The following is a 72,089-nucleotide window of genomic DNA, read 5'->3' as shown; positions in this document are numbered from 1 at the left end:
TTAAAAAGAATTAAAACTTTTTCAAAAAAAGTTTCTCTTTTAAACTTTTTTCCCCTGTTACTGTATTAGGATAGCTTCAGCTATTCTGCAATAAAACATATAGACCTCAAATATCTCTTTACATGACAACATTTTATTTCTCACTCATATTGGGTATCCAGAGCAGGCTGGAAGAGGGACTCAGCTAACTGATACTTCTGGTTTCATGGCAGAGGAGGAGAGAATCTGGAGGTTCACATAGGAGTTTTTCACTACTTCAGCCTGGAAGCATTTTATTGTCCAGAACCAGTCTTCGTTGTGCCCCATAGGAAGAAAATAAATGGGATTTGGTGAACAAAAAGCATGATCTTTGCCTTAGTCATGTGTCTGAGAATCAAAGAGAGTATATATGCTGTCATGGAATTCCTATATTTTGGTTATAACATATACTTTATTACTTAAAAAATCTTATTTCTACATCTCAAAGTCAGGTCTCTTCTTATCTCCTGCTGCTTTTTTTTTTTAACATATACCAAATTAATTTCTTGTACGAGATATCAAATATACAAGCCATGAAAGAAAACTCTGATAAAATTAAAAGTAATTACCATAAAACAAAAATACCACAAACTGGATGAAAAATTAAAAAATGACATTTCTTTCATATTTAGTATGTATTAATCTATAAAGTAATGAATATGTATTTTATCAAGTTGACATATATATTTACATAAAGAATGCCTTTATTTTTTATTTTTATTTTTTTCCTTCTGACTTTTATTTTAGATTCGGAGGAACATGTGCAGGTTTGTTACATGGGTAAATGACCTGTTGCTCATCTCCTGCTTCTAAGTTAGGGTATGTGCAGTCTCTGTTTTTGCCCTGGGGCAAAAATGCTGTAGAACTAAGCACCTCTTCCAGTTTAAAAAATCTGCTGGGCAGGCGGATCACAAGGTCAGGAGATCGAGACCATCCTGGCTAACACGGTGAAACCTTGTCTCTACTAAAAATATAAAAAATTAGCCAGGTGTGGTGGCGGGCACCTGTAGTCCCAGCTACTTGAGAGGCTGAGGCAGGAGAATTGCGTGAACCCGGGAGGCAGAGGTTGCAGTGAGCTGAGATCATGCCACTGCATTCCAGCCTGGGCGACAGAGCGAGACTCCATCTCAAAAAAAAAAAGCTTATCCACCATGATCAAGTGGGCTTCATCCCTGGGATGCAGGGCTGGTTCAATATATGCAAATCAATAAATGTAATCCAGCATATAAACAGAACCAAAGACAAAAACCACATGATTATCTCAATAGATGCAGAAAAGGCCTTTGACAAAATTCAACAACCCTTCATGCTAAAACCTCTCAATAAATTAGGTATTGATGGGACGTATCTCAAAATAATAAGAGCTATCTATGACAAACCCACAGCCAATATCATACTGAATGGGCAAAAACTGGAAGCATTCCCTTTGAAAACTGGCACAAGACACGGATGCCCTCTCTCACCACTCCTATTCAACATAGTGTTGGAATTTCTGGCCAGGGCAATTAGGTAGGAGAAGGAAATAAAGGGTATTCAATTAGGAAAAGAGGAAGTCAAATTGTCCCTGTTTGCAGACGACATGATTGTATGTCTAGAAAACCCCATTGTCTCAGCCCAAAATCTCCTTAAGCTGATAAGCAACTTCAGCAAAGTCTCAGGATACAAAATCAATGTACAAAAATCACAAGCATTCTTATACACCAATAACAGACAAACAGAGAGCCAAATCATGAGTGAACTCCCATTCACAATTGCTTCAAAGAGAATAAAGTACTTAGGAATCCAACTTACAAGGGACATGAAGGACCTCTTCAAGGAGAACTACAAACCACTGCTCAATGAAATAAAAGAGGATACAAACAAATGGAAGAACGTTCCATGCTCATGGGTGGGAAGAATCAATATCATGAAAATGGCCATACTGCCCAAGGTAATTTATAGATTCAATGCCATCCCTATCAAGCTACCAATGACTTTCTCCACAGAATTGGAAAAAACTACTTTAAAGTTCATATGGAACCAAAAAAGAGCCCGCATCGCCAAGTCAATCCTAAGTCAAAAGAACAAAGCTGGAGGCATGACGCTACCTGACTTCAAACTATACTACAAGGCTACAGTAACCAAAACAGCATGGTACTGGTACCAAAACAGAGATATAGATCAATGGAACAGAAGAGAGCCCTCAGAAATAACGCCGCATATCTATAACTATCTGATCTTTGACAAACCTGAGAAAAACAAGCAACGGGGAAAGGATTCCCTATTTAATAAATGGTGCTGGGCAAACTGGCTAGCCATATGTAGAAAGCTGAAACTGGATCCCTTCCTTACACCTTATACAAAAATTAATTAAAGATGGATTAAAGACTTACATGTTAGACCTAAAACCATAAAAACCCTAGAAGAAAACCTAGGCATTGCCATTCAGGACATAGGCATGGGCAAGGACTTCATGTCTAAAACACCAAAAGCAATGGCAACAAAAGCCAAAATTGACAAATGGGATCTAATGAAACTAAAGAGCTTCTTCACAGCAAAAGAAACTACCATCAGAGTGAACAGGCAACCTACAAAATGGGAGAAAATTTTCGCAACCTACTCATCTGACAAAGGGCTAATATCCAGAATCTACAATGAACTCCAACAAATTTACAAGAAAAAAACAAACAACCCCATCAAAAAGTGGGCAAAGGATGTGAACAGACACTTCTCAAAAGAAGACATTTATGCAGCCAAAAGACACATGAAAAAATGCTCATCATCACTGGCCATCAGAGAAATGCAAATCAAAACCACAATGAGATACCATCTCACACCAGTTAGAATGGCAATCATTAAAAAGTCAGGAAACAACAGATGCTGGAGAGGATGTGGAGAAATAGGAACACTTTTACACTGTTGGTGGGACTGTAAACTACTTTAACCATTGTGGAAGTCAGTGTGGCGATTCCTCAGGGATCTAGAACTAGAAATACCATTTGACCCAGCCATCCCATTACTGGGTATATATCCAGAGGACTATAAATCATGCTGCTGTAAAGACACATGCACATGTATGTTTATTGTGTCACTATTCACAATAGCAAAGACTTGGAACCACCCCAAATGTCCAAGAATGATAGACTGGATTAAGAAAATGTGGCACATATACACCATGGAATACTATGCAGCCATAAAAAATGATGAGTTCATGTCCTTTATAGGGACATGGATGAAATTGGAAATCATCATTCTCAGTAAACTATCACAAGGACAAAAAACCAAACACCGCATGTTCTCACTCATAGATGGGAATTGAACAATGAGAACACATGGACACAGGAAGGGGAACATCACACTCTGGGGACTGTTGTGGGGTGGGGGAAGGGGGAAGGGATAGCATTAGGAGATATACCTAATGCTAAATGACGAGTTAATGGGTGCAGCACACCAGCATGGCACATGTATACATATGTAACTAACCTGCACATTGTGCACATGTACCCTGAAACTTAAAGTATAATAATAATAAAAAAAATCTGCCGGGCATGGTGGCTCATGACTGTAATCCCAGCACTTTGTGAGGCTGAGGCGGGTGGATCACCTGAGGTCAGGAGTTCGAGACCAGCCTAGCCAAAATGGTGAAACCCTGTCTCTACTAAAAATACAAAATTAGCCTGGTGTTGTGGTGTGTGCTTGTAATCCCAGCTACTCCGGAGGCTGAGACAGGAGAATTGCTTGAACCCGGGAGGCGGAGGCTGTATGTGTATATATATATATATATATATATATATATATATATATATGTCTTTACAATATCCTTGAGCCCTAGGTGTAATTATCATCATTGTGGAGATTGGAAAACATACACCACAGAGGTTATGTACTTTATCCAAGGTCACATAGAAAATGAGTGGCAGACCTGGGATGCCAATTTGAGGTCCTGATTTCTGGCTTGGTTTCAGGCCCCATTCTGCATTGCTGGAGGGAACACCTTGTTGGAGATAAAGGCTCATCTTCCCATGGTTTTTAGGTTCCTTCTAGCCCCATAGCTCTTGGCAGCCCTCTCTTGTCTTCCTCAGCTATGATCCAGTGAAAAGTTCCTGCTGTAATTAACACCTGATGCTCTCCAGTCTCTGAGATTCAACCTGTATCATCTCTTCTTGATATTTCATGCCCCATCACCTCTGATTCCTAGGTGCTAAGTATATAGTAGGGTCTAGTAATATTCCTATTGATTACTGTTGGAGAGCAGCAACTCTGATGGGGGTGTTAGAGTACTTTAAGGAGTTTCTGCTATCTGCTGATCACTGTACAGACGTAATCCCAGAAACTCCTCATGACAATGCCAGAAAGAAGTACTATTAAGGGTCTTTTACATATAAGAATGAAGTGCAGAGAAGGTATAGTCATATGCTCAAAATAACATGCAGAGAGGATACAGTAATGGTTTACTTGTTGACATTTATTCTACATACTTTTTTAAAAAAATTATACTTTAAGTTCTGGGACACATGTGCAGAACGTGCAGGTTTGTTACACAGGTATACATGTGCCATGGTGGTTTGCTGCACCCATCAACCCATCATCTAGGTTTTAAGCCCTGCATGCATTAAGTATTTGTCCTAATGCTCTCTCTCTCCTTCCCCTTCACCCCCCAACAGGCCCCAGTGTGTAATGTTCCCCTGCCTGTGTCCATGTATTCTCATTGTTCAACTCCCACTTATAAGTGAGAATATGCAGTGTTTGTTTTCCTGTTCCTGTGTTTGCTGAGAATGATGGTTTCCAGCTTCATCCATGTCCCTGCAAAGGACGTGAACTCATTCTTTTTTATGGCTGCACAGTATTCCGTGGTGTATATGTACCACATTTTCTTTATCCAGTGTATCATTGATGGGCATTTGGGTTGGTTCCAAGTCTTTGCTATTGTGAATAGTGCTGCAATAAACATATATGTGCATGTTTCTTTACAGTAGAATGATTTATAATCCTTTGGGTATACACCCAATAATGGATTCCTGGGTCAAATGGTGTTTCTGGTTCTAGATCCTTGAGGAATTGCCACACTGTCTTCCACAATGGTTGAACTAATTTACACTCCCACCAACAGTGTAAAAGCATTCCTATTTCTCCACATCCTCTCCAGCATCTGTTGTTCCCTGACTTTTTAATGATTGCCATTCTAACTGGCGTGAAATGGTATTGCATCATGGTTTTGATTTGCATTTCTCTAATGACCAGTGATGATGAGCTTTTTTCATAGGTTTGTTGGTCACATAAATGTCTTCTTTTGAGAAGTGTCTGTTCATATCCTTCACCCACTTTTTGATTGGGTGGTTTTTTTTTTTCTTGTAAATTTGTTTAAGTTCCTTGTATATTCTGGATATCAGACCTTTGTCAGATGGGTAGCTTGCAAAATTTTTCTCCCATTCTGTAGGTTGCTTGTTCCTTCTGATGATAGTTTCTTTTGCTATGCAGAAGCTCTTTAGTTCAATTAGATCCTATTTGTCAGTTTTGTCTTTTGTTGCATTGCTTTTTGTGTTTTAGTCATAAAGTCTTTGCCCATACTTTTGTCCTGAATGGTATTACCTAGATTTTCTTCACGGTTTTTGTGATTTTAGGTTTTATGTTTAAGTCTTTAATTCATCTTGGGTTAATTTTTTTAATAAGCTGTAAGGAGTGGGTCCAGTTTCAGTTTTTTGCATGTGGCTAGCCAGTTTGCCCAGCACCATTTATTAAATAGGGAATCCTTTCCCTAATACTTGTTTTTGTCAGGTTTGTTGAAGATCAGATGGTTGTAGATGTGTGGTGTGATTTCTGAGACCTCTGATCTGTTCCATTGGTCTATATTATCTGTTTTGGTATCAGTATCCTGCTGTTTTGGTTACTGTAGACTTGTAGTATAGTTTGAAGTCAGGTAGCATGATGCCTCCAGTTTTGTTCTTTTTACTTAGGATTGTTTTTGCTATACTGGCTCTTTTTTTGGTTCCATATGAAATTTAAAGTAGTTTTTCTAATTCTGTGAAGAAAGTCAAAGGTAGCTTGATGGGAATCACGATATTGATTCTTCCTATCCATGATCATGGAATGTTTTTCCATTTGTTTCTGTCCTCTCTTATTTCCTTGAGCAGTGGTTTGTAGTTATCCTTGAAAAGGTCCTGCATGTCCCTTATAAGTTGTATTCCTAGGTATTTCAGTCTTTTTGTAGCAATTGTGAATGGGAGTTCATTCGTGATTTTGCTCTCTGTCTATTATTGGTGTATAGGAATGCTTGTGATTTTGCACATTGATTTTCTATACTGAGAATTTGCTGAAGTTGCTTATCACCTTAAGGAGATTTTGGGCTGAGACAATGGGGTTTTCTAAATATATAATCATGTCATCTGCAAACAGAGAAAATTTCACTTCCTCTCTTCCTATTTGAATACTCTATATTTCTTTCTCTTGCCTGATTGCCCTGGCCAGAACTTCCAATACTATGGAAGTGAGAACTTCCAATACTATGGAAGTGAGAACTTCCAATACTATAGGAATGGTGAGAGGGGGCATCCTTGTCTTGTGCCGGTTTCCAGCTTTTGCCCACTCAGTATGATATTGGCTATGGGTTTGTTGTAAATACTCTTATTATTTTGAGATATGTTCCATCAGTACCTACTTTATTGAGAGTTTTTAGCATGAAGCGGTGTTGAATTTTGTGAAACGCCTTTTCTGCATCTATTGAGATAATCATGTGGTTTTGTCGTTGGTTCTGTTTATATGCTGGATTGTCTTTTTTAATCTTTGTTGGTTTAAAGTCTGTTTTATCAGAGACTAGGATTGCAACCCCTGCCTTTTTTTACTTTCTCTTTGCTTGGTAAATATTCCTCCATCCCTTTATTTTGAGCCTATGTTTGTCTTTGCATGTGAGATGGGTCTCCTGAATATAGCGCACCAATGGGTCTTGATTCTTTATCCAATTTGCCTGTCTGTTTCTTTTAATTGGGGGCATTTAGCCTATTTACATTTAAGGTTAATATTGTTATGTGCAGATTTGATTCTGTCATCATAATGCTAGCTGATTATTTTGCACATTAATTGATGTGGCTTCTTCATAGTGTCATTGATCTTTATATTTTTGTGTGTTTTTTGCAATGGCTGGTACCAGTTTTTTCTTTCCATATTTAGTGCTTCCGTCAGGAGCTGTTGTAAGGCAGGCCTGGGGGTGACAAAATCTCTCAGCATTTGCTTGTCTGTAAAGGATTTTATTTCTTCTTCGCTTATGAAGATTAGTTTGGCTGGATATGAAATTCTGGGTTGAAAATTCTTTTCTTTAAGAATGTTGAGGCCAGGCGTGGTGGCTCACGCCTGTAACCCCAGCACTTTGGGAGGCCGAGGTGGGCAGATCACGAGGTCAGAAGATGGAGACCGTCCTGGCTAATGTGATGAATCCCCATCTCTACTAAAAAATACAAAAAAATCAGCTGGGCGTGGTGATGGGCGCCTGTAATCCCAGCTGCTGAGGAGTCTGAGGCAGGAGAATGGCATGAACCCGGGAGGCGGAGCTTGCTGTGAGCCGAGATTGTGTCACTGCACTCCAGCCTGGGCGACAGAGCAAGACTCCACCTAAAAAAAAAAAAAAAAGTTGAATATTGAATATTGGCCCCCACTCTTTTTGGCTTGTAGGGTTTCTGCAGAGAGATCTGCTGTTAGTCTGATGGGCTTCCCTTGTGGGTAACCTGACCTTTCTCTCTGGCTTCCTTTAACATTTTTTCCTTTGTTTCAACCTTGGAGAATCTGAGGATTATGTGTCTTGGGGGTTACTCTTCTTGAGGAGTATCTTAGTGGTGTTCTCCGTATTTCCTGAATTTGATTGTTGGTGTGTCTTGCTAGGTTGGGGAAGTACTCTTCTGTAACTTTCAGGTATACCAATCAATTGTAGGTTTGGTCTTTTCACATAGTCCTATATTTCTTGGAGGTTTTGTTTGTACCTTTTCATTCTTTTTCTCTAATCTTGTTGTCATGCCTTATTTTGTTAAGTTGATCTTCAATCTCTGATATCCTTTCTTCTGCTTGATCGATTCAGCTATTGATACTTGTGTATGTTTCAAGAAGTTCTCATGCTGTTTTTCAGCTCCATCAGGTCATTTATGTTCTTCTCTAAACTGGTTATTCTACTTAGCCATTCCTGTAACCTTTTATCAAGGTTGTCAGATTCCTTGCGTTGGGTTAGAACATGCTCCTTTAGCTCAGAGGAGTTTGTTGTTACCCACCTTCTGAAGCCTGCTTCTGTCAATTCATCAAACTCATTCTCCATCCAGTTTTGTGCCCTTGCTGGAAAGGAGTTGCGATCATTTGGAGGAGAAGAGGCATTTTTGTTTTTGGATTTTTCAGCATTTTTGTGCTGGGTTTTGCTTATCTTTGTGGATTTATCTACCTTTGATCTTTGATGTGATGACCTTTGGATGGGGTTTTTGTGTGGGCGTTTTTATTGTTGATGTTGATGTTATTGCTTTCTGTTTGCTAGTTTTTCTTCTAACAGTCAGAGCCCTCTTCTGTAGGTCTGCTGGAGTTTGCTGGAGGTCCACTCCATACCCTGTTTGCCTGGGTATCACCAGTGGAGGCTGCAGAACAGCAAAGATTGCTGCCTGCTCCTTCCTTTGGAAGCTTTGTCCCAGAGGGGCACTTGCCAGATGCCAGCAGAGCTCTCCTATATGAGGTGTCTGTGCATCCCTGCTGGGAGGTGTCTCCCAGGCTGGAGGCATGGTGGTCAGGGACCCACTTGAGGAGGCAATCTGTCCCTTAGCAGAGCTCGAGCACTGTGCTGGGAGATCCACTGCTCTCTTCAGAGCCTGCAGGCAGAAAAGTTTAAATCTGCTGAAGCTGAGCTCAGAGCTGATCCTTCCCCCAGGGGTTCTATCCCAGGGAGATGGGAGTTTCAGCTATAAGCCCCGGATTGAGGCTGCTGCTTTTCCTTCAGAAATGCCTGGCCCACTGAGGAGGAATCTAGAGAGGCAGTCTGGCCACAGCCTTTTTGCCATGCTGCAGTGAGTTCCACACAGTCCGAACTTCCCTCCAGGTTTCTTAACACTGTGAAGGGAAGACTGCCTACTCAAGCTTCAGTAATGGTGGATTCCCCTTCTCCCACCAAGCTCGATTGTCCCAGGTTGACTTCAGACTGCTGTGCTGGCAGCGAGAATTTCAAGCCAGTGGTTTTTAGCTTGCTGGGCTCCATGGGAGTGGGACCCGCTGAGCAAGACCACTTGGATCTCTGGCTTCAGCCCCCTTTCCAGGGGAGTGAACAGTTCTGTCTTGCTGGGGTTCCAGGTGCCACTGTGGTATGAAAGAAAACTCCTGCAGCTAGCTCAGTGTCTGTCCAAACAGCTGTCCACTTTTGTGTTTGAAACCCAAAGCCCTGGTGCTGTAGGCACATGAGGGAATCTCCGGGTCTGCAGGTTGCAAAAACCATGGGATAAGTGTAGTATCTTGGCCAGATAGCACAGAATCTCACAACTTCTCTTGGCTACGGGAGGGAGGTCTCCAGCCCCTTGCACTTCCCAGGTGAGATGATGCCCCACCCTGCTTCTGCTCACCCTCTGTGGGCTGCACCCACTGTCTAACCAGTCCCAATGAGATGAACCGAGTACCTCAGTTGGAAATGCAGGTATCACCTGCCTTCTACGTTGGTCTCACTGGGAGCTGCAGACCAGAGCTGTTCCTATTTGGCCATCTTGACAGATCCCCCCATTCTACATACTGTTAAAGAGCATTTATTATCTGCCTGACACTGTGCTAGATACTGGAATGCAATAAATTAAAGTCTCTGCATTGAACAGTTAGTAAGAGATGTATGTGAGTTTTGGAACCAGGTTTATTCTGATTTTAATTTTTTTTCTTTTTAATAAAACAATACCATGATGCCTACCCTCCTTCAAGATTTATTGTGATTGCTACTTTCCTTATGAAGTCCTTCCTGATTCCTTCTTTCTCCCTCCAATATCAGATATAAAAGCACAATTAAAGTCTTGCTTCCTGGAAGTCTCTAGGGTTACAAAAGTGTAATTTGGTGTTCCCTCTGTCTCTTGGTCTCGAAATGGAAAATTTAGATGACCTCTAGAGGGGATGGTAATGTATGTTACTTATGAACTGTTATCTCACATGAACTCCTTAGCAGAAATTGCTAATAAATAACAACAGCCTTTCCAAGTTTCAGCCTGGGAATTCTTCTCTCTGCTTCCTCTCTGGTCTATCATGAGCTTCTATGAGAGGCTTTTGAACCCCAAGTCTCTTCTCTAAAACATAATGCAATGTGGGATTTTGAATGGGATGATCTGTTTGCATCTTGTTAGGGAAAAGGTCTCGGGATCCTGTGAGCCAGGGCCTCCCTTGTTTGGGCTTTGGAATGACCAAACCCCATTATTCACCCCATAGCAGAACAAAGAAGCCAGCATACAGATCTGGATCAATTCTTACCTCTTCCACTTATTAGCTGTAGGACCTTGAATATACAAGTTATTTAACCTCTCAAAGATTAAGCTTCTTTATTTCTAAAGAATCATAGTACTACTTTAATGAGATATTGTGAGATTAAGTGACACAATGTGTGCAAAATGCACAAAGTTGGTGCTTGATAACAATGGCTTTGTTGGTGGTTGTTGGCTGTGGTGGTTTTTGGCTGTGATGCCCGCTTGTCCCACTTTGAGCCATGCCCTGTGTATTAGTCAGGGTTTTCCAGAGAAACAGAACCAATGAGATATATATGTATGCAGAAAAATACTTCTTACAAGGAATTGGCTCATGCAATTATGGAGGCTGACAAGCCCCAAGATCTGCAGTGGGCAAACTGGAGACCCGGGAAAGGATAATGTAGTTTCAGTCCGAAGGCCAGTAGGCTTGAGAGCCAGGAAGAGCTGATGTTTCAGTTTGAGTATGAAATCAGGAAAAATCCATTTGTCAGCTTGAAGGCCATCAATCAGCAGAAATTACCTCTTATTTGAGGGATGGTCAGCTTTTTGTTTTATTTAGGCCTCCAACTGATTGGATGAGGACCATTCACATTATAGAAGACAAATTGCTTTACTCAGTCTACTGGTTTAAATGTTAATTTCTTTTTCATTTTTTTTTTTTTTTTTGAGACAGAATCGCTCTTTGTCACCCAGGCTGGAGTGTAATGGTGCGATCTCAGCTCACTGAAATTCTCCACCTCCTGGGTTCAAGCGACCCTCCCACCTCAGCCTCTTGAGTAGCTGGGACCACAGGCATGTGTCACCATGCCTGGCTACTTTTTCTGTATTTTTAGTAGAGATGGGGTTTCACCATGTTGGCTAGGCTGGCCTTGAACTCCTGACCTTAAGTGATCTGCCTGCCTAGGCCTCACAAATTCCTGGGATTACAGGCGTAGCTCACCGTGCCCAGCCTTAAATGTTAATTTCTTCTGAAACACTCACAGACATACCCAGAATAATATTTGACCAAATATCTGGGCACCCCATAGCCCAGTCAAGCTGATACGTAAAATTAACAGTCATGCCCTGATTTAAGGGTATTGAGGATTTGTTATCATCAGTTGCTATGGGGCCAGTTCCTCACTGTTTTCTGATGAATATCAGGTCAGAAAATCAAACTTGATATCCTTTACCTTATCTAGTACTTGTCTGCAGAAGATGTGCTGGCAGTATTTGTTGCATGTAAATAAATGTAGTTATAAATTGGAAGATCAGGTCTTCTGTAAGCTGACTAGGACAGATATTATGTGACTTCTCCAAGTGAGAAAACAGAGGCTGAAGCTGGGACATACACTCCTTGGCTCTCCAATCCCACACACAATGAGATGGGGCTGCTGTGACATCATCTGACAATTCATATCCTGCTTTGACCTCTGCAAGTATTGAGATCAGTGAATCCCACCCAGCCCTCATCCCTGTGCCTCTAGACCATTGCTCTGAACTCTCTGATGCTATGCCACCATCTCAAAAGCATGCCTGCTCTGCAGCCTTCTGCCTGGAGGAAGCTCATCCTCCAGTTTTCCTGAACCACAGAGCTTTATTGTCATTGGTGCCCTGGAGTAAGTGGCAATTCAAGCTCCTCTAATTCTAAAATTAAAGCAAATTCCTGGCCCATTTTATATTTTCGGGGTTATAACTGAGTTGGAAATTGCAGTAAACATGTAAGTGTTGAGTGTTAGCAATAGTGGAGAGGGAGTGGGCTTGAAGTCTGACCTAGGTTCAAGTCATAGCCATGCCATTAATTAGCTGTGTGATTCTGAGCAAGTTTCTTAACGTTTCCCTGCTTGATGTCTTCATTTGAAAGTGGATATAATAGTTCTTACCTTGCAGGGTGATTTTGAGGGTTAGGATGGGAGTCCACTCTTCTTTCTGAGTGGACTTTCCTATTTCTGAGTATTGAGCCATGTATGGATGTGTGCTCTTCTAGGCTGGACCTGTCTCTTACTGCTTCTTACTGGTAAGAAAACAAAATGCTGCTGGTTCACTGGCCTGAGAAGCCTGACTCTCAGTTCACTGATTCTCTATCTTGAATTGCAGGTGGGTCCTTTTTTTTTTTTTTTGAGATAGAGTTTCGCTGTGTCACCCAGGCTGGCATGCAGTGACCGGATCTCAGCTCACTGCAAACTCTTCCTCTCAGGTTCAAGTGATTCTCATGCCTCAGCCTCCTGAGTAGCTGCCATTACAGATGCCTGCCACCATGCCTGTCTAATTTTTGTATTTTTAGTAGAGACGGGGTTTTGCCATGTTGGCCAGGCTGGTCTCGAGCTCCTGACCTTAAGTGATCCACCCACCTCAGCCTGCCAAAGTGCTGGAATTACAGGCATGAGCCACCACACCTGGCCAAGCACAGGTAAGTTCTGAATTTCAGTTTTCTCAGAAGGTCCCTTTAGGGTCATGATCAGGAAGCATCCCTGAAATGCCCCTAGGTTTCTGTGAGGAAGAAATGCTTAAGAGAGTGTTTGGGAGGTACTGGATGGGCTGTCTGCTCTCTACTTGTTGGATCATCTACTTTGCTTTAGAATCTTGCTTCTTTAGGCATTGTGTAAGGCTGAATAGTGGTCCTCCAATGACATCCACACTTGAATCCTTAGATCCAATGAATCTGTTACTTTCCATGGCAAAAAGTGCTTTGCAGATGTAATTAAGGTTATAGAACTCAAGATAGAGAGATTGTCTTGGATTATCTAGGTGGGCTCAATATAATCTCTAGAGTCTTTAGAAGCAGAGAAATTTATCTGGTTAGAGTCAGACAGAAGTGGTAGGGGAGGAAGCAAGAGAGATGAGGCAGAAAGAGAGGTCCTATAGGCGACAGCATGCTTTCTAACCCTCAACCCCTGATTGAGAGCATCCATTCAACACTGTAGGCATCTTTCAAGCAAAGGCAGAGAGAAGAACAGGGAGAAAAAAATGCCGAGGGAAAACATGTTGAGAAAAGATAACCATGGGGGCTGAGACATGCATTCTCAGAGCACCCACCCCCTTCACCTACCTGCCATGAGGTGGAATAAATGCAGGAGTGAGGTAGAGGCAGAGATATCCTAGGAGGATGGAGCATCTATCCTGTCTTTTCCATGGAAATATAAGTATCTTGGGGTGGCAGAGGCGGGGAGTGTAAGAAGGTGTGGAGAAGGTTGGGGGGTGGTCAACATTCTTCTTTAACACACATTAAAAAATTGTGTTTACGTGTGGGTTGTGGCTGGGGTGCTGCATTTCCTCCTCTTCTATGGAACATTTTTGTCTTAGTACTTGGATTATTGGAAACTTTCAGCAGCACCTGTGCAGGAAGAATGTCTAAGGCAGGAGGAAGGAAATGAGGATGATATTAAAGTGAAACAAAGCATGAAGTCCTTGAATATGAGGTCATCTGGTCCAACCTCCTATTGTCTCTGCAAACTTCCTTGGCTCTGGGGTTGGGCATGCATGTCAGATGAAGGGAATAAGACCACCCTATCTCTCCAGCCACAGTGGTCAAGACTTAGGATAGTGCATCTGCCCGCTTTGGAACCAGTGATATGCCATCTCAGGACTCTCACTACTCGCACTACTACTGTGGGAGAAGTGTGCCCTTTTTTCCACTGGACTTATAAAAATGAAGATGTAAGTCCAGAGCTGGTAACAGTCACTCTGCCACCAAGAGGAGAGGGCTTGTTGAGAGTGAAGCCCACATAGGGGGTGGACAGAGCAGGGGGAAGGAGAAAAAATTGACCTTAGGAGTCTTGTTTACATGTTAGAGTTCTTCAGTCATACTCACCCATCAATGAGAATGATTGTTTGAGCTTGAGTTGAGTTTTCTATTTTCAATCAGAATATTCCTGATAGACATGGTTTCACTATGTAGATATAGGGAATGTGAGGACTAGAGTAGGGGAAGTGACATCTCCAATGTCACATGCATAACAAGTAGGATTTGTCATCTCAGCCATTCACTTCTATGGAACCTCAGAATCAGGAAACCAGCTATACTCTGAATACATGGATTTTGCACAGATAGCCCTGTAATTTATGCAACTTATTTCTGAATCCCCTCACAATTGGTTTTAAGGGCTGTTCCTGGTTGTCATATTCTCCTATTCTAGTACTTCTGGTAATAGCTGGAATTGAGTCAAACACTCATACCATACAATTGAATTAACATGTTTAATTGACAGGAAACATAATCTCTCTCACACACACACACACACACACAGCCCCCACCACATTTAATGAGTGATGCTTTACATCTGGAGAGAGGGCTACTATTTTTTTTTTTTTTTTTGGTAGAGAGAGGGTCTCACTACATTGCCCAGGCTGGTCTCAAACTCCTGGGCTCAAGTGACCCACCTGCCTAGGCTTTCCAAAATGCTGGGATTATAGGTGTGAGCCACCATGCCCGGCTGAGATACTTTTTAGTGCAGATGTCACCATTTTCCTGTTTTAAAGATCTGTCCCTGAATGCTCCCCATGGTCAATGTTGGTTGTTCATTTATTTAGTTTGGTTCTTCCTTTTTTGCACTCTGATGGTACCAAATCCTGGAAGTGGAGAGGATATTCTTTCTGCTAATTTGCTACCTTTCTGTACCCACAATATACATTTATTCACACAGGTGCTCGTATTGGGATCTGCTATGGAAACTCCTTTCTGAGAACCTTTAATGTATTCATTCACTCAACAATTATTGAATGCTCACTATGTGCTAGACACAAAGCTATGAACAACAAAGATGACTCTAAGACCTCACAGAAGGTTCCAGTACATTCCAGAGGGTCTAGGAGCTATGTTGTCTTTCTTGTAGCTTCTCTGGATTTACACAGCCTGTGGATTTACGTTGATAATTCTTTGCTTATTGTGTACAGGGTGAAGGTTGCTGGAAGGGAGGGAAACATCATTTCACTGGTGATAATCATCTTTCTGTTTTTAATCCTTCCCCCTGTTGGCTGGAGAGTCATTTCCTGTTCCCCTTTGTTTCTCCCTTCCTGTTGATCCGCTAAAGACCTCTCTACCTAATGACTCCTCTGGCCCCTTTGTAATGCATTCTAGTACCAAGTGTATGCTAGCAGACTTAATACGTGCTGAACAGTGTACTAAGCGCCTTACACGCACCATTCGTTTAACCCTTACTACAACACTGTGAAGCTCTGCAGTTGTGTCTCAGAAGTGGATTTTTTCTAAGGTGAATTAATCTCAAATATTTATTTCAATTTTATTCAATTTCACTCTATTAGTCTTTGAATTCTGAATGTTCAGAATTAGATTCGGTTAATATTTAGCCTTGACTGCCTCTTAGATGCCTGGTGCTTCAGTAATATGCAATAGACAGAGACAACATTAAGCCTAAGGTGCGTTCATACCACTGCTGACCTGGCCTGGCCACTTTGGGCATCAACATTATGAGCATGGTTGAGGTCTACACACTTCAACGATCTAACTTCAGGAATGCCTACCGAGGAGAGCGAGACATCCGGCTTCTGAGTAGGAAGCTTCATAATGCCAGCAATGAAAGAGAAAATTAAATATGGGTGATGTTGAGAAAGGCAAGATTTTTGTTCAGAAGTGTGCCCAGTGCCACACCATGGAAAAGGGAGGCAAACACAAGACTGGGACTAATCTCCATGGTCTCTTCATGTGAAAGACAGGTCAGACTGTTGGATTCTCTTAACATAGACACCAATAAGAACAAAGGCATCACCTGGAGAGAGGATACACAGATGAAATATTTGGAGAATCCCAAGAAGTAGATATCTGGAACAACAATGATCTTTGCCGGCATTAAGAAGAAGGCAGAAAGAAGGCAGAAAGGGCAAACTTGATAGTTTATATATAAAAAAAAGCTACTATGAGTGATAAAACACCACTGTCTCATTTATTACAAAACAGAAATGTCTCATGACTTTTTTATGTGTACCATAATTTAATAGATTACATACATCAGAATTCAGATCATGAATGACTGACAAAATATTTTCATTGGGCAGTCCTGATTTAAAACTAAGACTGTCTTGTGGTTAAATTAATATGTTTGGTTTTTTTGAATTTTGTTTGTTTGTTTTGTTTTTTTTTTGAGACGGAATTTTGCTCTTGCTGCCCAGGCTGGAGTGCAATGGCGTGATCTTGGCTCACTGCAACCTCTACCTCCTGGGTTTAAGTAATTCTCTTGCCTCAGTCTCCTGAGTAGTTGGGATTACGCCCAGCTAATTTTTGTATTTTTAGTAGAGATAGGGTTTCACCATGTTGGCCAGGCTGGTATCAAACTTTTAACCTCAAGTGATCTGCCTGCCTTGGCCTCCCAAAGTGCTGAGATTACAGATGTTAGCCACCGTGCCTGGCCTCATTTGTCTCTTAAAGGCAAGGGCTGAAGATAATACAGCAATGTCTGCTTTATATTTTTGGCCTTAACTATGCCAATCTAATTAGAATTCACTGTATTTAAAATGGTTCCTTTTACTTATTGAAACACATTTTAGTGTGTTTTATGTGTAATATCAAATGAAGATTATTTAACTCTTCTCACATTTTATAGATGATTTATAAAGTCAGATGTCTTTAAAATAGTAGCAAGTTAAACTTCAGTCTTGAATTCTTACTATCTAAGTCAGACTACGTTATAATTTAAGATTGTCTTTAAACAGCCATCCAGGAACATAAAACTGTAGAACTACTGTGTATTTGTGATTGGGAATGGTGCTTTTGCCAACTTATAAGGATTAGAGTAGAGGAGATATATACAAATTTAAAAATTATGTGTGATCATAAGACTTAAGATAATTAAAAACAAAATCATAGATCAAAAAACCAAAAAACAAAAAAACCTACTGAGAGCCAGATCAAGATGGAGTAGTAAGTTCAAGAACTGCCTCCACTCTAGAAACATAGGGCTACTGAGTAAAGTAAAAAGAGAAAACAGAAGGTGGCATAGTCAGGCCCAACTACAAGACAAGCACTTTTGAGGATCCAGGCTGGCACAGAAACACAAACTGTGCTCACGGCTGCAAGACTTGGTGGACTTGCTGGGTTTTGGATGCAGTGGCAGTCAGTGGTGGCAAAGGAGTCAAAAGTGTTCCCTGAGAGATGGGAAAGCAGAGGCAGGCTCTCAGCCACGGAAGCCCAGGGCTAAGGTGAGATTCATGTCTCATCCCCTATCCTTATAGAAGGAGGCTGGAAATGAACATGTGCCAAGTGCTGAAGGAGCAGTGGCTCCCGTCCAGCTCTAGGCTGGGAGAGGATGAGACAAAGCCTTGTGACCAAGAGCTGAGTCGAGCTTCCCCTGTGACTCATCCTGGAATTGCCATGGCCCAGTGGTTCTGCAGGACTGTTCCTCTCACTGTCCTTACCAGAACTGAACCTAGATTGGAGACCCCCAAAGCTTTCAACAGGATAATTGAATATGGAGGTGGAGTAGGGGGAGTGAGAGGGAATGGAAAACAAAATGAAAAGAGTAAAATACTTCAAATTCCAAATGGGACTGTAAACTAAATACAAAACTGAAGGAAAAAAGCTAATGCTAAAAAAAAAAGTCAACAAACTGTCTGGGCTCAGCGGCTCACGCCTGTAATGTAATCCCAGCACTTTAGGAGGCCAAGGCGGGCGGATCACTTGAGGCCAGGAGTTCAAAATCAGCCTGGCCAACAAGGCGAAACCCTGTCTCTACTAAATAAAAATATTAGCCAGGCATGGTGGCGGGCACCTGTAATCCCAGCTACTCGGGAGCCTGAGGCAGGAGAATCGCTTGAACCAAGGAGATGGAGGTTGCAGTGAACCGAGATCTCACCATTGCATTCCAGCCCTGGGTGACAAGAGCGAGGCTCCGTCTCAAAAAAAAAAAAAAAAAAAAAAAAAAGTCAACAAACCAACAATCAGAACTTGGATTCACTTCAGATAAAATTAATTTTACACAATGATCAGATAAAACTTTAAAGTAAATATATTGATTATTTCAAATAAATAAGTGAAATCAAAACTTCCATGAAAAATAAAAAATTTTGAAAAAAGGCTGAAAACAGAATGAGGAGATATGAAAATGACCAATTAGAAAATTTGAACATTAAAAAACATAGTCATTAAAATAAAAAAAATGTGGATCCTTGAGTTAGAATGGCTGTTTGGCTACCTGTGCTTAATTCACTGTCTTTCAAATGCACAGTAAATCTACAATAAAGGGATGAACAAACCAACAAGGATGGGGAGAATAGGTGAAGAGACAATGGTAACAGTATTTTGGAATCTGGAAAGGAAATGCAAGAGTGGTAACTGATTAGTAGAACTGAGAAAGCCAGACCTTAAGTTATTACACTCTCAGAAAGCTGAGAAAAATCCAGTTAATGCTAAGAGTCCTCTAAGTTTCATGAACTAGCACTTCTAGAAACCTCTAGACCTGGAGTAAAAGGCCCCGAGTAGCTGGGACTACAGGCAAGTGCCATCAGGCTGGCTAATTGTTTTTGTATTTTTTTTTGTAGAGATGGTGTTTTGCCATGTTGCCCAGGGTGGTCTTGAACTCCTGAACTCAAGCAATCTGCCCACCTCAGTCTCCCAAAGTTCTAGGAGATTACATGCATGAGCCATTGCACCCAACCAAGATATTGTATTTATGAAGCAGACGGAATGTTAAAAGTTCAGATAATCTTTAAAAAAAAATAACATTTGGAAATTGGAAACATGATGGCAGCAATGAAAAAATTCAGTCAAAGTGCTGGAAATCGAAGTTGAGGAATTTACCTAAAAATTAGAACAAAAATATATAGAGAGGAAAATAAGAGAGAGACATAAGAAAATTGGAGGATCAGTCCAGGAAATTTAACATATGAACAACATGAAGTTCTAGAGGAAAAGAACAGAAAAAGTACATGGCAAAAAATTAATAAAATAATTCAAGAAAATTTCCCAGATTAAAACACATGGATTTTAGATATTGAAAGGGGTCAGCAAATGCCCAGTAAAATGGATGATAATAGACTTACACCAGGGCATATCCTTGTGGACTTTCAGAACCTAGGGATAAAGAGAAGATGCTAACAGCTTTTAGAGGACAACACCACCACCACCACCAACACATATTCAGAGGACGAGGAATCAGAATGGCTTCTGTATTCCAACAAGAACACAGAGGACAGTGGAGCAATTCCTTTTACATTATAAATGGGAAGAATAGAATTCTACATTTAGACAGCCTATCAATAAAGTATAAATTTTCGAAAACTCAAAAAACAATCAAAATCTGTACGGAAGGATATGTTCCACAAATATGAAAGAGTAAACCAAGAAAGGGAAATAAATAGGATACAGGAAACATGAGATCTAATCCAGAAGACAGGTGAAGGCAACCTCTAAAATGATGGTGATGAGGAATCTAAGGGTAGGTCCGAGGGGAATCACTATGTACGAAGAATAAAAAGCAGTTCATATTAGGGCAAGTTAGAAACTTTGTGTCCAAGCAGAATGCAGTTTTTATCTGTATTGTTCCAGAGTGAGCTGAAAGGCATTGTGAAAACTGAAGGAACCATTACTTTTACTGACGGTATCCACAATGATGAGGCTTTATGGCTGAGACAGAATAATAAGACAATAAAACATATGCCCTAATGTGAATGATTATACTAAAGTTTGGTGTGTCTTTTTTTAATCAACAGCAAGGAGAGAGCCATCTGATTTCCATAGGCTCCAATGCAGAAGAAAACATTAACTGATCTTAATCAAAGAAATATTCCTGTATATACAGATATGCCCATATATACATGCAATAACTCTAGAACGATATACGGTATAATAATCTGATATTTACACTTTTGTTCCTTTTGAATTTTGTACTGTGTGCATGTATTACTTATTCAAAAATTGCATACAATAAAAGTTTTTCTAAAAATTTAATTCAAATGCCCACAATTTTAAATGCATGTGTTTAGAAACAATAATTTTACTTGTAGGGATATATTGTACAGACAAAACCTCATATTTTCAAAATTATGTATATAAGGTCGTTTAATACAGAATTAATAACAAAACAGTGGAAACAACTTTTACAAGGGACTTGTGAAGTAATAATGTTCATCCATTCAATGGGACAGTATGAAGGCTTTTAGTAGATGACGAGGCTCATTATGTATTGATGTGAATATTTTGTCAAATGAATAAAAGCAAGATGAAGAAAAGTATGCAGAGTATGCCACATTTGTGCATAAAAGGAAGAAAAAACTTCTTGGGTGTGTGTCTCTCTGTGTGTGAAAATGTGCATCCATTTTCACATATATGCATAGAATAAAAGAATCAGAAAGGCTATCAGAAAAAATAAAAATAATTGATAACATTGTTTGCCTTCGAGAGGAGAAACTGGGTGGCAAGAAGAAGTCAAAGTTGAACTTTTCATTGTTTACCCTATTTAACCTTTGGCTTTGAACCATATGAATGTACTCCTTATTAAAAATTAGGCTGGGCGCGATGCCTCATGCCTGTAATCCTAGCACTTTGGGAGGCTGAGGCGGGCAGATCACTTGAGGTCAGGAGTTCGAGACCAGCCTGGCCAACATGATGAAACCCCACCTCTTACTAAAAATGCAAAAAAATTAGCTGGGCGTGGTGGCATGCGTGCCTGTAGTCCCAGCGACTCGGGAGGCTGAGGCAGGAGAATTACTTGAACTTGGGAGGTGGACATTGCAGTGAGCCGAGATCGCACCACTACGCTCCAGCCTGGGTGACAGAGCAAGACTCCATCTCAAATAAATAAATAAATAAATAAGTTTAAAAATATGTAATGAATGGGATGAACTCAACATCAGACACAGGAAAATAAATAGAGAATTGGAAGGAAGAGTATAAGAACTCACTCAGAATGCAATACAGAGAGTAGAAAAATGAAAACTATGTGAGAGGAGGTACAGCAGCGGAATGACAGACTGATAGCACATTTCTTATCATAATAACATATATTAGAAGATAATGGAATATTCACTTTGAAATACTGAAGGAAAAAGCTGTCAACCTAGAATTTTGCCATTGGCTAAACTATTATTCAAGAAAGAGGGTTAAATAAAATCTTCTTTAGACATATAAATACTAAAAGATTTTACTACACATTATAAGACTATAAGACTATTAAAATTTGTTTCAGAAACAGAAGCCTGCAGAAGATGTGGAATACAAGAAGCAAACTTCTCTCTCACCTCCAAAACAGCGCAGTTGTTCTAGTGAGCACAGAGATTGATGAAAAGTGTTGGAAATCTTAATTAATGGTTAGAGCCTAAGAATTATAACTTAAAAAACAATAATAATGTGGTGGAGAAGTTGTTCAAGGTAGGGGGGCACTTAAAGCACACTAAAGATCTTATTGCAGTTGGAAGAAATTAAATGTCTGTAAACATTGACAGAAAAATTTTTAGTTAAGTATGTAGTTTAAAAAATTCAGCATGGCTATTAAAATAATAGAAATAAAAGTTATGGCTTCAAAATCAGAATGGAATACACATTATCAAACAAAAGAAGGTAGAAAAGAGGAAAAACACAGGATGGTAAATAGAAAACACAAAATATGGTACTATGATTAAGTCTAAATAAACGACTACATTAAAAAAGTATAAATGGATCTGATTTATCTATTAAAAGAAGCAATCAAATGAACAAATAACAAAATGCAAGTCTATGCTTTCTACAAGACACAGAATGAATGCACACACATACATGCATATGGGCTGAATATAAAAAAATGGAAAATCATGGTAAGTCCTAGCCAGAGCAAACAAGCATGAGAAAGAAATAAAATATATTGAAATAGGAAAAGAAGAAGTCAACCTATCTTTCACTGATGATATTCCATCCTTAGAAAACCATAAAGACTGCCAAAAGGCTCATCCTAGAAGGGATACATAACTTCAGTAAAGTTTCAGGATACAAAATCAGTGTACAAAAATCAGTAGCATTTCTATACACCAACAATATTCAACCTGAGAGCCAAGTCAAGAACATAATACTATTTACAGTAGTCACACACACACGCACGCATGCACACCCACAAATACTTAGGAATACATTTAATCAAGGAGATGAAAGATCTCTACAAGAACTACAAACTCCAGCTGAAAGAAATCATAGGTGATATACACAAATGGAAAAACATTTAATGCTTTTGAGTTGGAAGAATCAATATTATTAAAATGGCCATACTGCCCAAAGCAATCTACAGATTCAGTACTATTTCTATCAAACCACCAGTGTCATATTTCACAGAATTAGAAAAAACTAAAATAGTTCATATGGAGCCAAAAAAGAGCCTGAGTAACCAAAGCAATACTAAGCAAAAAGAACAAAGCTGGAGGCATCACATTACCTGACTTCAGACTATACTACAAGGCTATGGTAACCAAAACAGCATATAGTACTGGTACAAAAATGGACACATACATTGTATTAGTCTGTTCTTGTGCTGCTATAAAGACCTAGCTGTGACTGGGTAATTTATAAAGAAAAGAGGTTTAATTGGTGTATGGTTCTGCAGGCTGTATAGGAAGCATGGCTGGGGAGGCCTCAGGAAACTTACAATCATGGTGGACGGTGAAAGGAAAGCAGGCACATCCTATATGGCTGGAGCAGAAGGGAAAGAGAGGGGGAAATTGCCACACACTTTTGAACAACCAGATTTCCTGAGAACTCACTGACTATCATGAGAACAGCAAAGCGGGGAATCTACCCCCAGGATCCAGTCACCTCCCACCAGGCCCCACCTCCAACCTTGGGGATTACAATTTGACATGAAATTTGGGCGGAGACACAAATCCAAACCATATCACACACCAATGAACAGAATAAAAAACCTGGAAATAAAGCCATACATCTTCAGCCATCTGATCATCAACAAACTGACAAAAATAAGCAAAGGAAAAAGGACTTCCTATTCAATAAATGGTGCTAGGATAGCTGGCTAGCCACATGCAGAAGAATGAAACTGGATCCTTACCTTTTGCTATATATAAAAATTATCTCAAGATGAATCCAAGATTTAATGTGAGACCTCAAACTATAAGAATCCTAGAAGAAAACCAGGAAAACACCATTCTGGACATCGGCCTTGGGAAATAATTTATGGCTAAATCATGAAAAGCAATCGCAACAAAAATAAAAATTGGTAAGTGGGACTTAATTAAACTAAAGAGGTGCACAGCAAAACAAACTATCAGGCAGAATAAACAGAAAACCTACAGAATGGGAGAAAATTTTTGGAAACTATGCATTCCACAAAGGTCTAATATTCAGAACCTAAAAGGAATTTAATTCAACAAGCAAAAAACAAATAACCCCATAAAATGTGGGCACAGGCCAGGTGTTGTGGCTCACACCTGTAATCCCAGCACTTTGGGAGGCTGAGGTGTGTGGATCACGAGGTCAGGAGTTCAAGACCAGCCTGGCCAAGATGGTGAAACCCCATCTCTACTAAAAATACAAAAATTAGCCAGGCGTGGTGGTGGGCGCCTGTAATCCCAGCTACTTGGGAGGCTGAGGAAGAGAATTGCTTGAACCCGGGAGGCGGAGGTTGTAGTGAGCCGAGTTCATGCCACTGCACTCCAGCGTGGGTGACAGAGTGAGACTGTGTCGAAAAAATAAAAACAGTGGGCACAAGACATGAACAGACACTTATCAAAAGAATACATACAAGTGGCCAATAAACATATTAAAAAATGCTCAATATCACTAACCACCAGACAGAAGCAAATCAAAACCACAGTGAGGCCAGGTTCAGGGGCTCATGCCTTTAATTTCAGCACTTTGGGAGGCTGAGGCAGGAAGTTAGAGACCAGGCTGGGCACCATAGGAAGAACTCATCTTTACAAAAAATTTTTTAAAAAAATTAACCAGGTGTAGTGAGTGGCATCTACCTGTAGTCCCAGGTACTTGGGAGGCTGAGATGGGAGGATTGCTTGAGGCCAGGAGTTTGAGGCTGCAATGAATCATGATCACACCACTGCACTCCAGCCTATGTGACAGAGTAAGACCTTGTCTCAAAAAAACAACAACAAAAAAACACCAAAACCAAAAACCTCCCAAACCCCTGATAAGATACCATCTCATACCATTTAGAATAGCTAATACTAGGTAGGTGTAAAAGTAGTTGTGGTTTTTGCCACTACTAATATTAAAAAGTCAAAAAATAACAGATGCTGATGAGGCTGTGGAGAAAAGGAAACATTTATACACTGCTAGTGGGAATGTAAATTAGTTCAGCCACTGTGGAAAGCAGTTTGGAGATTTTTCACAGAACTAAAAAAAGAACTGTCATTTGATGCAGCAATCCCATTACTGAGTATATATCCAAAAGAAAAGAAATGGCTGGGCGCTGTGGCTCACGCCTGTAATCCCAGCAATTTGAGAGGCTGAGGTGGGCGGATCACTTGAGGTCAGGAGTTCGAGACCAGCCTGGCCAACATGGTGAACCCCATCTCTTCACAAAAATTATCTGGGAGTGGTGGCACATGCCTGTAATATCAGCTACTTGGGAGGCTGAGGCAGGAGAATTGCTTGAACTGGGAGGTGGAGGTTGCAGTAAGCAGAGATTGTGTTATTGCACTCCAGCCTGGGTGACAGAGCAAGACTCTGTCTCCTGAAAAAAACCACACACACACACACACACACACACACACACACACACACAAACCCCACAAAACAAAACAGCAAAAGAAAAGAAATCATTCTGTCATGGCAGCATTCACAATAGCAGAGACATGAAATCAACCTAGGTACCCAACAACAGTGGATTGAATAAATAAAATGTGATACACGTGCACCATGGAATACTACACAGCCATACAAAAGAATGAAATCATGTTCTTTGTAGCAACATGGATGCAGCTGGAAGCCATTATCCTAAGCAAATTAACACAGGAACAGGCATACTTCATATCGTCACTTTTAAGTGTAAGCTAAACATTGGGTATTCATGGACATAAAGATGGCGATAATAGACACTGGTGACTACTAGAGAAGGGAGGCACAGAGGAGGGAGAAAGGGTTGCAAAACTATTTGATACTATGCTCACTACCTGTGTGGGGGATAAATTGTACTCCGAACCTCTGCATTATCCAATATACCCATGTAACAAACCTGCACGTGTACCCCTGAAACTAAAAACAAGTTGAAATTATAAAAACATTTAAAAGGAATAGTAAAAAAGAAAATCATACATTCATGTATAAAACAAATACTAACAAAAAAGTTAATGTAGCAAAATTAACAGAAGACAAAATAGTTCTTAAGGCAAAAAACATTTCAGGAATAAAGAGATAAACCACACACACAAAAATGTAAGCACAGATCAAGAAGATGTAACAATAATGAAATTACATGCTTCTAATACAATTATCACACATTGTAACATTGAAAGAAATGAAGCAAACATTGACAGAATTATGAGGAGAAAGTCAAAAAACCATAGTAGGAGATGAACACAACTTACAAATCCAGCAGACAAAAATTAGAATGGCAATAGCAGCTTTGAATAATAAAATTAGCCAGTGTGATATATGTATATGCACATATCTAAAAACTTTACACTCAAGTGCATATATGTTATTTTCAAGTATAGACAGAACCTTTGTAAAATTTGAACGTGAAAGCAAAGAGGAAATCTCAACAACTTTCAAAGAATTGCTATCATGCTGATCACACTATATTACCACATAATTAAATTAAAAATAATTTAAATGATAAAAAGTAATTTAACAATCCTACTCTCCTTCTCTTCTTATCAGGAACTGAAGAATGACACTCTGAATAACTCATAGATTAAAGAAGAAATAAATACCATATTAATAACATATTTATAACTGAACAATAATAAATGTATAAATATTTGATCTAATTAAAGTGGTGTCTACAGGTAAATACATAGCTTAATTGCATTTATTATAAACAAAAAATGAAAATGTATTATATTAAAAATAGCTTTAAAAGAACAATGAAGCAATCTATGAAGGTGGAAGGAGGGAAATAATAAACATAAGAGCAAGAATTAATGAAATAGAAAATAAGAGAAGATACAAAACCAAAAGTTTGTTTTTGGAAAAAAGGAAAATAATGAAATAGGCAAACTCTAGCAAGATTTACCACTAAATAAAGAAAAGATATATAGGTAAGTAATACTAAGAACAAAAGCTTGGTCAACACACATGATGTTAAATATCTTGAATATCTGGATTTATGAGAGGTGACATTACCAATTGAGGGAGAAGGATATTATCAATATGAAAAAAGCCCCTAAATTTAAATATCTACTTCATAGCATACACAAAGATCAAGTCCAGTTACATTAAAGACTAAGTATAAAAATCAAAATCCAAACATTTTTTAGAATACGTTTTAGTCAAGGCGCAAAAGCACAAGCCATACAGGAAAAGATTTGTACATTTTACTACATAAAACTTAAAGATGTTAAATGAAAACAACAACAGCAAACTCAATATAAACAAAGTCAAAAGACTGGGAACATACTGATTATAAAACAAAGTATGAGTTTTTAGAAAACACAAATAATATCTACAAATTATTAAAAAATGGTTAAAAACTACTGAATAGAAAATTGTTAAGTGCACAAGAACGGGAATCCATTTGGCCAATAAACATTTGACAAGATGCCTAACCCACAGATGGCCGAAACCGTCAGAGGGTTGCAATTACATCGTGCTGGTTTTGTATGAGAAATTGGTAACTCTCAAACACTGCTGGTGGGAATATAGTTGGAGCAACCCCTTTGGAGAGCAATTCAGCATTGTTTAGTGATGTGAGATGTGTTCATTTAGGTCACCCTCAAGCAGCAGTTCTCAAACTTTAGCTTGATTCAGAATCACCTGGAGGGCTAGTTAAAGCACATATTGCTAGACCCCACTCCTAGAGTTTCTGGTTCAGTAGGTCCGAGGAAGGAGCGGATTTGCATTTCCAACATGTTCCCAGGTGAGGCTGCTGCTGCAGGCGACCACACTTTGAGAACCACTCCTTTAGACGGCCTTTTGCAGATGCACACAATAAGATGAGTCATGAGAATGTTTATTGTGAGGAATAGTAGAAAATTAGACACATCTTCAATGCCTACTAATGGAGAATGAATAAGTATATAGTTTTTAAAAATACAACAGAAGATACATGGAAATTAAAATGAATGAGCTACAGCTGCAAGTATCAACATAAAAATATTAAAAACAACACTCTAAGAAGAAAGCAAATTGCCAAGTGTAGAGGTTAATCCACTATACCTGTTTTAAAATATGCAAAATAAGATATGCAAAATAAAATAAAATAATGTTCATGGATGACAAATAGTATGAATCATTTGTGAGCATGATAAATACTGAATTTACCATATTGGTTAATTTTGAGGAGGAGGGGAGGGTGCAAGGGTGATGGGACTGAAAACGAACAGAAGGCCTCAACTGTATCTACATTTTTTTCTCTGTCTATCATTGATTTATCTATCTATCTTCACCATTATCCTCATGATCATCATCATCTATAAATATATATATGTCTTTGTTTCTCTCAGTCTATCAATCATATTTTTACAAAAAAAGGATGTGGAATAATTATTGCCAAAAGTTAATAATTGATAAAGGTGGATAGTAGTAAACATTATATTATGTTCCTTCTTGTGTATAAAGTTGAATTATTTCATGATAAAAATGCAATGAAAAGAAATGCCTGCAAAAAATACTGTGCTGGACTCTGTTTCTGAATGCTGTTAAGGCTGAAAAACATCATGTTGAGCCTCTACTGTGGAATGAGATTTATATATGATCTTGTAGACATCATCATCATCATTATAGTATATTAAAATGGGAAGTACAGTGAATGATTTCAAATCTCTTCTCAGAGGGGTGGTGAAGGCTCTTGGCTTTTTGCTCTAGTCTGTGTTCTTCCTTTGCCAGTGTTGGTTCTGTAGCCCCTCCTCTGATGTGTCTTGATTTCTAGGTTGGGATATTTGATTCCTCGGGCAAGAGGAAAATAATAGGAATATGATCATTCAAAGCCTCTTTTATTACTTTCATACACAGAGGAGAATTCTGCCTTTAATTGCTCAGTTTCTGAACCTTTGTGATGTGAAACTAGGACAACAGATAGAGTGGCAAAACTCAAGGAGCTATCATGAGGCTGTACTGGTTTACACTGTAAAGCCAGAGAGACATAGTATTCCAGAAGGTGAAAGGAGAGGAGAAAGGCAGGAACCAGTGGGGCCTGGGCTGGAGAGCAGAGGTTTGGAGTTTGCCTCTATTTCCTTTGTTCTCCAGGTGGCTGTTTCCCTCTGAATGTCCTTGGCCTGAGGACGTGGTGTTCTTCCTAGTTGCTTTTGATCAGCCTCACATGTGAATGCAGAAGAGGATTTTTAAATTTTTTAAATTTTTTTATTTTTTAGATTTGCAGAGTGAGAGTCATTGACAGATTGGGTCAGAGCTGCAAAGAGGTTTTTCCGTTGAGTGGGAATGCAGATAAGGCACGGTTCAACATCCTTCCTGCCTAGAGCAGCCTGAAGTGTCGTGGTATAACTATCTTATGTCTACTGTCAGGTGGACAAAGCCCTCTACTTTGTTTCCTTATTTATCTCTAAGTACATCCTTGTCATGTAGTTTTATTTTCCTAATTTTAGAAAGGTAGCAAGTCTATGAAGAGGCTTATGTAGGATTCAAGTCCAAGTGTTAAAGCCAACTAAATATGGCCTGAGAAGGACTCCTTACTTCTATAGCTGAGTCCTCGTGGATGAGCTGTAACCTAGCTTAATAGATTACAGTGGAATGACAATTATATACAATTTTGTAGACCTCATCATCATAATATATAAAATTGAAAACCTAACGTACTAGTGTGCACCTGTAACAATAGCTGCGTGTTGGCTAATTCTAGCGGCCATACTTCAACCACTCACAGACTGCTGAATATTACTGCGTTCAAATAAGGCAAACGCCGAGGTGTAACCAATCTCACTGTTTCTCACTTCCGATTTCTGTATGTCACTTTACCTTTTTTGTCTATACATTTGTTCTGATCATGAGGCACCCCAGAGTCTCCGTGAATCTGCTGTGATTCTGGGGGCTGCCCAATTCACGAATTGTTCATTGCTCAACTAAACTCCTTTAAATTTAATTCAGCTAAAGTTTTTCTTTTATCACAAGTCTGTGATGTTTTACACTGAGCAGTACTTCACTAGGCTCTTTGGGAATGCAGAAAATATAAGACATGGCCCTGTGGTAAAAGATCTTTATTGTTTAGTTGGGAAGACAAGATATTTGCACCTGAAACATTAAGGCTGGACCCAAGTCATACAAAATCAAAGAAAATGATCCTATGAGTTGAGGATGTGTTAAAGAACAAGTCATCTATATTGCCTTTGGGCTTTGCCAGCTTTGGTCTGGCTGCCTTCTGTGATCAAACACAGTGGATACTCACTATCCCTGATGTTCTTTTTGCTTTACATTGAATAACACCGTATTTCCCTTTTGGAGAAAACAATTGCCCAGCCTGTAAACAATCATCAAATGCCCCAGAGTAACTCTTTGAAAGGAAGGCAATTTGGCACAGTAACATTCAGGTTAAAAGTGACCCTAAGTCACACCCTCTATGGAATTGTAAGCTCCTTAAGGGTTGAAGCTGGTACTTCACATCTATATTGCACAGAGCCTGACCCAGAGTGGCTACTCAGTAATGTCTGGTGTTATCATCACAGATTATTTTCCAGGAGTTGGGGATAGGGGGCAGGTAGGTGGATGGTGATATCTGACCCACTCTATTGAGGAAGGCCTCACTGCATCTGTGATAAATCTGAACTCTATAGATTTCATGTCACCATATTCTAGAGTAGTTCGGAGTCAGAGGCCTTGGCAAAGAGTCTAGCTGTCACGGAATCTTCCCTGGTTGGCCCCTCATCCTCCACTCTGAGGCATCTGTCATTCTAATCTACAGATTTGGGACTCCTATGTAGCTTCTGCATACCCTCTGGGACAAAGTTTTTCATAATTTATTATTTTCTTTTCTTTGTTGTCTGAGAGCTTTAAACCTCCATGGAGAAATGGTCCCATGGGCCACCCCTGGGAGAATTACAGGCACATACGTGGAGTATGAGGCATCTTATAGCCAGTGACAATTCTTGTTTCTTCTCTTTCCAGTTCAGCCAATGGCAGATCTGTGCCCTCTCCCTTTGGTTCAGAGAAGCTGTGATCCTTGAATTTGGGGTCTCTGTTCATCAGTGGGATTCAATAACCTGTCCTGGCCACCAGTTCCAAGGTTCTGGGCCTGCTTGGCCTTGGTGTTTCACCCAGAGAAGACACTAGGAAACTAGAGAAGCAGTGGGAGGCAGGTACGTGGCTCCTCTAGAGGCCCATATCCAAAGAGCATACAAGGCTTGGTATATGGAAGGAATGTTATCAATCAAATGGATACCAAATCTAGAGGTATGATTCCTGACTTTGGTATAGCCCAATCTTTTCTTCAGAGTTTTCCCAGTTTGTAATCTCATTTTTTTGTTGTTCAAAACCTCTTTTTTTAAAAAAAAAATTAATTTAATTTTTTATTTATTTTATTTATTTTTGAGTCAGAGTCTCATTCTGTCACCCAGGCTGGAGTGCAGTGGTGTGATATCGGCTCACTGCAACTTCCACCTCCTGGGTTCAAGCAATTCTGCCTCAGCCTCCTGAGTAGCTGGGATTATCATGTGTATGCCATCATGCCTGGCTAGTTTTGATATTTTTAGTAGAGACAGGGTTTCACCATGTTGGGCAGGCTGGTCTTGAACTCCTGACCTCAAGTGATCCACCCACCTCGGCCTCCCAAAGTGCTGGGATTACAGGTATGAGTCACCACGCCCGGCCCAAAAGCTCTTTTACAGAGTCATTGTGGTTTTAAATATCAATTCAGTTTTCAAGTGAGAAAATGGAGGCACACAGAATTCAACTGATTTGCTTAAGCTCATATAGAGTAGGGGTGCCGAGGGACTTTGTGGGGTTTTAGTTCTCTTTCATCTCCATCTGCCTCCTCAAGCCACCTCAAACCTACAATCTAAACAAAATCAATTTGCTTTTGTTATTCCAGGGCAGCTTCATGACCATTCCCAGAGTCCCAGCAGATGGCCATTCCCATGCTGTCCCTTTACTGAAATTCTGTCGTCATCACACAGTCCATAAGCAATAGAAGCAAAAGAGTAAGCAGGTTTTACCAGAGTGTACCTTTAAAGTTTCAAAGAACCTGCACATCTACTATCTCATCAATTCACAGAATGTTCTGAGAGACAACAAGAATAGATATTATTCCTGCCTAGAGATTAGGAGCTAGAAGCTCAGAAAGCTTGATTCTCACCTTGGTTCCTGTCTGCTGTAGTGGACTCTCTGGCTTGGTTTGGGTCTAGGGTCTCTGTCACATATACGGCTGGAGAAGCCTCCCACTTATTTTCTTATACCTCAGTTTCCCATTTGTTCCCATCATAGGGAGACTATATGTCAGTGGCTTTGAGGAACAGATTGTATCTGCTCAGTATTGAAGCCCCTGGAATAATGAGAGAAGTGCCCAGTTAATTGATCAGATTTTATTTTAGGAATATCACCCTCCCTGGGGAGGTGGTATGATGGAAAGATGGTGGCCTCTGGAGTCAGACTGGGCTGGATTCTCATCTGGACTCTGTCGCTTACTAGCTGGTTCAAGCAGGGATTTTGAGAGCCCCACATACTAGGTCCATTCATCTTCCCAGCTACCTGGAAACTAAGCAAACTTAGGGCTTGGTGGAACAGAGTTTGAAAACAGCTGATACAGTACAGCTTTCCGGGAAATTTAGAATTAAATTCTGTAGCTAAGAAAAAGAAATTATATGTAGAAATCAATTCAATTTGCCTCCCACCCAAGGCCATGAGAGCAGGCTGCTCCAGATATACAAGACATCATTCCTGCAGGCATTGTCAGTCTTGTAGTCCATTGACAGTAATTGCATGGACAACACCCAAATTGATTGACTTTTCTGTAAGTATTGTTGAACTTCCTTTTCCTTAAATTTCCTTGAAAACAGGTAGCTAGAAATGGAAAGGAAACTAAGTATGCTGCGAACATACAATCAGGAGCATGCAACCATCCTTTTATTACATCAGTGTATATTTATTGCATGTAGACTACATGTCAGTGACTTCGGCATTAGCAACACAGTAATGAACAAACAAAGGCACTATCTTCAAGGAGCTTCCTTTTGTGTGTGTGTGTGTGTGATGTTATAAACAAATATCTACCAGATGGCAATGAGGCTGTTACCCAAAAAATCAAAATGAGAAGAGGATCAGAGAGTGAAAGGAATTGCATTTTCAGATAGGTGGCCAGAAAGGGCCTCTCTGTTAAGGTGGCCTTGTGCAGGGAATTGAAAGAAATGCAGGAGGATGCCACACAGAGATGGTAGAGGGAGCGAAAGGAGCAAAGGCCCTAACTTTCCCTTAATGATGTCTCCTTCCATCTTTGGTCCAGCCCAGCAATATACATGTTATCCTCCCCATTTGAAGATGAAGACACTGAGGTTCAGCAAGATCAAACGCCTTTCCCAAACTCACAGCTACGGCCTGACGGAGGTAGGGTCAAATGCAGCTCCACTGATTTCAGAGATGGTGCTGTTACCACAGGGGGCTGTCTGCATGTTGGAAAGTGAGATGTGCTGTTGCTGTCATGTTGCAGTGGGAGCGGGGAAGCAGGCATGCGATGAGCTAGACCCAAGAGGAATCAGAGAGCAGGTCTCCGGGTTTCATCCTGGGCATCTCCTAGCCCCGCTGTCTGTCTCATAACACCCACCCACTGCGCCTGCTCACCTAGGTTTGTTGGCTGTTTTTTTGAAATCATTTCCTGGATCTTAGTAAGTTTATTTTCCAGTTCCTTTCACTTTTTGGGACTAGTCCCCTAGATGCCAGGTGGAGAGAACTGAAAGAGGGAGAAATCCAGCCTCTCTCACCAGGCTTGTCACGTAGCTACACAAGCAAATAGCTACAGGAACCAAGTTTTAATTTTCGTGCATGGGCCTCAAACTGTTTTTCCATATTTGTTAGGGAAAATCTTAGCCAGGGAGCACTGTCTTTTGAGGACACCAAATTGGGCCAAGTTCCTGTGCAGCCTTTCTCCTTATTTAGTGATTGCCCCGTGTGACCCTCTCCTCTCTGGCTGACCGCTTTTTTCCTGCATGGCACTTGGTGGATAAAGTTCCCTGAACCTTGGAGAGGAAGCGGATGCTGTTAATAGCCCTGGGAGTGTGACTGTGCTTTGCAGCTCACTGGAGCCTGTGGGATATTCCTCCAGCCTTGGCGGGGCTCCGAGCTGCAGGGAAATTAACCTCAGAGTCAGGGCAGGGAGCCAGGGTTGCAGGCAAGTTGTCACTGGGTGAAATGAAATGGCAGAGGAAAATGGCACAGTGTGGAGGGAAAGCACAGGCTTTTTTTGTCAGAAGCTCTGGGGTTTGGCTCTTCTCTGTGCCATCTTTGATCTTGAGCAAGTTACTTACTGTCTCTCTGAGCCTTCAGTGATTTCAATTGCATGAAAACCAAGACAAATAACACCTCTATATCAAGAATAGCTCATAGGATCACAGTACAATATTGTGGGGATTCAGCCAGATGGTATCAGCCCATCAGAATCTAGCCCATGGGAGGGGCTCCATAAATGACCTTTTCTTTTTGAGATGGAGTCTTGCTCTGTCGCCAGGCTGGAGTGCAGTGGCACGATCTCAGCTCACTGCAACCTCTGCCTCCCGGATTCAAGCGATTCTCCTGCCTCAGCCTCCTGAGTAGCTGGGGCATGCACCGCACTACTACAGGGCGTGTCCTACAGGCACACGCCACCATGCCCAGCTAATTTTTGTATTTTTGGTAGAGACGGGGTTTCACCATGTTGGCCAGGATGGTCTCGATTTCTTGACCTTGTGATCCGCCTGCCTCGGCCTCCCAAGGTGTTGGGATTAAAGGCATGAGCCACTGAGCCCGGCCTCCTTTCTCCTTTTTTGGAGAGAAGCTCATCTTCCTACCAACACATGACCTGAAGAGGTGTTGGGGCAGCGGGGAAGAGGAGTAGGATTTGCATGCTCTGAAACTCTTGTTCAGAAAGAGTTTCTCATTAGACTTGTCTCTGATGACTTAAATGATTCCATCAGATATTCATTCTGTTGGGTTAGGCATTGCCTCCCATCTAGGTTGCTTTCATTTGATTTCAGTTAGAAGGTGGTGGAGCTGAGATTTGAAGGCATCAGGTGGTCTAATACCTGAATGTAGCCTTAACCACTATGCTCTCCTGACTCTGTCCGTGGACCTCACAACCTCTTCTAATGATCCCTCTGGGCATATTAGCTACTCCCACCTGTCTGTCCCCTGGCTTGCTGGGGTGCCTCCCTGTCCCTCTACCGCACTTGGTTTTGTCAGTTAAGGATTGCCTTCTTTCCACCGTCCCCCACCCTCAGTGTGATTTAATTGGGAAATTGTTTCTTGATCTTACCTGTCCTGTCTTCCTTCTATGCCAACTTCACTGCCCCCTACTTTGTTCTACCAGATACATTGCAATTAGCTCATCACATCTCTGTCCTAACCCTTGAGTACTTCTCTATCTTTCCTGAAAGACACAGTTCTTAAAAGGCAGGACTTGCAACTCATTTTGGGTTAGAGGCCTGATGCCTGGTACCATGCCTAGCATTCAGGGTCTCCTTGATGAATGCTTGAATGAGGAAGTGGCAGGCATAGAACTGTGGGTAAACCACTTCACTGAGTTAACAAATTAATAGGTTCAAAATTTCCAGGAGTTAGTTGTGAGATTCTGTCTCTCAATCTTTTTAATTTTTTTTCCAACTTTTATATTCAAGGGTACATGTGCAGGCTTGTTAAAAATATGGAACATGGCTGGGCATGGTGGCTCATGCCTGTAATCCCAGCACTGTGGGAGGTCGAGGTGAGTGGATCATTTGAGGTCAGGAGTTCGAGACCAGCCTGGTCGATATGGTGAAACTGTGTCTCTATTAAAAATACAAAAATTAGCTGGATATGGTGATGCATGCCTGAAATCCCAGCTACTTGGGAGGCTGAGGGAGGAGAATCACTTGAACCCGGGAGGCGGAGGTTGCAGTGAGCTGAGATTGCACCACTGCACTCCAGGCCTGGGCAACAGAGCAAGACTCTGTAACCAAAAAAAAAAAAAAAAAAAAAGATATGGAATGCTTCACAAGTTTGTGTGTCATTCTTGTGCAGGGGCCGTGCTAATCTTCTCTGTGTCATTCCAATTTTAGTATATATGATGCCGAAGCGAGTACTTTCTTAATCTTTTTAATGAATGAATGTGAATTAATATACACTAGAAAAAGAAGTAATGAGACATTTAAAAATTATTTTATTCTTTTAACTCTTTGAATGTTGTTCTCCATATATCAATCCAATCTATTTGACAACTTGAGTTCATTTCTTGAGTCTCTCAAAGAACGCAATTGGGTGTCAGCAGTAGAGGAAGAACTGATGGAGATTCAGGCATTTTTCTAGAATCATTCAGTTTAGATTTTGGGTTTCTGATTTGGAATTCAAGAAAAGCTTCCCTTGCAGTTTGTTGATTAGCATTAGGGTAGGGGGAGCAGTAAGGACTCACTGGGCTTCTGTGCAGGTGCAATTGCCCACGCATGTCCAACCAAACCCTGGGTATCAGTTGTCCCCCGTCCCCCATTTCTCTGCAGAACGAGAGACAATAGATAATTTGAGGACAGTTTGGCTGCTTGGTGGTGGCAGAGGTGGTATGTGTGTCCATAAAGTAGGGTAACTGCTGCTTAACACAGTAAGGTGGTGTTCTTTTTCGCTCATGTAACAGTCCTGTGTGTCTAGGGCAGGGATTGGCAAATTACAGCCCATGGTCCAAATCCAGCTTGTAGCCTGTTTGTGTATGGATCATGAGCTAAGAAAGGGTTTTACATTTTAAAGAGTTGCAAAAACAAACAAAAAAAAACCCACGGAGAAGAATATGTGGCAGAAACTGCCTGTGGCTCATAAAGCTTAAACTATTTAAATCTGATCCTTTGCAGAAAATGTTGGGTAATTCCTGCTCCAGGAAGAAGTGAGTCGTTTTCCTCAGGGATCTAGGATCCTGCCAGCTGTTGGCTCTATGATGGGGAAAGAGATAGTGGGGAAACCGCTCCTGCTTCTTAAAAAAAAATTCTCAGCCCACAGGTGAAATGCATCATTGCCTGGATGCAAGGGGATCAAAAGCCCTCGGCTCTCCCTCTCTCCTTCTCTCTTATATCCTACTTCTTTACCCCTCCTTCAGCTTTTGAGAAACAAGAGCAGATCCTTTCAATGTAGCTAATCTGGGCCTGATACAAACCCCACAGGTTCTGGCACTCTCTCTCTAAGCCATGGATCAGAGAGCTGAAAGTATTAAAAAGTAATACCCGCTCTGTACCAGGCCCCAGGGTGGATGTTGGGGGGGCATCTGTACCAGGCCCCAGGGTGGATGCTGAGGCACCTACTCTGTGCCAGGCCCCAGGGTGGATGCTGGGGCACCTGCTCTGTACCAGGCCCCAGGGTGGATGCTGGGACCACCTGCTCTGTACCAGGCCCTGAGATAGATGCTTGGGGCACTTGCTTTGTACCAGGCCCTGGGGCAGATGGTGGGAGAATCTGCTCTGTACCAGGCCCCATGGTGATGCTGGAGAAACCTGGTCTGTACCAGGCCCCAGGGTGGATGCTGGGAGCACCCATTCTGCACCAGGCCTCAGGATGGATGTTGGGGGTACCTGCTCTGTACCAGGCCCTGGGGTAGATGCTGGGGGCATCTGTACCCTCCACTGTGGTTCCTAGGTCAGAGCAGGTGCCCTGTGCATTTGTTTGCTTGACGTGCATACAAGTTTGGAGGAATGAGGTAAGGAAAAACACTTCCTAGTGAAGACAGGACTATCAAACTTGAGTCACAGCTGAAAGGACTGGTAAGATTTAGAAAAATAGTAAGAATTTATAGATGACACAACCAAACTAGTAAATTGCAGACTCAGGGCTTGATCCCAGAGCTGTTTGACTCTAAATCTCATTTTCTCCATGACTATGAAAAATAATGAATTTTTCAGAGAATTTGACTATGAAACTGTCTAATACAGTAAGTCAAGTCAAACTTCTAGAGCATCTGTATGCAGTATCTCCACTGGGAAGGGTGATCATTGTTTGGAGGCTGCTACATTGTAAGTGAGGTTGCAAATGAGATAAATGGGTGGAAATTGCGTCCTGAAATTTCCTTGAGCCAACAGAAGCATGAAGTGTCTGGGGCTGCAATGCAATTATGTGAGAGGAAGCCAATGTTTATAGACTTCCCACTGTGGGGATGTCAGGCATGGTGAAGACGCACGCAGAAATCTGAAAACTTTGAACTTGTTTATTTCTGATTTTGTATCTCTACATGCTTTCTTTGCCAGGAATTCTGAAGCCAGAAGGAACTTGCTAATTATTTATAGGGGAAAGAGCAAGGGCTTTAGACCTTGGCAAACCTGGATTCAAATTCCAGTTCAGGAATCTGTGACTGTAGCAAAACACTATTTATTTTTCTCCAACGGGTCAGAAATAGTAAATAATTTGCTCAAGTTACACAACTAGGATATAATTGCTTTATTTATGTTACTGCATAACAAAGTAGCCTAAAACTTAGTGGTTTAAACAACAATCAGTTATTTAGCTCACAGATTTTTAATTTGGGGAGGGCTCAGAAGGGAAGGCTGGTGTCAGCTTGGCCAGATCAACTGGGGGCTGAATGATCTATTTCTCAGACAGCTTATTCACCTGGCTGGTATGCTGGTGCTGGCTGTCAGTGGAAGCTTGGCCAGGCTGAGGGCTGAGGGACTTAGTTCCTTTCCACCTAGGCCTTTCCACAGGCTGGATAGGCTTCCTTACACTACTGTGACTGGGTTTCAAGAAGCAAGAAGAGGAAACTGGGGTTTCCAAGTCCCGGGCCTGGAACCTGGCACAGCATCACTTCTACCTTATTCTGTTGTTAAGCAGTCACAGAACCCAGATTCAATGGGAATAGCCATAGACCCCACTTTTGGATGGGAAGAGTGTTCAAAAATTTGGGGCTGTATTTTAAAACTGGCACAAAAATGGAGATATTATATTTTCTCATTTAATTCTAAAATGAGATAGGAAGTAATCTCTTTGGAACTCTTGTATTATCTTTTTTTTTTAAAAACGGGATTATTTAGTGATTCACTCATGGTCACATATTTCAAGTTGATATTGGAGCCTAAATTCAAACCCAGTGTGGATTCAAACCCAATTATGTTGATTCTATCTCTTAACAGTCATATTCAGTCTCCTACTGGCATTTCCACAGTTAAAGTCACCATCACTCCATGCTATACTTGCAACAACCTCCTAACCCAGCCTTTCTGCCTCCTCCTTTTTTTTTTTTTTTTTTTTTTTTTTTTGACATGGAGTCTTGCTCTGTCGCCCAGGCTAGAGTGCAGTGGCATGATCTCAGCTCACTGCAACCTCTGCCTCCCGGATTCAAGTGATTCTCCTGCCTCAGCCTCTCGAGTAGCTGGGATTACAGGCGCCCACCACCACGCTGGGCTAACTTTTGTACTTTTAGTAGAGACAGGGTTTCACCATGTTGGCCAGGCTGATCTTGAACACCCAACCTCAGGTGAGCTGCCTGCCTCGGACTCCCAAAGTGCTGGGATTACACATGTGAGCCACTGTGCCCAGCCTCTGGCTCTTATCTTGTTCCCCTCCAAACGCCCCTTCTAAGGGGTAAAAAGAATAGCATTGCTTCTCTGCTTATAATTCTTAAAGGCTCCCTGTGGCCTAAAGGGGGAAGCTCAGCTTTTTCCTTTCCCTTAATTTGGTTGCTAGCCCTTCATGGTGTCCCAGCCTACTCCTCAGGCTCAGAAACCATCATTTTCTCTCTATATCTTATTCCAGGAGATGTCAACATGTAGATTTCCCCCTTGACATTTATTGACTCAAACATGATGCTAAGTGCTTTACAGGAATTATCTAACTTACATTTCCACAACAACTCTGTTAGGTTCTCTTTTATTTGAATCTAGGTATGTTTGCTTGGGAAATCAAGCTCTTGAACTCCATGGCAAACTGTCTCTACTTGAAGTTTCCCAAATGCACAATCTCCTCTCTGGTATCTGGAATTTTATACTTGTGATGTCTTCTCTCTATCTCTACCTTTTGTCTCACTAACTTATACTTCCTTTTCAGGTTCAGCTATAGACAGTCTTCCCTTCAGGAAGATTTCTCAAGACTGGTTGAGCTTCCCTGCTATTTCTGCCTATAGCATCCTGCCTTATTCTTAGCCAGTGCATTTCATTTTGTACTAATATTATTTGTTTTCTCATGTCCCTCATGAACTGTAAATTCTTTGAGGGTAAGAACAGTGTCTTGACATCATGTTTCTCTTCTGAAGTGAAAGGCATTTTAGTACAACATCCTCCAACCTCACAGGTTCTCTTTGAGCTTTCATTGTCTATGAGGCTATGAGTTTGCTGAGTTCTCACTGCCACATATGCAGCCATATACCAAAAACTGGACCCAGGTAACTGAATTTGTCATGATGGGCTTTGCTGGCATCCATGAAGCACAACTCCTCTTCTTCATACTCTTCCTTACCATGTACCTGTTCACCTTGGTAGAGAATTTGGCCGTCATTTTAGTGGTGGGTTTGGACCACCGACTACAGAGACCCATGTATTTCTTCCTGACACACTTGTCCTGCCTTGAAATCTGGTACACTTCTGTTACAGTGCCCAAGATGCTGGCTGGTTTTATTGGGGTGGATGGTGGCAAGAATATCTCTTATCCTGGCTGCCTGTCCCAGCTCTTCATCTTCACCTTTCTTGGGGCAACTGAGTGTTTCCTACTGGCTGCCATGGCCTATGATCGTTATGTGGCCATTTGTATGCCTCTCCACTATGGGGCTTTGGTGTCCTGGGGCACCTGCATCCGTCTGGCAGCTGCTTGTTGGCTGGTAGGCTTCCTCACACCCATCTTGCCAATCTACCTCATGTCTCAGCTAACATTTTGTGGCCCAAATGTCATTGACCACTTCTTCTGTGATGCCTCACCCTTGCTAGCCTTGTCGTGCTCAGATGTCACTTGGAAGGAGACTGTGGATTTCCTGGTGTCTCTGGCTGTGCTACTGGCCTCCTCTATGGTCATTGCTGTGTCCTACGGCAACATTGTCTGGACACTGCTGCACATCCGCTCAGCTGCTGAGCGCTGGAAGGCCTTCTCTACCTGTGCAGCTCACCTGACTGTGGTGAGCCTCTTCTATGGCACTCTTTTCTTTATGTATGTCCAGACCAAGGTGACCTCCTCCATCAACTTCAACAAGGTGGTATCTGTCTTCTACTCTATTGTCACGCCCATGCTCAATCCTCTCATCTACAGTCTTAGGAACAAGGAAGTGAAGGGAGCTCTGGGTCGAGTCTTTTCTCTCAAGTCTTGGAAGGGGCAGTGAGGAGGCAGGTGGGAACCCAGTTTCCTTGCCTTGGATATTTAAAAACAGGTTAGTCAATAACGTTTAAGCTGAGACCAAATCAAGAATGCAGTTCCATTTATAACAGCCACAAGAAATACAATACCTAGGAATACAACTAACCAAGGAAGTGAAAGATATTTATAAGGGGGACCACAAAACACTGCTAAAAGAAATCAGAGATGACACAAACAAATGAAAAAACATCCCATGCTCACAGATTGGAAGAATCAATATCATTAAAATGGTCATACTGCCCAAAGCAATCCACAGATTCAATGCTATTCCTATCAAACTATCAATGTCATTTTTCACAGAACTAGAAAAAACAATTCTAAAATTCATATGAAAGCAAAAAAGGAGCCCAAATTGCCAAAGCAATCCTAAGCAAAAAAAAAAAAAAAAAAAATCTGGAGGCATTATGTTATCTGACTTGAAACTATACTATAAGGCTACAGTAACCAAAACAGCATGGTACTAGTACAAAAACAGACACATAGACCAATGGAACAGAATAGAGAACCCATACATAAAGCTGCACATTGCTACCAACTGATATTTGAAAAAGTTGACAAAAATAAGCAGTGGAGAAAAGATTCCCTACTCAATAAATGGTGCTGGGAAAACTGGCTAGCCATATGCAGAAGACTGAAACTGGACCTCTACTTATCACCATATTCAAAAATTAAGATGGATTAAAGACTTAAATGTAAGACCTCAAACTATAAAAAAAATCCTGGAAGAAGACCTAGGAAATACCCTTCTGGACATTGGTCTTGGGAAAGAATTTATTACTAAGTTCTCAAAAGCAATTGCAATGAAAACAAAAATAGACAAGTGGGACTTAATTAAATAGCTTCTGCACAGTAAAATAAACTGTTGACACGACAAACAGGTAAACTACCAAATAAAAGAAAATATTCTCAAACTATGCATCTGACAAAGGTTTAATATCCAGAATCTATAAGGGACTTAAATCAACAAGAAAAAAACAATTAATCCCATTAAAAAGTGGGCAGAGGACATGAACAGACACTTATCAAAAGAAGATATCCAAGTTGTAAACAAACATATGAAAAATTCTCATCATCACTAATCATCAGAGAAGTGCAAATGAAAACATAATGAGATATCATCTCATGCCAGTTAGAATGGCTATTATCAAAAAGTCAAAAAATAACAGATGTTGGGGAGGTTGCAGAGAAAAGGGAATGCTTATGCACTGTTGGTGAGAGTGCAAATTAGTTCAGCCACGTGGAAAGCAGTTTGAAAATTTCTCAAAGAATGAAAAATAGAACTACTATTCAAGCCAGCAATCCCATTACTAGGTATATACTCATAGTAAAATAATCGTTCTATCAAAATGACACATGCACTTGTATGTTCATCATGACACTATTCGCAATAACAAAGAGATGGAATCAGCCTAGGTGTCTATCAATGGTAGATTGGATAAAGAAAATGCAATACATATACACCATGGAATACTATGCAGACATGAAAAAGAATGAAATTGTATTATATGCAGCAACATGGATGTAGTGGGAGGCCATTATCCTAAGCAAATTAATGCAGAAACTGAAAATCAAATATTTTGTTTTCTCACCTGTAAGTAGGAGCTAAATCTTGGGTACACATGAACATAAAGATGGGAATAAGAGATACTGGGGACCCCAAAAGGAGGGAGAGAGGGGAGGGGGCAATGGCTGAAAAACTACCTATTGGGTACTATGTTCCTATCTAGGTGACAGAATGAATAGAATCCAAACCTCAGCATCCCACAATATATCCTTGTGACAAATCTGCACGTGTACCCCCTGAATCTAAAATAAAAATGGAAATTAAAAAGATAAAAGGACAGTGGTGAGGACTATGGAAGGGAGCTATGGTCTGAATAGTCAGGAGTTATGGACTATATATTAGATAAAGTAAAATGCTAAGTCTCTATAACAAGAGAGACTTAACTATAGTGTAGCTTAAAGAATGAAGGAGATTTTCTTTTCTGGCAAGAGTTCACAGTGAGTATTCCAGGCTGGTGGTGGCTCTCTTCAACTTTAAGGATGCAAGTTCATTCTATTTTGCCAGATCAACATCCCCTAGGATGTTGGCTAAGAAAGTTCTGCTGGCCAAATCCAGCTCAGCACTTGCTTTTTTTTTTTTTTTTTTTAGACAGAGGTCTTGCTCTGTCGCCCAGGCTGGAGGGAGTGCAGTGGCGCGATCTCGGCTCACTGCAAGCTCCGCCTCCCAGGTTCACGCCATTCTCCCGCCTCAGCCTCCCCAGTAGCTAGGACTACAGGCGCCTGCCACCATGCCTGGCTAATTTTTTTGTATTTTTAGTAGAGATGAGGTTTCACCGTATTAGCCAGGATGGTCTCGATCTTCTGACCTCGTGATCCGCCCACCTCGGCCTCCCAAAGTGCTGGGATTACAGGCTTGAGCCACTGCACCCGGCCAGCACTTGTTTTTTTAATTGCCTGTGAACTAATAATGATTTTTACATTTTTAAATGGTTGAAGACAAATTGAAAGAAGAAGATTTCATGACACACAAAAATTTGAATTTTATAAAATTCAAATTTCAGCGCCCATAAATCAAGCTTAATTAGAACATAGTCACACCTATATGTATCATCGGTGGTTGTTTTTGTGCTACAATGGCAGTAGTTGTGGCAGAAACCATTTGCCAACCCTTGTCTAGAGCCTTCTTGTTATTTACATGGTCAATACTGGGTCCCAGTGGGAAAGACGGGTGAAGATGGAGCATGGAGGAGACACACTGCCTGTCTTAAGGTTTCTTTCTTTCTTTCCTTCCTTCCTTCCCTCTTCCCTTCCCTCCTTCCTCCTTCCTTCCCTCCCTCCCTCCTTCCTTCCTTCATTTCCTTCCTTCCTCCTTCCTTCCTTCCCTCCCTCCTTTCTCCCTTCCTTCCTTATTTCCTTCCTTCCTCCTTCCTTCCCTCCCTCCTTTCTCCCTTCCTTCCTTATTTCCTTCCTTCCTCCTTCCTTCCCTCCCTCCCTCCTTTCTCCCTTCCTTCCTTCCTCCCTTCCTTCTTTCCTTCATTTTTTTTTTTTTTAAGGGTCTCATTCTGTCACCCAGGCTGGAGTGTGGTGGCGCGATCTTGGCTCATTGTAACCTCCACCTCTTAGACTTGGGTAATCCTGCCACCTCAGCCTCCTGAGTAGCTGGGACTACAGGTGCACAGCACCAAACCTGGCTAATTTTTAAATTTTTTGTAGAGATGGGTTTCGCCAGGTTATTTCCCAGGCTGGTCTCAAACTCCTGGGCTCAAGCGATCTGCCACCTTGGCCTCCCAAAGTATTGGGACTACAGGAATGAATTAAGATCTCTTGATTAGATGTAGCAGTCATCACTTCCACTCACCTCTTTGGTGAGAAGTGAGCCTTAGGTCAAATCTAATTGCAAGGGTAGTAAAAATAGTCCATAGTTAGGTAGCCAGATGCCCAGTCACCATTTAATTATTGTAGAAAAAGAAAAAAACAAATTGTGGTAGACAATCAGCAGTTTTTAGCACAAACTAAGTCCCCAGAATAAAAGCTGACTTTTCATGTGGTCCATGCACTTAATCTTTTTTTGTATCTATATTTGCTTATTTGATATATAGACTGCTCCCCTATATCAGTTGGTGTTTTGGAAATTGAAGGAGATCTTTATGGCAGTGTCAACTCTTTTGAAGTAAGGCTTAAAAAGACAATTATAATTCAGGTATTTCCTTACATGTAGGTAGATGCATTTAAAAAGACATTTATAATAATCATTTCAATGTGGATTCCAGAAACTATAGAATATGGAAGAGGAAAATGTTGAGCTTGGAACTGAATTGGGGGAAAGACATATTTTCCTTAGCTGGCCAGTAATGAGCATATTGCAATATGGTGCCCTTCATTGTCACAGTCTCCCTGAATAGGGTCTGAGCTATTGCATTTTCCAAAGTTAACAGGAAGGGCACATTTTGAAAATCATTTCATTTACTGACTATTGTATCAAGAATGTGCTTTAGATTCTTTTGGATGACAGCAAGATGCAAAAACAATGCAGAGGTGAGAACCTTTCCAGATCAAATATAATAATCCATGTGAATGAAATACAAGTAGTATATGAACATACTTTATTGTGTTTTGTGTTACCTGTGCTTCACAGGTACTGTTTTTTTTTTTTTTTTTTTAACAAATTGAAGATTTGTAGCAATTCTGTGTTAAGTCTATCAGCGCCATTTTTCAATAGCATGTGCTCACTTTGCTTCTTTGTGTCACATTTTAGTAATTCTCGCAACATTTTAAACTTTACTGTTATTATTATATCTGTTATAATGATCTATGAGTAGTGATTTTTGATGTCACTATTGTCATTGTTTTGGGAGCTATGAACTGTGCACATATAGGACAGTGAACTGATAAATATGTGTGTTCTGACTGCTTCACTGGTAAACATTTTCCTGTCTCATGCTGTTTACAGCATGGTTTACTGAATATTTTAAGCCTGCTATTGAGACCTACTGCTTGGGAAAGAATAGTTCTTCCAAAATATTACTGCTCATTGACAATGCACCTGACGACACGAGAGCTCTGATGGAAATGTACAAGGAGATTCATGTTGTTTTCATAACTCCTAACATAACATCCATTCCATAGCCCATGGAACAAGTAGTTTTTGATTTCAAGTCTTATTTAGGACATACATTTTGTAAGGCTATAGCTGCCATAGATAGTGGTTTCTCTGATGGATCTGGACAAAGTAAATTCAAAATCTTCTGGAAAGGATTGATCATTCTAGGTGCCATTGAGAGCACTCATGACTCATGGGAGGAGGTCAAAATATCAACATGATCAGGAGTTTGGAAGAAGTTGATTCCAACCCTTATGGATGACTTTGAGGGGTTCCAGACTTTAGTGGAGGAAGTAACTGCAGATGTGGTAGAAACATCAAGAGAATTAGAATTAGAAGTGGAGCCTGAAGATGTGACTGAATTGCTGCAATCTCATGACAAAACTTGAATGGATGAAGAGTTGCTTCTTACGGATGAGCAAAGAAAGTAGTTTCTTGAGATGGAATCTACTCCTGGTGAAGATGCTGTGAACATTGTTGAAATTAAATAAAAGGATTTAGAATATTCCATAAACTTAGTTGATAAAGCACCATCAGGGCTTGAAAGAATTGGCTTGAATTTTAAAAGTTCTACTGTGGGTAAAATAGTATTAAATAGCATCACGTGTTACAGAGAAATTTTTCACAAAAAGAAGAGTCAATCAATACAGCAAACTTCATTGTTGTCTTGTTTTAATAAAGCCATCTCAACCGTCGGCAACCACCAGCCTGATTGGACAGCAGCCATCGATATCGAGGCAAGTCCCTTTATAAGCAAAAAGATTAAGATTCTCTGAAGGCTCAGATTATTGTTAGCATTTTTTTAGCAATAAAGTATTTTTAAAATTAAGATATGTACATTTTCTTAGACATAATGCTATTGCACACTTAATAGACTACACTATAGTGTAAACATACTTTTGTATGCACTGGGAAACTAAAAATTTGTGTGTGAGATCTTGCTTTATTCACTTATTTCTGTGATCTGAAACCAAACCCACAATATGGCTGGGGTATGCCTGTAGACTTTCAGGCACCTGACCTGAGTAGATATGAACACAAAATGAGTTAGACTTTTAGGTTTCCGAAGAAAATGGAAAGATGTAAAGAAAGCAAAACATACTGGGTTATGTAGTTTTCATTTACTGTAGCAGAAAAAAATTCAAATTCCAACACAGGGAATGTTTTCTGAATTTTGAGAACTACTCTAAGAATAACTACATGGGAAGTGTCAGTAAAGCTTACCATTTTGAGCTTCTTAAAGAATAACTATATATATATATATATATATATATATATTTTTTTTTTTTTTTTTTTTGAGACAGAGTCTCACTGGGTCGCCCAGGCTGGAATGCAGTGGCGCGATCTCGGCTCAGTGCAAGCTCCGCCTTCTGGGTTCATGCCATTCTCCTGCCTCAGCCTCCCGAGTAGCTGGGACTACAGGCGGCTGCCAACACGCCTGGCTAATTTTTTTGTATTTATTTTTTTTTTTATTAGAGACGGGGTTTCACCGTGTTAACCAGGATGGTCTCGAACTCCTGACCTCATGATCCGCCTGCCTCGGCCTCCCAAAGTGCTGGGATTACAGGCATGAGCCACCGCGCCTGGCCAAGAATAACTATATTTTTGAGATAAATTACATAAAACGGTAAAAAGTCTGATGCATACCCACAGAAAGGATCCTAAACATATTAATGTGAATATTGCTTTAATAAAACTTGATACAAGTAATGAAACTGGGAAAAACTCAGTTTTGTGAATGTGATTATTTACATTACAAATTAAAACAATAACTCCCTTAAAAACCAGTCCTACCTACAAGAATTTGACCTGCATGATATGTGCAGGTATTGATAGCTAAAGTTTTTAAAGCCACTACTAATGGCAGATCAGTCTGCAATGAGATAAGCTATACAATCATGTTGTAGGAAATGCATATTTTTGTAAATAGGGAGTTTCTAAAAGTATAGTTTCTTCTTTGGGGATGTATCTATTATAGACTGAAACACTGTCATATGAAGGACTAACTTAGCATAGATACTACTCCACCATAACTCAGAGAATGTCACAGGGAGTAATTCTGGACAAACAAGACTTATTAAGATGGAATTCAGTAAGGAGTGATGCTTGTCTTACTCTGACCATTCTGGGTATTAGGGTACTGATTTGTTAGGTAGAAACTACCTGGTAACCATCCTTGGGAAGGTCCTTTGACTTGGGACTTGGTGAGAATGACTGGATCTACACTTTGAAATCAGAACCCTACAGTTTTCTGTGTGGCATTACATCACCATTGTCAAAAGCTCTGGTATAATTCTCCTTCACTGACATTCTTCTGGTCTCTCTTTTATGGCTCCATGTTGTTCTTGTCCCTTGTACCTGTGCTAGGATTTCTATTTCGTTTTTCAATGTTCTTAGTCTTTTTAGTTAGTCTCTTATTTTTCCATTTTTACATGCCAAGTCCTTAGCAACTGATTTTTAGGGTGTGTCTGTCAAAATGTTGGCTTTGGCTGTGGAATGCTACAGCTCTGTTCCTCCAAATTGAATCTTCTTCTTTATTTTTAAATTATTTATTTATTTTGAGACAGGGTCTCACTCTGATGCCCAGGCTGGAGTGCAGTGGCACAATCTTGGCTCACTGCAATCTCTGCCTCCCAGGTTCAAGTGATTCTCCTGCCTCAGCCTCCCAAGTACCTGGGACTATAGACGCACACCACCTCGCCCACCTAATTTTTGTATTTTTAGTAGAGATGGGCTTTCACCATTTGGCCAGGCTGCTCTCAAACTTGTGACCTCAGGTGATCCACCCTCCTTGGCCTCCCGAAGTTCTGGGACTACAGGCGTGAGCCACCGCGCCCTGCCTAAATGGAATCTTCTTCATATCCTTGCTTTCTTTGGTGGCTTCATTCTCATTGGTTCCAATAACATCTTTGGCCAGCCTTGGCAAGGTAGGATTTTCAGCACCTTTTGGTAGGAACTTAAAATGAATCTCATTGCCCAGAAATGTGGTTGCCTTGATACATTGAGATATTTTGTGTAATGACAGTAAAGCTCTGCTTCTCCCCAGGGAGCAACCCAGGAGCACTTTCATTTAATCAGTTGATGCCCAGTATTTTGTGGGTTTCTTTAGCATCCTCACACTCTTATGGAAGTGGAGAGGCTTCCTTTAGAGCAGACTTTGCATAGGTGGTCACTTCACTGGGTCTGTGACAGTCACCTGTCCTCATTTACTCCAAGGCAAGCAGCTACAGGTTATTTACTTATAAAACAGTTTCACAATAGGTATGTTTAGTCCACTCCACTCAGTTAGGTTGGTGATGGCAGATCACAAACTCTTTGCTTATAAGGATTATAGTTTAGCCTCTCTGAAGGTCCCTTCCAGGACGTAGCTTAGAACAAGCGTCCTGTAAAAGTTTCAGTTATTTGGCAATAAATCAAGGTGAAGGTTTTGCCACTGGGTATTATTTTATTGATTTATTTAACAAATGCTTGTTTAGTATTTGTTCTGTGCCAGGTACTTTCCTAAATGTTTTACTAAATTTATTACTCCTAAATTTATTAACATCTCATTGATAATATCATGAAGTCAGTGCTGTTATTATCCTTCTTTATAGAGGAGAAAACTAAGGGACAGAGAAGCTAAGTAACTTTTCCAAAGTCACCCAGCAAAGTAGGTGGCAGAGCTAGGGCTTGAAACCCATTCATTGACTCTTAACCTCTGTACAGTGATACCCTGAGTAAATTGGTTCCCTCTCCTGGCATCAGTTCCCTTATCTGTAAAAGGACAGAGTGGACTGGGTGACTTTAAATATCTACCTTTTGAGTGTTTATCATGTGCTGAGACGTTTCATACAGTTTCTTGTTTTATCACAACAACCCGAAGATAAAGTCTTAGTCTCATTTTACATTGCAGCAAACTGAGGCTCGGAGAGGTGAGGTAACATGCCCAGGTTTATATAGCTATGACAGCAGGAGGACATGAACCAGGTCTGGCTGGCTCCACTCAGCCACTCTACCTGTCTCCTCTCAAAGACCTCTTCCAATGCTAATTTTGCATAAGTTGATTCATTCATTTACCAATCACGTATTCTGTCTCCTCACTGTATGAGGTGCTGGCTGGGTGCTGAGAGGCCATAGAATGAATTAGACCAGATGCTTCTATCAAGGACAATATTATTTGCAAACATGTCTCCTCTCCCCTTGATAGAATGAAATATAAAATAGAAGCAGCTGAGGGACAGGGAGGGGTTCAGACCTGTGTGATGGGGCTCAGAAGAAGGCTCGTCCTCCTGGTGGGGAGTTCAGGAAGGCATCCCTGAGAAAGCCACACTCCCCGTAGTTCACTTCAGTTTTTCCCACTTGAGATGACGCTGGCCAAACATTTGGTCTTTTATGTTCTTTTCAGGTTGGAGAAGGATGATGTAGCATTTGGGAAAGAAGAGGGAGGACATGAGGCCTCCTCCTGATTCCAAGATGACAAAGACCTCCATGGCCACAGTGTCTTTGCTGTGGGCACACATGTGGGCAGGTATGAAGGACACCCAGACACAGGAGCAGACAACATGCTGAGAGTGATATGCTTTGCTTCATTGAAGGTGTCAGGCAGCTGGCAGGTGGGGAAGGTCACCAGCAAGCTGACCAGATCTAGCTAACTCAAGTAGCCCAGCATGGCATAGAACAGTTCCAAGGAGCCTTTATCACACTTTACAGCCACTGTGGGCCTGGGTTCTGTAGAGTTTCACAGGCTGTGGGGGCAATCTGGTCACCCAGAGTGCACACAAGGCTGCTTGGGTCAGGGAACAGACAGTGAGGATGGTGCTAGGGAGGACTGGCCCCGCCCACCTCCTAAGCTTGGTGTCTGCCTGGGTGGCATGGAAGGCTGCCACCACCACGATGGTCTTGGCCAGCACAGTGGACATGCAGACCATGAAGGTGACCCCAAAGGCTGCCTGGTGCACAGCACAGGTGATGGGGTCTGGGTGGCCAATGAACATGAAGGGGCAGAGGAAGCTGAGGGCCAAGGAGGACAGCAGGAGGTAGCTGAGCTGCCAGTTGTTGGCTCGGATGATGGGAGTGTGGTGGTGTCAGACGAAGATGCCTAAGATGGCCAGGGCAAGGAGGAAGAGCAGGGCTGTGCAGACAGCCAACACTGTGTCAAGGGGCTCGTGATAGAACAAGAAGTCAAGGGTTCTGGGGATGCGCTGGCTCTTCTGCACATGGGGCCACTGGTTGTCAGAGCACTTCTGACACGCAACACTATCTGAAGGGAGAAAGAGAAACTGGGTCAGACAACAGAGTGGAGAAGCTTTTGGAAATTTTTCCATGGTCAAGCAGTTCTACGACTTGTGATGGCTTTTCCAGCAGACTTTGGTGTATTTTAGTCTCAATTGGATGGGCCTTCCAGATTGCCTGATGTCCTCGGATTCAGGGCCAAAGACACAGATGGCAGAAATCCTGACAGCAGCTGCTTATCATGCATCAGACTATCATGAAATAACACTGAGACAACCACCTATGGAAGCTCCAACTCCTATCTAGGATCCCTTTAAATTGACCAACCATTGTGGTAATGTTGTAATTCATAGCCACAGCTAATTAATTTACAGATTTATTCATGCATCAGCTGATTTAGTTTAAGGAATGTTTATGGAGTGCTTAGTATGTACACAGATTCTCTTTTTAAACCATGCTACCCTTCTCTAAATAACAACATTAACAAAACTTGACAGTTTTGTATTCCGTAGTGATTTTAAGGATGTATTTTGTGGCCTGAGCCCTGGAATAGTCATTTATTCTTATTTGATCTCTTTCCTTGATTTGGATATATTTGTAGGGTCCTAGATACTTTGATTCCATGTCTTCCTAGTCTCCAAGTTCAAGGATTTCTCATTTGTGTCATCCTCTATTCAGCACCTGGTGGTTCCTTCTCAGCTTCATTCGGTGGAAACTTTCTCTTCAAAAGGGCCAAAGGTATTTCCAAAGTCTCTACTTTCCCAGGGAGAGTTTTGAAGAGACTTCATCCAAACATGTGGCTTCAACAATTACCTGGATCCTGAACCTGGTCTTCCTGCTCCAATCTCCTCATTGTCTATTTGTCTATTCATTTCCCCCAGACACACACTGAAATACACATTGCTTTTATACTGAAGTAGTTCAGAGGCTCATCCCCATTTTCTATAGAATAGAGTCCATGCTCCTGAGTCCAGCAGGTAAGGTCCTCTATGATCTGACCACCTGCTTCCTATATCTTGCATCACAATTGATGCTGAAACCACTCTCGGCTCCTTATTGCTTTCATGCCTTTACTATAATAACTTCCTCCTTGGCCTGGAATATACTTATGCTTCATTGCCTTTGAAACCTTGCTTGTTGTTTAGGACCTGTGTCACATGCCACCCCCTGCATTGCCAAGTCTCCCTGCCTATTTGTTAGAATTAATTGTTCCAACATGCTTTTGTGGCTCAATGCTTGAATATTTATTTATTTATTACAGTATTGACTTCACTTTATAGTCTAGTTTCTTTATTGAGAGACGAGCTGTGCTAGGTGTAAGGGTACAGTATCATGCTCTTTTAATATATCCTGAGCTCTGTGGGTCCAGGGCCATGCCTTATTTGTTGTTGGTACCCTGGCACCCAGCACAGTGGTTGTATATGGTTGGTACCAGTTGATATCTGTTGAATGAATGACATCTTAGTAAAATACAGATTATGTCATTAGGGTAATTCTTTTTAAACATTTATGAAATGCCTACCATATGCCAAATGTTAAACTAAGTACAGGATTTGAACAAACTCATGGTTGATAAAAGAAAGAATGAATGTAATAGCCTCAAATGGCTTTAATGCAGCATCTGGGAAGGTCACATTGACATCTTGTTTTTGGTCCCCACTTCCCTGGACTTTTCCATTGAAGGGATTTCCTTGATGTGGACACAGCTTTCATCTGAAGCCTACTCTGGCTGATGGCTGGCCACCCTCTGACCAAGAACCAGCCTCCCTCCTTACCTGGCGACATTGCGATTTCTCTTCTGGGGCAAGGAAGGCTTTTGTAGCAGCATTTTCACTTCTCAAATAGGGTTGACTTCCTGATTTCCACAGGACATTTTTCGTTGCAGGCAGAGGAAGGGACCTACACACAAGATGGGGGAGAGTGGAGGGGAGAGAGTGCTGGGGAGACTGCAGGGGGAATTGAGCGACATCTGTGCAGTCAGGTTGTGGAGGAATAAGCCTCATCGTTTTCACTTACTGGGTCCCTCTCTCTCTTCCTTTCTCTTACTCCTTCCTTTATTAAACCCCTCTTTATCATCTTTTCCTTCTCTCTTTCATTTTCCTCTTCCTCCGTTTCTTGCTCAGATAATTAAAAATGTGTTCCATATATCAGGTACTGTACAGGGTGCTAGGGAAACAGTGATAGGTAAGAATAAGCTCTTCCAGATTTCGAGTGTGGTGGGAAAACAAGACATCTTGATGGTTGGAATTCTGGTTTTGCCCTTTATGGTTTGTGTGCCTTGGGCTTAATATCTCTAAACTTCAGATTCCTCTTCAATAAAATGGAGATATAGATGGGGCATCCCTAATTTGAAAATCTGAAATCTGGAATGCTCCAAAATCCAAAACTTTTTGAGTGTCAACATGATGCCTCAAGTGGAAAATTCCACACCTGACTTGACATAAACAAACTTTGTTTCATGCATGATATAGTTAAAAATATTGTAAAAAATTACCTTCAGACTATGTGTATAAGGGGTATATGAAACATAAATGAATTTCATATTTAGACTTGGATCCTATCCCCAAGATATTTCTTTATGCATATGCAAATACTTCAAAATCTGAAAAAATCTGAAATCCAAAACACTTCTGGTCCCAAGCAATTCGGATGAGGGATACTCAAGTTGTAGTAATAATATGTATTTTTTTTTTTTTTTTTTTTTTGAGACAGGACCTCACTCTGTCACCCAGGCTGGAGTTCAGTGGCACGATCTTGGCTCACTGCAACCTCCACCTCCCGGGTTCAAGTGATTCTCCTGCCTCAGCCTCCCAAGTAGCTTGGATTACAGATGCGTGCCACTACCACCAGGCCAATTTTTGTATTTTTAGTAGAGACAGGGTTTCACCATGTTGGCCAGGCTGATCTCGAACTCCTGACCTCAAATGATCCACCTGTCTTGGCCTCCCAAAGTGCTGAGATCACAGATGTGAGCCACCATGCCCGGCCATAATAATATGTATTTTGAAGGTGGTGTTGGGATTAAATAAGACAATGCAAGTGAAGTCCATATCATAGTGACCAGAATCATGAGTGCACGACAAGTGCTAATGAGCTGGGATCATATTCTGAAGTGTTAACTGAAGAGTTTGTCTTTCACTCTGGGCTCATCAAATCCCTTTGTTTATATTTAAGGGACTAATTTTCCCCTAGTCCCAACAGAACTGGACCATCCACAGTGAATCAGAAACAAAGACTACAAACACTAGCTAAGCCTCAGCACCACTCTACGGTTCCTTGAGTCCAGGGTGTCTAAACCTCAGCACTACTGATACTGGGGCTGGATAATTCTTTGTTATGGAGAACTGTCCTGTGCATCTTAGGGCATTTAGCAGCAACCTTGGCCCCTGCCCCACTGGATGCCAGCAGCGCTCCCTCAAGTTGTGACAACCAAAACTGTCTCCATACATTGTCATTGTCCCATGAGAGGCAAAATCACTCCAAGTTGGGAGCAACTGAGATTCAGATCATGCTTGCAGAATGAATTTCCTTAGAAAGGTCTGACGCATGGATTCTGTGGTCTGGGGAAGGAGAAGCAAGCGAGAAGATAAGTACCTGGGCTGTGAGATACCTGAAACAGTACTGAGTGAAGATCTCAACAGGTGGGGTCAGCCCCTTGTCTGTGGGGTGACAATGCTAATTTCTTCCCTGGAACTCTATTCTGCTTCCTTGTTCATCAGCAACTTTGTTCCCTCCTCTCAGGGTGGGATGATTTGGACACTGGGGTGAGATAGTCATGGGAAGAAAAAACCATATGCCTGACTAAGGTGAGACCAGTGGGAACAAGTTTGAAATCATGGAGAAAACAGATAGAACATATTATAGAACATATTATACCAGTTATAGTCATTTTCTTATCTTATCATAGAGGTATGTGAAAAATGCTATCGTTGCTCAGTGAAGGGAGTGTTTAACCCTGCCTACACGAGTTAGAGGAAACTGCAGGAGGCATGATGATAGTTCAGATGTAACCGCACTTAAATTAGAATTTCCCAGCTGGACGCGGTGGCTCACACCTGTAATTCCAGCACTTTGGGAGGCTGAGGCGGGTGGATCGTCTGAGGTCAGGAGTTTGAGACTGGCCTGGCCAACATGGTGAAATCCCATCTCTACTAAAAATACAAAAAATTAGCTGGGCGTGGTGGTGAGTGCATGTAATCCCAGCTACTCTGGAGGCTGAGGCAGGAGAATCACTTGAACCTGGGAGGCAGAGGTTGCAGTGAGCTGAGATCACGTCATTGCATTCCAGCCTGGGCAACAAGAGGGAAACTCCATCTTAAAAAAAAAGAAAAAAAAAGAATTTCTCCCTCTGGTGACCTTAGATACTTAGGGGTCTGGGAAAGGACTAATGGGATTCCATAGGTTATTTTCCATTGCTTAAAAAAGCTCAGCATCAATTGCCTATTTCTTGACATAAGTTTGCAAGGCTAAATCAGTAGTATCTCCAGGTATCTGGAGTTGGCCATCTCAGGGTAAACTTGAATTGGCAATTGTATATAATTTATTTTCCCATTGGCTCATTATTTATCTGTGCCTTTAGCAAGGTCCCTAATTTGGGGAGCCAGGGAGTTTGGAAGGTTTTATTTTCTGAACAGCCTCAAAGTTGTGTAAGTCAATAATCCACCCCTTTTTGACCAAGTATCCTAAGTGAGTTCAATATGACAAATACTCCTGGAGCTTGGGATGTGAGAGGTGCTGTGTGGTCTTGGTTCTTAGGGTTCTCTCAGCTCTAATCTTTAAGAGTCCTTCTGCCCAGACAATTGCGCTGTCATCGAACAGAAGCTCTTTTCCAGAAGGTGCTCTGAAGTCAAAGTGTCCAACAATGGCTGTCTGTCCTGACAGGTCTGGGAGAACATAGATGTTTTTAATGTCAAACGTTGCCAGCACTTCCCCATCTTTGGTGAAGAAAACCTCTTCTTGGGCTTTGGTGGTGAAGTTAAGCTTTCGGGCATAATGGAGCACCTGAGAGAGGGATGGAAGATAACAGTATAAAATTGATTAAGAGCAGCTGGGCACAGTGGCTCATACCTGTAATCCCAGGACTTTGGGAGGCCGAGGCAGGCAGATCATGAGGTCAGGAGTTTGAGACCAGCCTGGCCAACATGGTGAAACCTCGTCTCTACTAATGATACAAAAAAAAAAAAAAAAAACAAAAAACATTAGCCGGCCGTGGTGGTGGGCACCTGTAATCTCAGCTACTCAGGAGGCTGAGGCAGGAGAATTGCTTGAACCCAGAAGGCAGAGGTTGCGGTGAGCCAAGATCTCACCACTGCACCCAGCCTGGCGACAGAGAGAGACTCCGTTTCACATTAGGAGCCCTTCCTCCACATCACTGGACAGTTCTCCCATATCTATGCTTGTTGGTGCCTTGGAGGGAGGCATCTTATCTCTGCACACTTTATGAAAAAAGAGCTCTGTTTTCTCATGTTCCAAGTTTGTGTTAATCTATAGGGGCCAGGGCAGGGAAGTGAAAGACAAGATAATGGGGATCTGAAACATTAGGTCTTGCCTAAGACTGCTTCACAGATAGGCTGGTCTTATGAATAGGAACCTATCCAATTTTTTACAATCCATCCATACGAATTACTTAGCATCCTTCTTTGTGACAGATAGGATTGGTACCTAGGATAGAAAAACTCAGTCCTGCCTTCAAGGCACAAAGAAGTGTTGCTGATAAAAAAAAGTGTTTTGACTAAAAGCAGATACGGATTTGTGAATTACCCTGACTTGATCATTACATATTGTATACATGTACTGAAATATCACACTATATCTCATGAATATGAACGATTATTTCAATATATCAATTAGGCTGGCCACGGTGGCTCACGCCTGTAATCCCAGCACTTTAGCAGGCCGAGATCAGGAGTTCGAGACCAGTGTGGCCAACTTGGTGAAACCCCGCTTCTACTAAAAATACAAAAAAAAAAAAAAAAAAAACAATAGCTGGGCATGGTGGCACATGCCTGTAGCCCCAGCTACTTGGGAGGCTGAGACAGAAGAATTGCTTGAACCCTTGAACCCAGGAGGTGGAGGTTGCAGTGAGCTGAGATCGCACCACTGCACTCCAGCCTGGGAGACAGAGCAAGACTTTGTCTCAAACAACAACAAGAACAACAAAACACAATTACTTTTGCATCAATCAAATATATGTGTATGTGTATGTGTGTGTGTTGAACTGGGCTATGAAAGTTCATAAGAACTAGAGGATGAAGTTTGAGCAAATGACTTGGTTGGGAGGAACTGGTTCTAGAGTCCTGAGCCAAGATTCCTGGTGACATTCCTCACTCTATCTGAATCAGTGATGTGACTTTGTAGATCTTGCTCTTTGTAGATCTTAACCTTCTCATCTGTAAAAAGGAGACCTACACCATAGGATTATCTTGAAAATTAAATGCATTAATACATAAAAGTGCTTAGCATATAACTCGACATAAAAAACACTAAAAAGGTGTTAACAGTTATTTTTCTTAGAGCCTTTAAGAACTTATACTACATAAGCACCGATGAAATTACCTAAAAGCCTTCTTAAAGAAGCTGAGCCTAGTTTGAAGATCTTTGCTATGGTTTGGATGTTTGTGTCCCCTCTAAAATTCATGTTGAAACTTAATTATCATTGTGGTGGTACTAAGAGGTGGGGCATTTTTGGAGGTGATTAAGTCACCCTTATGAATGAATTAGTTCTTTGTAAAAGGGCTGGAGGAGGCTGGATGTGGTAGCTTACATCTGTAATCCCAGCACTTTGGGAAGCTGAGGCAGGAGGATCGCTTGAGACCAGGAGTTTGAGACTAGTCTGGGCACCATAGTGAAACCCCATGTTTGCAAAAAATACAAAAATGTAGCCAGGCATGGTGGCATATGCCTGTAGTCCCAGCTACTACTCAGGAGGCTGAGGTAGTAGGATTGCTAGAGCCTGGGAGGTCGAGGCTGCAGTGAGCCATGATCACACCACTGTACTCCGGCCTGGGCAACAGAGCGAGACTCTATCTCTAAAAAAAAAAAAAAAAAAAAAGAACAACCAAAAAAAAATGCTGTAGGCAACTACTAACTTAGGCCCCTTTTGCTCTTCTACCTTCTATCTTCACCCGTGTAAGGCAGCAAGAAGGGCCTTAGCAGATACTGCATGCTGGTGCCTTGATCTTGGACTTCCCGGCCTCCTGAACTGTAAGCAATATATTTCTATTATTTATAAGTTACCCAGTCTGTGCTACTTTGTTATAGCAGCACAAATGGACTAAGACAATCTTTTAATATTAAAAGGATTTTTGCTCTACTTTGACTTTATTTTTAAAACTTTGCATGGCTATTTGCAATATGTACTTAATGTTTAACAACTGGCTTTCTAAGAAAGGAAGCTAGGCTTTTTGGTGTTTGCTGATTTCCCTGGTGTAAATACTCCCACTATGGCTAGGTTGAAGCTACCAGCGGTTTAACAAACGACTTGCACAATTCCTGAAAATTTAACAATTGACCTTCGCTATCAGAGCCAGTTCTCTCTGTTGGACCTAGACCTCTGATATCTTTAATAAGAGTCTTATGAATGCTATGAAGAGGCAGCTGTCATCATTTCCCTTCCTTCTGCTGGAGATTTTCTAGTCCACAGGTAGGCAAACTACTGCCTGTAGGCTAAAGTTAGTCTGCCACCTATTTTTTTGTGTGATGTGTGAATTAATAATGACTTTTACATTTTTAAGTAGTTGAAAAAAATTAAAAGAAGAGTAATACTTTATGATATACGGAAAATAGATGAAACTCCTATTTCAGTGTTCATAAATCAAGTTTTATTGAACACAGTCAGATTGATTTGTTTGTGGATTTTCTATGGCTGCATTTGTACTACAACAGCAGAGTTGAGTAGTTGTGATAGAGGCTGCATGGTTTGAAAATCTGAAAACGCTTACTATCTGGCTCTTTACTGAGACAATTTGCTGACCCCTTATCTAGTCCATTAGTTGCTACTTTTCAAGAAAAATCTTCTTTTCCAAGTAAAATCTTATGCTTCAGACTAGTATATTAGGCAGAGAAAATAGAGCATCTCTGGTTGGTGTAGGCAGCTGTGGGGCCCAGAGCCCCATCCCCAAGCCTCTCACTGCCTGAAGAAGTGTTCCATCAGCGGGGGCACCTAAGGCTCCCTATAGAACTCTAAGGCTCCAAGAAGCACGCTGTAAAAATTACTGATCTGTACCCACTTTCCTAATGCTTCCATGGTTATACAATTCAGGTTTTTTGTTTTTTTTGAGATGGAGTCTCACTGTGTCACCTAGGCTGGAGTGCAGTGGTGCCATCTTGGCTCACTGCAACTCTGCCTCCCAGGTTCAAGTGACTCTCATGCCTCAGCCTCCTGAGTAGCTGGGACTATAGACAATGCCATTACACCTGGTTAATTTTTGTATTTTTAGTAGAGGCAGAGTTTTACCATGTTGGCCAGGCTGGTCTTGAACTCCTGACCCGAAGTGATCCACCTGCCTCCCAAAGTGCTGGGATTACAGGTATGAGCCACCGTGCCCAGCCCAAGGTCTTTTTGATTAAAGTACCTAATGACCAGAGAGGAAAAAAGACCTCGAACACAGAGAAGACTGATGACTAGGCCAAGCACTCAGACTCAGCTCTTCCTCTAGCTAAAAATCCAGTGCTCTTCTCTTGATGTTGTTGGTTGAGGCCTTTGTCCTCTGAACTCTATTTCATCTCTTTGAGCTTGTTCTAGCATTACCTCTCTGACTATGAGGAGAAGACCACTTCCCTTCCCTTCCTGTCCTTATCCCTGAGCAACCCATGAAGAATGGGTGTCGGTGCTGGATTGGATGTTTTACACTGCAGATTTACCAGTTTTCTAACTTTGTGGTTAACTCTTTCCTACTGTGAATCTCATATGGTGTTTGTTGCATATCAGCATTGGCATGTAGTGGCCTGGATGTCAGGACAGCTGTGTTCTCTTCCAGCTCTGCCTCCCCTTTTTTGTGATCTCCCTGCTTCGTGTTGGACTGGCAGATTTCTAAGGCCCTTGGCAGTTTTGACGTCATCACCATTATTAGCAGCAGTGTCACACCACCTGGAGAAAAACTGTAGCCCATAACATGCACTAATTGTGTCTGGAATTGGTGGGTTCTTGGTCTCACTGACTTCAAGAATGAAGCCGCGGACCCTTGCGGTGAGTGTTACAGCTTTTAAGGTGGTGTGTCTGGAGTTTGTTCCTTCTGATGTTCGGATGTGTTTGGAGTTTCTTTCTTCTGGTGGGCTCGTAGTCTCACTGGCTCAGGAGTGAAGCTGCAGACCTTCGCGGTGAGTGTTACAGCTCTTAAGGCAGCGTGTCTGGAGTTGTTCGTTCCTCCTGGTGGGCTCGTGGTCTCACTGGGTTCAGGAGTGAAGCTGCAGATCTTCGCGGTGAGTGTTACATTTCATAAAAGCAGCGTGGACCCAAAGAGTGAGCAGTAGCAAGATTTATTGCAAAGAGCGAAAGAACAAACCTTCCATAGCGTGGAAGGGGACCCCAGTGGGTTGCCAATGCTGGCTGGGGCAGCTTGCTTTTATTCTCTTATCTGGCCCCACCCACATCCTGCTGATTGGTAGAGCCGAGTGGCCTGTTTTGACAGGGCGCTGATTGGTGCGTTTACAATCCCTGAGCTAGACACAAAGGTTCTCCACATCCCCATCAGATTAGTTAGATACAGAGTATCCACACAAAGGTTCTCCAAGGCCCCACCAGAACAGCTAGATACAGAGTGTCGATTGGTGCATTCACAAACCTTGAGCTAAACACAGGGTGCTGATTGGTGTGTTTACAAACCTTGAGCTAGATACAGAGTGCTGATTGGTGTATTTACAACCCCTGAGCTAGACATAAAGGTTCTCCAAGGCCCCACCAGAGCAGCTAGATACAGAGTGCCGATTGGTGTGTTCACAAACCCTGAGCTAGACACAGGGTGCTGATTGGTGTGTTTACAATCCCTGAGCTAGATACAGAGGTTCTCCAAGGCCCCACCAGAGCAGCTAGATAGAGAGTGTCGATTTGTGCACTCACAAACCTTGAGCTAAACACAAGGTGCTGATTGGTGTGTTCACAAACCTTGAGGTAGATACAGAGTGCCGATTGGTGTGTTTACAATTCCTGAGCTAGACATAAAGACTCTCCAGGTCCCCACCAGACTCAGGAGCCCAGCTGACTTCACCTAGTGGATCCCGCAAGGGGGCTGCAGGTGGAGCTGCCTGCCAGTCCCGCACCGTGGGCTCGCACTCCTCAGCCCTTGGGTGGTCGATGGGACTGGGTGCCGTGGAGCAGGGGACGGCGCTCGTCGGGGAGGCTCGGGCTGCACAGGAACCCACGGAGGCGGGGGAAGGCTCAGGCATGGCGGGCTGCAGTCCCGAGGCCTGCCCCATGGGAAGGCAGCTAAGGCCCGGCGAGAAATCGAGCGCAGCGCCGGTGGGCTGGCACTACTGGGGGACCCAGTACACCCTCCGCAGCTGCTGGCCCAGGTGCTAAGTCCCTCATTGCCTGCAGCCGGCAGGGCCGGCCAGCTGCTTCGAGTGCGGGGCCCGCCAAGCTCACGCCCACCCTGAACTCCAGCTGGCCCGCAAGCGCCGCACGCAACCCCAGTTCCCAATCGCGCCTCTCCCTCCACACCTCCCTGCAAGCTGAGGGAGTGGGCTCCGGCCTTGGCCAGCCCAGAAAGGGGCTCCCACAGTGCAGCAGTGGGCTGAAGGGCTCCTCAAGTGCCGCCAAAGTGGTAGCCCAGGCAGAGGAGGTGCCAAGAGCAAGCGAGGGCTCTGAGGACTGCCAGCACGCTGTCACTTCTCATAATCACCAGCCAGCATTTGTATGCATGATCTCTTATTTTCATAACAACCCACCATGTATATATTATTATACTCAATCTACATAGGAGAGAGCTGAATCTCAGGAACGGTAAGTGACAAGGCCCCAGAGAAATCCCATATTGAGATTTGAGCCCATATCACTTTTGTTCTAAATTTGATGCTGCTTTCATTAGGCCACACTGCCTCTCTGCTAGTCTAAAGCTCACAGAAAGCTGGAATGGACAGGGACTGGGAAAGGCTTCTTGGCCATTCACTGAGAAGGCCTGGCTTCCCATGCATTGGCATACATGCCTCCCAGGAATGGTCCCTCTCTCTAAGAGCAGGACATCAAGTTCTGATAGGCGACCCACAGGGCTTTGGCTGCCAGGTAGGCTTGGTAAGTGGCAGTTAGATCAGGAAGTTTGAAGGCAGACAGGTGGGCAGTGGTCATGTTCTCCAGCCCTGTGCGATGCCAAGCCCCTTCTCTGGCACTTTGGATGGGAGCCCCTAATCCAGACCACCTGTATCCCTGCACTCCTCCCACAGCTTCCTCATCACTCTGTTGCCTGGGTACATGGCTGGGCGCAGCGCAAACAGGAAGTCCTTAAAGGCAGGTATTACTCCTAAGTGTATGGTCAGGCTCAAGCTGCTGTTCAGCAACTCATGGACTTTGGGACCCAGCACCGAGGGGTTATATGCGAAGGAGGTGGAAAAGATCCACATCCTCCCAGTCACATTGTTCTCCTGAAGGGCCCCTGCCAGGAGTCTAAAGTGAAAATGGTAGCAGTCACAGACGATGACTGTGGCAGCAGGGGTTTAGGCGATGACGGTGGCCGTGCTGTTGATGCTGTCATCTACACTGCTGATCTTTGAGAAGGCCATGCAGCCACCCTTGTCCCCGATCTGCTTCTGCAGCTGCTGATCCAGCCACTCAAAGTTGCTGTTGTCAGAACTGACCAGGCCTACTCAGGTCCAGTTAAAGTGACTCAACAGCTTGGCCAGGACCCAGGGCTGGTGGGTGCTGCTGGGCACTGTGCGGAAGAAGGATGGGAACTGGAAACAGTTGGAGAACTGGGGGCGCTGAGATCCATGGCTGATCTGGGGGAAAGGAACAGAGCTGTACATTCCTGGCCCGAAAACACTTGCTCAGGATCCACAAATGCTCTCACCAGCCTTGTAACTTGGCCTCATTTTTCCCTCTCTGTCTTTTATTTCTAATTATTATCTCACTGGCCTTTGATATATGCGGTTTCCAGGTCCTTCGAAAGCCTGTGGGCTCAGGCCTAAGAAACCAATTGACGTTTTCAGAAAGGAATGCAGCGGACTAAAGAATGCCAACATATCTTCCTGTGGGGGTGGGAGAAGCAGAGAGGTAAAGATGTGCTAACGGCTTTATTTTTCTCTATACATTGTATAATTCTTGGCATTATTTGAAAGATAAAGGCTCAAGTGAATTAAAAACTGTATGATTGTTAATAGAATAAAAACAAGATATATAAATTCCAAAGCAGCAGAAGGAAAACAATTGAAAAAAATGATCAAATTAAAAAAAATTCAGGGCCGGGCACAGTGGCTCATGCCTGTAATCCCGGCACTTTGGGAGGCTGAGGCGGGCAGATCAATTGAGGTCAGGAGTTTGAGACCGGCCTGGCCAGCATGGTGAAACCCTGTCTCTACTAAAAGTATAAAAATTAGCTGGGTGTGGTGGCGCATGCCTGTAATTCCAGTTACTTGAGGCAGAAGAATTGCTTGAACCCGGGAGACAGAGGTTGCAGTGAGTCAAGATTGCACCACTGCACTCCTGCCTGGGTGACTGAGTGAGGCTGTGTCTCAGAAAAAAAAAAAAAAAAAAAAAAGGAAAAGGAGAAAGCATAAGAACTAGAAAACTAAATAAAAATCTCTATTATTTCTATTATAGTTTTGTTAATAGAAAGCAATGACCCAGCATAATAAATAGAAATTATATAAGATGGCAGAATACCATCAAACCATATCAGCAGTCAGCTTAAATGATAGGTTACATTACCCTACTTACGAAGAGTGTGCTGTATTCTCCACTTGCCTGTCTCAATGCACTCTCCAGGCTTCTCTGTAATAGCTCTGAGCTCCAAAAGGGCTGATCTTTGTGGATTGTGTCAAAGGGCTGCCCTGCCCTCTGCCTTCTGGTAGGAGGCTTGCTGGGAGACTGGGGGTAGTGGGAAAGTGAGGTTGAGGTATTCATTTCTCCCTGCTCAGCCATGGGTGGGCAGTGGCTGCCTTCCTTAGCTCTGCTTCCTCTCCTAAGGATGGAAACAGCTTCCTACTGTGGCTGTCATTCAGGTATTTCACCATTATCCCTTCCCACTCCTTTGAAAGCAGTGCCTTCATCTGGGTTTTTCCTTTTCAAAAGTAAAGAGGGGAGAATTGAGCTCTTCTGTCACAGGGCAGCTGAGTAAAGATTTCGACTACAATAGATGGGAAATTTTCAAACTGGATAAAAATCAAGCCGGTTATTTGCTATTTAGAAGAAACACAAGTAAAGCAAAATAACAAGAAAATCTAATATCAGGGGATGGGTAACATAAAAATCTTAGGTGAGTCCACTTGACCTGGAGGCTCTCCAGCCGTCCTGCCTAAGGAAAGCTGGGAGGCTTTTGGAGCAGAGGGAAAGGGGTTGTCAGTGCCGAGTGTGATTTCTGGTGGGCAGACCTAGCGGGTGCCCATATAATGTATTAAGTTTTCTTTAACCTGTTTATTAGCAAAAAACTTTTCAGGAGCTATGGTCAGGAGTTCGAGACCAGCCCGGCCAGCATGGCGAAACCCTGTCTCTACTAAAAGTACAAAAAGTAGCGAGGTGTGGTGGCTCATGCTTGTAATTTCAGTTACTTGGAAGGCTGTGCTATGGTCAGTTGAATATTAAACTTAAGAAACAGTCATGAAATTAACAGAGTACCTTTTTTTTTTTGATAGAGGAGGATAAGAACAAAACACAGTATGGCCTGTTTATTGAGGAGTCCCATACCTGCCGTACAGCCTTCCCTGATACCTGCTCCTCAAGCTGAGATCTAGTTCTCAATTCTTGGTTCATGCCAGCCCTGGGATCATCACCTTCATCATGATCACTGAGCTCTTTCTACTTCAGACTGTTCGAGTTCATGCCTTTTCCTCTCCAATCAGATTCTAAGCAGGATCCATTCAATTTATCTTAGTTGTTGAGTGCATGAGTGAATGCCTGTTCTTTTCTCTTCTCTCCTGCTCATCTTCTTCCTGCTTTCCTTCCCCTACAGGCTCCTCAGGTCAGTGCAGGGGCTCACTGTCAGACTTTTCCCAGCCTACCATAAGGAAGCTGTCCTACCAGATATGTGCAGACAAGGTTCTTTTACTTCAAAGTTTTTGGTGAGTCTTTGGCCCTATATTGGGCAAGATTACACAGAGGATGCAGGAGCCAGCTTTTCTCCAAAGTTGACTGCTCCTTCCAGGCTTACATTGTATCATCATTATCACTAATAGCAATTCCAACTGACAGTCATTGAGGGTTTGTTGAGTACCAGGCCCTGGTTATTCCATTGTTAATATCCACAATGACTCTAAGAGGCAAATACATTATCATTAACCTTTGTTACCTTCGTTTTGTAGATGAGGAATGTGAAGCTCAGACAGATGACTCAATTTGTCAAGGTCACATAATCAGTAAGTAGTGTTTGTAAGATCCAGGTTTGCTGACTGTCAAGCCAGTGCCCTTCATTGTTTCTAGCTCTTCGGCTTCCCAGCCCACCTCTGTCCAGTGATCTCTCTTGGTGAGTTGTGTGAAATGAAGTAGGTCCTTTGACTTTTAGGGACTCTGGGGTTTTGGAAAACCAGAGTCAGCAACAGCAAGGCCTATTGCAAAATGCTCAAGAATTTCTTAAGATGTAACACATTTGGAGTTCCCTTGGATTTTTAGCAAGTTAAAGGTAGCACTTAGCATATATTAAGCATTGAGGTGCCAGTGGTGGTTACAATCTGCTTTGTAGCTTCAGAAATGTCTCAGTTCACATCCATTCAACAGATGTGATCTGAACAACAGCTACATGCCAGTTCATATACTAATATGAGCAAAACCTACTTGCCAATCTCAAAGATCTCTTGGTGAGTGGTACATGAGCAACAAGATGATGTCATAGTTTCAAGAAAGAGGAACTCACCCAGAAATGACTAGTGTAGGTAGGAATGGTGCAGCCTTCCCAAAATCATTGCCAAGACCAGACACCATTTACTAAGAGTGAGAAATGTAACTTTCAATGTGACCAACATTGTGTTGGCTGGTCTGTGTATTCTCTCCTTACAGAAAGCCTCTATCTGAAGCCAAGTTATTTTCAGAAGGATTATCCATAAGCCTAGCATTGTGGCACAAAGAAATAACTGGACCATTGTGGCTCTGAAATCAGACCTGCGTAGACAAACAGAGTTTAGTTCAGCTGAGACATCCTCTCCCTTATAAAGGACAGAAACACCCACGTAGGTTGAGCCACTTTTTAGTTGATTGGGTTATCACCTATCTAGGAGAGAGACTCCCTTAGTTACATTCCAGTCCTAAGGATATGCCTGGCTCACCTCCCACATCTCCCCAGCATCAAGCCCAAGGGTCCTTTGTGAAGAGGTTAACCTCAGGCAATCTAAATTCTTTTTCCTAAGGATCAGCCTTGGAGGTCACACACTCCTAGGTCTAGAGCCCCTAAAAACTGAACTCACTTAGGATGTAGGCATCTTCTCTCTAGCACTGTGGGTAGAATGGTCTTGGGTCTAATACTACCTGCTGTGCTGAATGAGACCTCAAAGCAGCCTGCAGGTATGGGGATTGTACTAATTTCATGCACTTCAACTTTTTTAGTTAAGGCAATCAAGATCTTAAAAAAGTGACTTATTTTTATGCCTTTGTAAGACTTTTCATGTAAACAAAAAACTAGAAAAAGCAATCCTGTCAATTAGATGTCTTGAGGTCTGACTTAGAAGACATCATTCTAAGCCACTGTAACCTAATATTCTAATTTGGAGGCTTGAGGCTGCGTTGTTCTGCTCTGAGTTCCCCCAAGATAGGCCTTTTGAGAGCCATGTGGGTGCCTTGGAGTTATGGTTTTATGAGTTCATGATTGCCTTCTCTTCCAGAGTGCAAGCATCCCTGAGGATAGGGCTATGGCCTCACACGTGCCTCATGGTACATGTGGCTGTAGCACAATTCTCTATACCACTAGTGGTGGTGTGCTCAGTAAACATTTGGAAATAGTAACCAGTATAAAAAGAGGGAGCAGTTTTATACAGGGCAGCTTCCCTACTCTTTGCTTCTGCACTTTCTTTTTCCCCTGGAATCAAGATTCCTGGGTTTTAATCTCAAACTACTATTTATTAGCTATGTGACTTTGGACAAGTAACATTTCCTCTCAGCTTCAATGTCATCATCTGCAAAATGGGACTAATTATAGTATCTATTTCATAGGGTCGTGAAGATTAAATGAGATAATAAAAGAAGATAATAGCAATAGGAAATACTAGCATTGCACTTACTGTAAGCCAGGCATTTTTCTAAATGTTTTACATGTATTAATTTATTTAATCTTAAGGATTTGAACACATGCAAAGGATCTAAAAATCACCTTTCTACTAGTAAATATCCAGTAAATGATAGATATAGTTATTATTAGAGTCACTCTCAGCCAATATTGCAGAAGAAAAAAAGCATGTGATAAACTCATTTCTACTAGGGTGTGACTGAATGATGATATGTACATATCACTCCTCCTAGAGAATAAAGTGTTTGCATCTAACTGGATATTTTTAATTGTGGCATTTGAAGCCTCAGTGGAATTTAGAAGGGAAGATATTTAATTTTTTGGGGGGTGAGTTTTAAAGGTCACAATCAAGACAGTCAGGTACCTTTCAGGCATGCTAGGGGAAATAAATATTCTTCACCTGGGAAATAATTTCATAAACATTGCCTCCCTGCCTAACATATTTAGTATATATTGAAGATCAAACTGAAATCTAGGCAAATGTTTCATAGAAACATCAAGAAATCCAGTGGAATGGTTTGTCACTTGTTCAACTTTCCAAATTTCTGGGAAGGCTGCAAAGGAGGAATGAGATGATCCTAGCCTGGATTATAAATCTTAGATGCTGTCATCAGCCCTCAGATTGTGGTCGGTTGGCGAGTGCAGGGCCTCCAGGGATTATTAATCCCGGGGATTCCAGGCTGTTTAAGACATCGATAGGACAATTATGGGAGTTTAGCCTAAGTTTGCCAAATTTTTATTTTGCCACAAAAAAGTTCATGATAAAACCACCATCTAAGGAGGGTTGGTGACCTCACATCCACATGTGCATACAGTGTGTCATTTCTTTGTCATTCTGTTGCAAATCAGAGAAAGATCACCGCAAACCAGCACCAGTCTATGGACCAGCATTCAGAAATGTTCTGGTCCAATACTCGCCTCCCGTTTTGTAGAAAGTGGGAAATCCCAGGCCCAGGGAAGTAACCTTTTTGAGGTCATAACTCTGATCTTTCTACCAGGCTGCACTTTGTCATTGTGTGCCTAGCCAGAGTATTTAAGTGGTTTTCTCTTTCCAGGCATGTCTCTCACCTGAGGGACTCTGTAGATGGAGAGCAGCTCAGACATGGGCTCTGACTCCAGGAAGGTCATCCCTCCAACCACGCCCAGGAGATGTTGCTGGGAGCCACAAGCATAGTTGGTTGTGGGTGGAAGCTGGTTGGACAGCAGGGCCAGGGTGCTGCCCAGAGCCTGGATCCCTGAGATGCAGGAGTCATAAATCTGCAGTCCCACAGTGATGTTGGGCAGGATGTCTTGGTCCCCTTCTGCCTCAGCCACAGCAAAGAGAAGGGGACTCAGGGCATTCAGGAAAAGGAGGGCTTTGAATCTTAGAGAGGGTCAAAGACAGAAGGAGTTAGATTTTATCTGTAGCATTCTAAAGAGCCACAAAAAACAGCCCCAGGGAGTCCCCCTTGGGAGGAGCAAAGGAGAGGTGGGACTGAATGTAGATGTACATTTGCTTAAAGAAGCATTGAGGGAGGGGAGAATTCTAGAGATTTAGACACACACATACACACACACACACAACACACACACACACACACACACACACACACACACACAAGCAGATAGACTTAGAGAAAGGCTGCAGTTTCCTAGAGATGGACGAGGAGACACACAGAGTGACAGGTGGGCAGACAGACACACACAGACTCATTGTAGTGCAAAGACAGGCTGACAGCAATGGAAGCACATAAACAGCATCGGCTCTACAAACTCAGGCAGACACCTGACAGAGGGGCTATGAAGTGGATGGGACACGTAAATAGGAAGACACATGGACTGAGATAGGTCATTCAGATGCAGAAACAGTCAGATACACACAGAGACAGGCACTCTGATCTAGAAGAGATAAGAACACAGGTGACACAGACACGTAGAGAGACTGGTAGTCACATACGCAGGCAGACAGATGTGCGCAGGCCTAGGCAGACAGGCAGATACCTGCATAGACAGACAGAAGCAGAGAGCGACGAGTAGATGCAAAAGACACACAGCATATGCCTTCGACAAAAACTCAGGCAGGAAGAAATAAGACAGACCTGGGGCAGGTGATGTAGGAGTCTAGCTAAATACTTCCTGGGCATCTTTTTGGAGAGGAACTGCTGGCTCACAGATTGAAGTCTGGTTCAAAACCAGTTAAGCCTTGGAAACAGCTCAGATATGCATGAAAGCTGAATTTGTGGGCTTGTGTTGCTGACAAGGGTGGGTCTGGGGCTACCTTCTCTGTGAATGTGCCCATGAAGACACATCTTGCCTGTTGTGGCTTTAGTGGCCGTGATTTTGAAACCACGCCCAGGCAGAAGTTGCTGGGCTCTGCTGTCCAGCAAATTTAAGGAGTGTTAGCATTGTGCAAAGGGGGGCATTGAGACCCAGAGAGAGAAAAGGCCTTGCTTGCAGTTGCTCAGCTGCTCAGAGAGAACTAGGACTAGAACAGACCCTCTAATGCTCAGGTGCATGTTGCTACTGCCAGGTCATGGCACCTGTGACAATGTCTCGAAGACACACAGCCCAGTGTGGATTCAGTCCCTCACTATGGCTTCCACCAACTTATTCCTCACCAAACCCCCAAAGACTCTGAGGGAACTCACGGAGAGGGGCGCCGTCCTGGCCAAGGGTCTCCATGTCAGGGGCCCTGTAGTGGGTATGACAGTCTGGAGTCCCCAGCTGCCTACAGTGATCCGGAAGGTGGCTCCCTCTCCCTCCCTCCCTCCTTTCCTCCCTCCCTCCTTCTCTCCCTCCCTCCTTCTCTCCCTCTCTCCCTCTCCAGGGATAAAAAGCATGCATGACCCACCGTCGGCATAGTGGCTGCTCCAGAGGCTGCTGGAACTTGACTTCTGTCTGGTCCAGTGCTGTGTGTAAGGGGTCGCAGCCCCGATGAACGTATCTCCTTTAGTGGAGAAGGTGTCTGCGGGTCTGGACATTGGCAGGTAGCTGGGGGTCCACATAGTGTCCACCATGGACACTGTGAGAGCAAGACCCCAAGGACCGCAGGATAGGACAAGTGGATTGTCCTTCTCTGTGGGCCTTTGGATGGGGGTCCTTTGTTGTCAGAGTGTCTGTGCCTGCTTCATTTGGGAGGATCTAGGCACACCTGCTGGGGTTTCCATGAGACCCGAAAAAGAAGGAAATTGACTGTAGTTGAGCTCTCAGCCTTTGCCTTACATGGTGATATCTTCAGCGTTCTCCAGGTCTCCGAGACTTTCTTCTTTCCCTGGACCCCCAGCAGCCCCCATCATTGCCTCTAGCACCCTGTCAACTACTAATTTTCCTTACTTTCAGGCCGAGGTGACTGGCAGAGACAGCCCCAGGGTATAGGAGTGGGAGGGATGCCCTTTCCATCCACACCTCTGTTCTTCTGGTGACCCTGCACCAGGGTCTGTGTTTATGAAGAAGTCAGACTTCCTGCCCCTGGGCCTCCTGGGCCCACACCCCATCACCTTCAAAGCCAGAAATAATCCGGTGATGCACAGGAGAGGCCGGAGGTCTCCAGGGAGAGGCTGCAAAATAAGCCAGCAAAGCAGCTTTCCTGAGTCTGTGGCTGAAGGCCCCCTCTCAGTCTCACCGGCACTGGGGAGTGTGTGCTGGCCATCGTGTCCACAGTGGGCACAGGCTAGGGGAGGGCTGGCTGCAGGGTTCAACTGTAATTTGTTTTTGGCTTGAATTCTTTTTTTTTTCTTTTTGAGACAGAGTCTCGTTCTGTCGCCTAGGCTGGAGTGCAGTGGCGTGATTCCGGCTCACTGCAAGTTCCGTCTCCTGGGTTCACGCCGTTCTGCCACCTCAGCCTCCTGAGTAGCTGGGACTACAGGCGCCTGCCACCAGGCCTGGCTAATTTTTGTGTGTGTGTTTTTAGTAGAGACAGGGTTTCACCGTGTTAGCCAGGATGGTCTCGATCTCCTGACCTTGTGATCTGCCCGCCTCAGCCTCCCAAAGTGTTGGGATTATAGGTGTGAGCCACGGAGCCTGGTCCTGTTTTTGGCTTGAATTCTATTCCCAACTCTGCTGCGAATTCTCTGAGTGATCTTGGGCAAATCACCTTCTCTTTTTGGGCCTCAGTTTCCCTTTCTGTGATGGGAAAATATTGGATTCAACTGTTTGCAAACTCTATTTCAACGGCAAAACCCTTTCATAATACACTATACAGTGTGGATTGAAATAGTGGACTCTGAGACAAACACAGTCAAGGTTCCAGAAAGGTCCAGGTGAGCACCTGAGGGCAGTAAGAGGAGGGCTGGTGCCAGGGCCTCAGAAGGCCAGTATCGGGATTGTAACAGTGGTACGGTGTACAAAGCCTCCTCTAACCCACTTTCCTATTTAGTCCTCATGAATGTCTGCATCCAGCAGGAATGCTCTTTCTCATTTTACAAGTGGGAAATGGAAGTGTGGAGAGGTGGGGTGATTTGCTTCAGGTCACACAGGCAGTAAAAAGGACTCAAGTCTCCCGGATCCTGCCCCAGACCTGCACTGAGTTACAAGGTGGCACTGCAGAAACGGGGAAGGGCATGCTGTGCAAGGGCCGCCTGCTGACTTGCTGGATGAGGCATTGATGCAGCTGGGCTGCTGAGTGTTTTGAAGTATTTCCCTATGGGGGAGGGTAGGAGGACTATGCACCATGTCCTTTCTCACCCACGCTGCCTCACAGCGCAAGAGAGACAACCTGCCATGAGCTCCAATAAAGCCCAGGACACCCGGCCAGGCGTGGTGGCTCACGCCTGTAATCCCAGGACTTTAGGAGGCTGAGTTGGGTGGATCACCTGAGGTCAGGAGTTCAAGACCAGCCTGATCAATATGTTAAACCCCGTCTCTACAAAAATACAAACAAAAAATTAGCTGGACATGATGGCAGGTGCCTGTAAATCCAGCTACTCAGGAGACTGAGGCAGGAGAATCACTTGAACCTGGGAGGTGGAGGTTGTAGTGAGCTGAGGTTGTCATTGCACTCCAGCCTGGGCGACAGA

General features: G+C 42.4%; 1 protein-coding gene and 1 non-coding gene across 2 annotated transcripts; one reads left to right on the top strand and one right to left on the bottom strand.

Annotated features, from left to right (window-relative positions):
* Window positions 1-35,601: 35,601 nt before the first annotated feature.
* LOC112135566 (U6 spliceosomal RNA) lies at window positions 35,602-35,708 on the bottom strand. The gene has a single exon (XR_002916832.2). It is a non-coding gene; the product is annotated as a U6 spliceosomal RNA (small nuclear RNA).
* Window positions 35,709-39,937: 4,229 nt separating this feature from the next.
* Window positions 39,938-40,891, top strand: LOC100450365 (olfactory receptor 6Q1). The gene has a single exon (XM_002833626.4). The coding sequence runs from the start codon at window positions 39,938-39,940 to the stop codon at window positions 40,889-40,891; it is 954 nt and encodes a 317-aa protein (XP_002833672.3).
* Window positions 40,892-72,089: the final 31,198 nt, after the last annotated feature.

The sequence above is a fragment of the Pongo abelii genome, chromosome 9, assembly GCF_028885655.2.
Source record: "Pongo abelii isolate AG06213 chromosome 9, NHGRI_mPonAbe1-v2.0_pri, whole genome shotgun sequence".
Classification (NCBI taxonomy): domain Eukaryota; kingdom Metazoa; phylum Chordata; class Mammalia; order Primates; family Hominidae; genus Pongo; species Pongo abelii.
This window is presented reverse-complemented; position numbering and strand designations above follow the sequence as displayed.

Bases quoted from the DNA above. Each gene is read 5' to 3' on its own strand.
- LOC100450365 (XM_002833626.4), top strand. From the start codon at position 39,938: ATGCAGCCATATACCAAAAACTGGACCCAGGTAACTGAATTTGTCATG.